This window comes from Salvia splendens, chromosome 3, assembly GCF_004379255.2.
Source record: "Salvia splendens isolate huo1 chromosome 3, SspV2, whole genome shotgun sequence".
Classification (NCBI taxonomy): Eukaryota; Viridiplantae; Streptophyta; class Magnoliopsida; order Lamiales; family Lamiaceae; genus Salvia; species Salvia splendens.
Window position 1 is genome coordinate 8,193,310 of NC_056034.1, and position 51,499 is coordinate 8,244,808.

The following is a 51,499-nucleotide window of genomic DNA, read 5'->3' on the forward strand; positions in this document are numbered from 1 at the left end:
TTCTGCGTAGACAGATCGGCCTTCACAAATACAGCCTATTATGTTTTGCAGATTTGTTTGTGATAGGGGGTTATTGTATGTTTTTTGTTGCATAAACTTTCATGAATTTGAGGCCAAGTCAAATAGGTTTATGCAATTGATTTATGATTCAATGTTAATGTTTATGTGATGCTTCAGCAGTGATTATTATGTCCAATGTCATGGTGTTGTGGTGTGTATTTCAATCTGAGGAATCTTGTGCATATTGTTCGTGTAGATTGCAAGAACAGAACCAACAGAGCTATTGATCTTACTTGAGGAAATACTGAGAAATCATCGGATGAACATGCTTCTAATCACCATGTTTATCAATTTGGCCAGATCCAAATCACAAAAAAGGAAACGGAGGGTGGGGGGATTAATTACCGAGGCTATGATTGAAGCCATTCCAGCACATGTAAAGCAGGTGGATAGGCTTGTCCGGGTTTCTGATCGTTCCTGTGTGGACAATTTGCGTATGGATAGAAACATTTTCGATAGATTGTGTCGCATTCTACGGGACCGGGTAGGATTATTCGACCAAAAATTTGTCACCGTTGAGGAACAAGTTGCTATGTTTTTGTCCATTTTGTCCCACCACAAAAAGACACGGGTTGTAGGACACGATTTCATGCGTTCTTCTGAAACAGTTTCTAAGTACACTCATGTTGTGCTACGTGGGGTGCTTACTTTGCATGACATTTTTTTGGTTAAACCGGAACCGGTTGGGGATGACTGCACGGACTCACGATGGAAGTGTTTTAAGGTATGTGTAATCTCGCTGTTGGGTGTATTATACGGTATACTAATGCTATTCCAACTGTTGACATTGTAGGGTTGTCTAGGAGCTTTAGATGGAACATACATACACGTGCGCGTGCCCATAGCTGACGCACCACGTTATCGTAACAGGAAGGGGCAAATATCAACAAATACACTTGCAGTGTGTGATCGCTACCTTCGGTTCGTTTACGTGCTGCCAGGATGGGAAGGTTCAGCTGGTGATTCCCGAATATTACGCGATGCCATTAGCCGGCCCCTCGGGCTTAAAATACCTAAAGGTCAAACTCTTTTTCATTGTTGTATAGTTGGTTGGCTGCTTAATCACCTTTTGACATTTGTTCTCATTGGTAGATTGCTATTACCTCTGCGACAATGCATACGCCAACAGTGAGGGATTCATCACACCGTACAAAGGCGCCCGGTACCATTTGAAGGAGTGGGGTAATGGCGCTCAGGCACCTCAATCGCCCGAGGAATTGTTCAACTTGAAGCACTCTAAAGCTCGGAATGTTATTGAGCGCTCATTTGCAGTACTGAAGATGCGTTGGGGAATACTCCGCAGTCCAAGCTTCTATCCTATTGATGTCCAAACTGGATTGATCATTGCCTGTTTCTTGCTCCACAATTTCATCCGCACGCAGATGGAGGTGGATCCGTATGATGCATTGGTTGGAGAACATTATGAAGATGGGTATGGAAGTGATAGCGATGATCCTGTTGTTCCCACTATAAGTTCGGTCGCACCAACACCGGCGTGGATGAAGAAACGGGACGACTTTGCTTCTACAATGTGGAATGATAGGACAAACATGTGATCGTCGCCGCTGATCTCACCCGTTACCTAACATGTGGCTATGTATCCAGACATTGATTCGTAATGTATCATACTCTTTAACATTATTTAGTTGACTTTGCATTTGTGTTGCGCCATTATATCAAATTCTAGAGCTATCACGTTTTTATTGTTGCTATGTGACTTTGTCCAACTAGCTTGGGTTTTCATTACGGAATTACGGAAGTTTAATACAATACCTACTAGACCAGTCTCAATCTTGTACATCCCAAAATAGATAAAACATGCTAAACCTACATTCAAGTGTAGGCTACTAATTACACGTACACAACAACATATTACTACATCGGCAAAAGTGATCGAGACCGGTCGGGGGCAAGACTTAGGTACTTATGGGGTGGATTTGCGCCCTGGGGCTGCAGGACTCCAAGACGCGCACGAGGAACCTTTCGGCGATGAGTACAATGGCATCAGTGGAAACAACTTAGGAGGATCCATTCGTCTCCCAAAGCCTCCAGCGTTGCTTGATGATCCTTGTTCCGTATTGGTCAATTGCTCATCAAACAGCTTCCGGCGAACCATGGTTGATGGCTGAACAAAAGGCGAATTGACTTCATCGGGATCAAGGGGTGAAATCGCATGCTTCGCACGAGTTGGAGCATTTGGTACGGGGGAATCGGTAATCACGATTACCGACGTAGTGTCGGATATGGCTATCACTTCCGTCGACGGTTCATTCTTCCCATCACGCAGCCCAAACATGGTCGTTAAGCGGCTGTATTCCACCTCGTCGCGGTAATAGTACGCGCCGGCAAGGGGGTTTGTCTGCAAAAAATTAATATAAACGAGTTGGATTAGACCGTTTATCATATTATAAAGCCCCTAGCATTCAACGCATATATGCATATGAGTGAACGACATACCCGGAATATAAACTTCCAAGTTTCGTTGTCAGCAATGATGCGCTTCTCATCAAGGTCCCATCGGACTCCCAGTGTTCTAACAACTTCGTTGAAAGTCTGGAGTCGAACTCGTAGGAGCTCCAACCGACTCACAATGTCAGCACAAGTTATTGCAGTGGTAAAGCAATTATTGATTACCATACACGCATGGTTGAGAACCGCATCCGTCACAAAGTCATCTGCCGATGAGCGGCTAGGTCGAACCTTGATCACAGTAGAAAGCAACAACGTATCCATAGATGCGGTCCACTTGCCCCTGTAGAAGAAAGTCGCTTGATTTGGGATAAGTGGGTTCATGGCGCTTATTGGCTGATTTGTGTGTTAGAGAATTGGTGCGATCTATGGAATGGAATGGAGGTTCGTTTATGTAGAATTAAGTAAACATGCATGCATGTGCACCGCCTAGAGTTGGTTCATAGATTTATTTACTCAAGTTAGATAAATGTCATTTCAATTGTGGGAAGGTACTTCCCTTAATTAAACACCACGATAAATTGCATAGCATTATATTGTACATTAATTTTCCCACCAAACCACACAACTATCGACTCATAGCTGTATGAAGTGAATATAGGCACCCCCATTAAATTGGTTTGTTCTTTGTAATTCAACTCCCACCTACCATAAAGTAATCGGCAGTCTTTGGTCAATCACCCATGCAGGGATGTTTAATTTTCGTCACTATTCACTACATTGTTTGATCAGAAACTTATCTTCTGTATTTGATGTATAGTAGTAGCTCAAACATAGCCTCAAACAGTTACTCTGCATGGTCAATCACCGACTGAAACTCCATAAATGAACTCCTCCTTCCTCACCCATTAAAGTTAATGCAAATGCCGTAGATTTCATAATATATCACACTACTAATTCGGTAAGCCAGTTATAGAAACTCTCGTCAAATTATATCAATAGTCTTTGTTTAAAAAATGGCACTTGATGGCTCTAACGCCGTCCCGGACGTCGACCCGGACTATCCACGACTCCCTGCTTTCATGACGGTTTTCCACGCGGGGCGATTCCATGACGACATGGTATGTGGGTTTATGTGTTGATGATTTATGCATGAGATTGGCCGAGTTTTGATTGCAAGTATGAAATTGTTGCATGCAGCGTCTACCAGACCAATTCGTTGGGATGTACAGCCATGAGCTACCATTCGACTGCAGGCTTGTTTGGCCGAATGGTATACGGTATAGAGTGCGAATGCTAAAGCTGGGCCATGGGTTCTTCTTCGCATCCGGATGGAGAGATTTTGTTCGAGAAACCGGCGTTCTACACGGAGATACACTCACATTCACTTTGGTAGGTAGTGGAATTTTCAACGTTAAACGGTTCAATAGCGAAACGCACTGTCCCCCGCAAGGAGACGTTCACGGTAAGACTGATTCACATCATGGGGGGATTTTACAATATTTGGTTTTAAAACCCACATGCATTTGTTTTGTAGTTGTTGAAGACGACGAGGGGGAAGGTAGCCATGCAATGGACATCGAAACTTCCGAGGAATACGTGCCATCGGGGACTGAATCGGAAACAACATTTGATGACGATTACGCGGACGATAGCAGGGCACTACAAATCGACGGGTTCCCTACATTCGCAGTTACACTCACCTCTTCGAACATCAATCGCCGATTTGAGATTCCATATGGCTTTTGGCAACGCCATATTCCGAACGGGGCACTACACGCGGGCGTGTATCTATCAACCGAACGGGGAACGTGGCTATGTACACTCCAACACAATTCGCGGAAGATATGGCTGAAGCTTAACTACTTCAGATAACCGAATAACAGACCTGTGGTGGAGCTTCAACCTTCGTTCGCCGTCGTCGATTCCACAAGGTGATTGAGAAGTCCTTCGGAATCAATTGCGTGGGCGGGAGCTAGGGTATACCGCGTATTAAATTGGCAGCCCCAATTTAGGGATGAAGAGGGCAAATTGGGATTTTAACAAATATTTGAGGACAACACCGTCATTCCGTATTGCCTATCTATACTTTATGCAACCCAAACCAAACAGAGGTGTTACAATCTCGGGATATGAATCTCTTCAACCAAACACGAGGGTGTGATTGTTAACTCCATCCTCCAACATGCTTTTGGAGTCTACTATCTTCAAACCCATGTTTGGCTATCAACGAAACCAAACGAGCCCTAAAACCCTACACCTTACTTCTTGTCCAAGGTCATATTACTAACTTCCCTTTGAATCATCATATCTTTGAAGCTACCTAACAAGATGCTCCAACTAAAGCGTAATTTTGTAACTTATATCTTTACGTTGAATTCATACAGTTCTTTACTTCACTTACTACTATCTCTTAAAGAAAATTATACTCCCCCGTCACCAATTATGTTTCCACTTTGATCCGGCATGAATTTTAAGAAATGTAGAGAAAAATGTTAGTTAATGTGAGTTCACTTTTATACTACAAGTTTTATAAAGTAAAGTGAGTTAGTAGAATATATTATCCATTACCAAATATAGTAAAAACTGAAATAAGACAATTAATACTAATAGACATTCCAAAATGGAAAATTGGGTCACGGGACGAAGGGTGTATAGTTCACTTAGATAATTATTAATAGGATTAGTACTGAAAATATTTGTAAATTGATATTAGGAATCATCGGATTCATAGCCCGGGGCATCACCTTCCGCAACACGGCGGGCCCACAGAGAGGGCAGGCGGTGGCGCTCCGGTCGGCCTCGGATCTGTCGGTGTTCTACGCGTGCGGATTCGAGGGGTATCAGGACACTCTGTTCGTCCACGCGCAGCGCCAATTCTACAAATCGTGCTACATCTACGGCACCATCGACTTCATCTTCGGCAACGCGGCCGTAGTCTTCCAGAACTGCATCATCTACGTGCGGAAGCCACTGTGGGGCCAGGCCAATGTGGTAACAGCCCAGGGCCGGGGCGACCCGTTCCAGAACACGGGCATATCCATCCACAACTCGCGGATCATGCCCGCGCCCGATCTCAAACCCGTGGTGGGCTCGTTCAAGACCTATCTGGGCCGACCGTGGCAGCAGTATTCCCGCACCGTCATCATGAAGAGCTTCATCGACGGCTTCGTGGTGCCGGAGGGCTGGTCGAGGTGGGAGGATTCCGATTTAGACTCTCCACTCTGTATTACGGGGAGTATATGAATTTCGGGCCGGGCGGGTCCACGAGGAAGCGGGTCAAGTGGCCCGGTTACCATATCATAACGGGTACGAATGTGGCGTCGCGGTTCACGGTTGGGAGCCTCATAGCGGGTCGGGCGTGGCTGCCGTCTACGGGCGTACCCTTTACGGCCGGGTTGTGATTCATTATATATGCACGTGCCTTAATTATCATTGTGGACATTATTTATTTAGTTATTTTTGTAGTGATTTAGTTTTGTACATGTCAGACCGTTATGATATTATATTTATTAATCAAAGTTCACTCCATCGGAATTGTTTTCCCTCTATCTTTCTTTTGTTGTGCATTATTGCTATTTATTGTATTTCTAAATTATATAGATGCAAAAAGTTATTCTAAATTATATAGATGCCCACTTTTTCAACTCCATATCAGTATTCCAGTAGAAGCAACGTCCGTGTTGATATTTCATAAGTAGTATACTATATGTATAAATCATTTTTTTTATTTAACCTTTTTGTTAAATGAAGTTAAGAAAAGACATAAATATAGATGTACAGTAGAAGCTGTCCATTATATCTGGGCTGGGCTACACAATCTTGTAGTAGGAGTCACTGGATTGTCAATTGGGCTGCTCAGCCCAATTAATTAAGTACTAAGGTACACACCAGAAGAAATTGACATGCAATCCTTTTAGACGTTGACTTAATTTTTATAATTAGGTTTCTTAATATAGTTAGTTGTTTGAAACCAACGATTGTTTCATCTCACTGAGTACACACGAGAATCATAAACTCATAACAAAATACACATGTATATAAACAAACGTTGAATGGGACGAAAATTGAATAATCATATAACTCTTTTGATGCGTTAAAATTCTTACTGAATTGTCATTTTTCGATCTATATACTACTACTATAATTTATTTAAGACCAATTATTATTGTTTGGAGTGTTACAAAGTATATTGGCGTTTCATATATTTCGTTAGGGAAATGTCCTTTCATCCATACTACTTTCATTTGTCAAATATTTTGAATTTGTAAAAGTAAAAAAGTAATACTATGTGATTTACTATGTTTTTTAATGGATGTGTTGTGATGAGTATATATAGATTTGATGATGGTGGCTGACACTTGCAAATGGCGTTGGCTTGAAATTCACGATGTTTAGGTATGCCATAGTTTTTCCCCCACTCTTGTTTAGCCATTTTAGACCCTCATCATTCCACATCTTTTCCTAGTAATTATAGTGTTGGTTTGTCAACCTGCTTAAGTGGCATTTATATCATTTTTAAAACTTCATTTGCATGCAGTTAATAATTTTAGAAGGCGAATTACATACTCATGTCATCAATATACAACACTATTCAGGCTCTTTCTCTAGAGAAAGGAAAAATGACATGAATAAGTGAATTGAATACGTCATTGTTTAGTGTTCTAGAATGCCATTAATAACATTTTAACTGTTTCATCAGTATAATTTGCAATAAGCCTTTAAAAGTAAACTTATCAATTGCTACTTTTGAAAAACAAGAGCAAGGACTCGGATTTATGCAGATTATTTTTGTTGAAGAATCATGTTACTTCCAAAACAATGATTAATGATATTCTTTATTTGATTAAGGATGTTAATCGGTGCTTCTAAAACATCACTTGTGCTTTGAAAAAACATCCGTCCTAACTAAAAGTAAAGAATGCAAATAAAATCATCCATGCCAGGCAAATAATTTAGATATAATTTTGGTAATTTTAGTAATTTTTCAAAAATTTCAATGCAAGCATTAATTTGTGTCTCTGATTTTGTACCCTTATAAAATGAGTTTTGTTTTTAGTATATGTCATATTAAACTCATTGCTACATCGATCTAAGAGCATGCGCAGCGGTGGACGGACGGCGTTCGTCCGTCCGTGCCAGCGAGCAGGCGACGTGGCGGCACGCGATTGGGCAACGACATAGCCGTTGCCTTTGAATTTTTTTTAATAAATTAAAAAAAATCGATGAAAAAAAATTTTCACTTCCCAAAAAAAATATATCCGTTTATTACCGTTTTTTAGCACTTTTAATTTTTTTATATTTTTTTCCCCCCAAAAATACACATTTTCATCTATAAATACCCCCACTTTCACACCCAAAAATTAACACCAAACTACATAATTCTCATCTTCATTCTCCCATATCCATTCTCATCTTCATTCTCCCATATCCATTCTCAATCTTTCTTCCACTCCTACACCATAACAATGTCCGGCCACAGCGATAACCCCCCGGGCTCCGGTTGGAACCCCGAATGGTTCGGTTCACCACCGTTTCCTAGTCCGGAAACGGAATACTCGGCCCTCCTCAAACCCAAAGTTCGGGCGTTCCGGGTGGCTACCGGCCATACCCAATCGACGACCAAGGTGCATCGCTCGCCGGTACAATGAAAATCGGCCGCCGGGAACAGTCGAGCGCAACGAGAGTATGGTGCGCAACGCCATCTTCCGAGCCAACGATGAAATTGGCAAGTTCAATGGTTATTTCCTCCAGGAAAAACGGAATGCGGGGAGCGGCCGGAACGAGGTCGACTTTATCACTGCCGCGATGAGCACCTACCAATCCATGAACTACAAGCTGTTCAAGTACCTCAACGTTTGGCAGGAGACGCGGACGCACCCGAAGTATATGGGAGGCGTAACATCCTCCTCTAGCTGCTCCTCCAAACGGTCAAGGTCGGTATCCCTATCCGACGCCGGCTCCGAAGAAGTGGCTAGCCAACTCGCCGGAGCTAACTTGAGTAGCCCCGACGCCGGCCCGAGCGGTTCCCAACGCCGACCGCAAGGAAGGAAGAAGGCGTCGGCCAACCGCCGATGCTCCAGTTCCCGCTCCCGTTCCATATGAGCCACCTCCACCCCCACCAACTCGTTGTGGCAGCTTTTGGCCCAACTCAATATGGCCAGTAGGTCCACTATGACCCCCTCGAAACTTCGATCGCACGAGGCCATGATATTGGGCCTCCAAAGACAATTGGGGGTAGTGCCGCCGGATGAGTAGTCGTCCACGGGGTACTTTTAGCTTTTAATTATGGAATTTTAAATTTTTAGGAGTTTAATTATGTAATTTTTAATTTTTAGGATTTTAATTATGTCTTTTTATTTTATTTGTAATTTGTAATATTTATTGTGGTTTTTTAATGAATTTTAATATTATGGAAATGTTTTTGTTTAATTGAATTTTAAATTGAATTGTGCTCGTCCTTGCGGAAGAGCACAATTGTGGGTGTTGTGCTCTTGCCAGAGAGCAGGCAGAAATAGTGGCGTCGGGCCCACAACCGTGCTCGCTGGCAAGAGCACGGTTATGGATGCTCTAATATTCAGAAAGTACAGTAAACAAAACCATATCTATATATCCACTTCTATATATCCACTTCTTATAAATGGTTGTTATGTTTCTGATTTAAGGTATCGGAATATTAAAATTTGTAAATATTAATATTGATTGTAAAGTGGAATAAACAGAGAGAAAAAAAATAGTTAAATATTTTAATAAGAACAGTGATTTATTTCTAAATATAATCAGTGGACATCTTGAGTGTGATAAACTAAAAAGGAAATGTGGAGGAAGTACCAAGTATATATTTAGTACATTTTCAAAACTAGTAGTACACGTTAATCACACTAAAAACAGTACTCCGTATTTATGAAAGGCATTTTTACTTTCTATTCAGCATTTTGATATTTTCTTCTTTCTCAAACTAAATTTCTACAACAATTATTCTTCATTTATTCTCTAATTTTAGCCCCTCTAACCTTTGAAATTGGTCTTTATTTGCATCAATTTAATGAGATTAATATGATTTTGGTTAATTTTGATAAATTTAACTATAGAAAAAAAATTCCTACTCCATAAGATAGGGGGCGTAAGCTCCTCACCCTTATAAATTTTTGTTGTTGATCTATGCTCCATCATTCACACAAAGCATGCATTAATTTGGAGCTGCATACACATAATGACTTTTCTGTCCGGGTGACGATGTTGTTCCACGCTCCAGGCCTTCATTTCCCATCACGATTCGCATAAGGAACGAAAATTTCATTAATTTTTTTTTTGAGTTTATTTATTTTCACAGTAAAAACAGAAAGTTTACATTTTTAGTACTGTTTGCGATAAATAAATATTTTGACTTTAACTTAACCCGTATATATAATGTTAGTTGTTGACTTAGGAAACACCCAAAGCGATAGCCGGGTGGGCCAAAAATAAAGGCCTCTCCTTGTATGCAGGAGAACTCGGTTTGGAGTAGGTACACCGTTTTAGCTTACGAGGTTGGTGGGTCCATTCAAATAGTACGGATCCCGCAATCCTATTGGTTGGCTTAAAATCCATCCAATCACATATTGTCACCTCATTCATTAACGCCGTCTCTCCACCACAGCCCCATTACCACGGCCAACTATTCTACTTCTGCTTCGCTCTTCGATAGAGTCTTGATCTATCGGACTAGAGCACCAATGAACACAGAACAAGATCAACCCTAGTTGAAGTGCTAGGGAGTGATTTCCGTCAGAACCGGGAATGAGAATAGAAGTTTATTTCATATTACTTAATGAATCAAAATACTATAGAACTCTATTATTTATAGAATTCTAAACCCTAAAACCTATCTTGCTAAGCAAGCAAAATAAATAAATAAAAATATTACAAAAGATATGCAAAATCAAATACAATACTATTAAAAGATTGAGAGAGGTTTGGACGCGATCTTTATCGTGATTTGGATGCTCGAGGGCCCTATCGCTCTTTCTCTTAGTCAATGGAAAGCTACCATAGATTCACTCCTTGCTCTTTTATTTTTCTTTTCTAGATTATTTTTATATTTCGATTACATCGGTTTGCTCTTATTAATTTGCGCATAGAGCGGACGGAGAAGCAATTTCTCTGTATATAAATATTAATGGAAATTAGCACCAAAAAGTTCAATTATATTAATGTTATTAACAAACAGGAACAATAGATCAATCTGGTACTCCTACTTTGTTATGCGCTAAGTATTATGTATGTAATGATATTTACGTGACAAAATTTATGGGAGGAGGGAGTATTATGTTTAGATATATTCCCTCTGTGCCATAAAAATATGAGCAATGAGTATGACACGAGAATTAAGATAAAATTGGTAAAGTAAGAGAGATTATGAGAATGGTATGGTAAAGTAAGAGAGATGAAGAAAATAGTAGTTAAAGTAGTGGATAGTGGGACCTACATTATTAAATTGATATAACTTTTCAAAAATGAGTTGCACATATTTTTGTGGGACATACGAAAATGAAAAGTGAACATATTTTTATAAGGCGAAGGGAGTATACATTTATATATGTATTCATATATAGATGAAGATTATATTATTACTTGCAAGTTGCAACATTACAAGCCTATTATTTCATTTTAGAACAAGTTACTAAAGGAGTACTAATACTAATAGAGCAAAAAAATTCATCCCAACAACATATAGTAGTAGTGTTCCAAGAAGTTAGATTATCATTTTAGAACAAGTTACTAATGGTTCATCAAATTTTTGGAGTTTCAAATAATTTTAATGTTTTATGCATTTGTAAATAGAGACCGACGCCACATGAGTAGCCTGACTTCGAACTCCTCATGACATTTTAGACTTAAGAGCCCAACAATCATTTATGCCGTTAGTGGGTAAGCAATCATATGTTGATGGTATTAATTCGCTAAGTTTATTTTACTAAACAAATTTCGAAGTTGTTACATTTAAATTTTAATAAACAAATTGGTAGAGCTTTGAATCGTTTAATGTTGTTCAAAACATAAATTTTTTGACGAGTGCTTGATAACCTCCTTGACAATAATGCGACAAAAAGGCTTTCTAGAATGAATATTTTATTGTTCAGTTGAATTCAAGCTTCTTAATAATCGAATTATAAGGAATTCTCAGTTAAAAATATAGGAGTATATGAAAACCTGAAAATGGTACGTAAAGTGGGACATAAAAAGTGAATCATTGGATCTCAAGTCAATTAGCTACAATTTTAATTTAATTATTAACTTAATATTTATTTAAAAAAAAATTAACTTTCTAAATTATATATATACCTTGCTTCAAAATTTATCAACTCTAATATCACTTTCTAATTTGTTGCAATAAAGTCTTGATAATAAGTTGTTCAATGGAGTATATGGAATGGGAGTCAGAGACACAAAAATTAATTAGAACTGTAAATTCCATCTGTGTCAAGATTTCCATATCTAATTGCAGTTTATGCATTTGTGTGTGTGTGTTTTAATTGAGCTATAAATAAGGTTCATTATTCACAATTTCATTTTTTTTAAAAATTATAAAGGGACGTTAAAAATGCTATTAAAGAAAAAACTTTTATAAGCAAATTTCATTGGCGGATAAATATATATTATGAAAAATCAATTTATTTCCAGTTTCTTACTTTTATCATGCTCCAATCTTCAATTCTTTTATATACTTTTATGTCATAAATATATGTTATCCAGGGGATATGTATATGATAATTAGATAACAGTGAAGAGAGTGCACTGATCTGTTAAAGTAAATATAAAACGGTGTTCCTCTTAACTCCATGTGAAAGTTATCAATTACTATATTGCATCTATATATGATAATATAATGATTTAAATTTGTGAGGATATGATTTTAAATTAGAGTAATTAATTACAAATAAGACAACACATGGAACGCAACGCCATTGGCAACTTAATTGAAGCCGAACAAGCTTAAAATATGTCACGCCGGACCACTAAATTGGTATTACTGATTACTCAACTTATATTTCATTAATTGTTATTTCCACCACAACCACCATATGTCGCTATTTCCTAATTACCACTTTTCATCGCAGCTCGGCGCGCTTCGCTAATTACAGTATATAATTAAGCCGGCTTCTCTAGCGGCTAAATTACGCTGTCTCAATTCTATTTGTGGAAATTAATATATAATTTTATCGAATGAAATTTCAATTGCTATAATTTTGTGCAACTATGTCTCGTGAATATTAGTAAATTCTTAGGTGCTTTATTAATTAATTGAGGTTTAATTATTATGTAAAATGAAAACGGGGATAATCCAACAGGTTGAAGCTCCGTTATAGTCAGCTTAAGTGAACAATATAGGACCTTGTTTTTAAAATATATAGTGATGAAAAGTACTTGATGATGACAAATAATAATATATAGAAAAATATACTTATATATTTAGACATAACGGGGTACAATGATGACAGTCGGTGGTGGAGCGGGAGGCGTATAGCTCACGAGGAAGAAGCAGCTGGTAACTTCAATGATATCATGCAAATATATGTTCATTATGATGAAAGAGTGAATATCTATACCAAATTTTTATTGCCTTTGGACCATCTATACATTATACTTTCATCTTTCACTTAATGGCTCTTTTTTTTTTATCTTACCTATTTTAGTACCAAAATTGTGAAAAATTATACTCCCCCGTCCCCAAGGTAGTTGAAACATTTCTTTTGGGCATGAGATTTAAGAAATTGATTTGTTAAATGTTAAAGCAGATAGAGTAAAGTTAGAGAGAGAATAAAGTATGTGAGTGTAAAGTAAGAGAGAATAAAGTTTTTACCAAAAAAGGGAATCAATCAATTACCTTGGGACAAACTAAAAAAGGAGTAGTAAGATTTTCTTGTTTTCCTTTTATTCTTCTTCTAATTGTGGCAATTTATGTGATAATGTGATTGCGATCAACGACAAAGAAGGTTGCTAGACACTTCAGTTGTTTTGGAGTACTACTCTAGCATCACATGATCAAGAATTGTGCTACAAACACGGTTGGATAGAAATACAATCTTGGTAAAACTTTTGTGACATTGAATTGTGTAAGAAATTAAAAGCGTTGAAAAAGATAAATAATGTATTTTAACCTGAGGGGACGAGATGGGTGGGACAATGATGGTGGTAATAATTGAGAAAGTTAACAAGCTAACAACCCTCAAAATAAATGAAAGATAGGACAAGAATTAATTACAATGATTCACATAACAAACACCAAAGTTATTTGTCACCACACAAAGTATTTATGGGCATAATTATCAAAAATGAAAAATCCCCAAACAAATCAAGTATGCACCGTGCGCATTTGGGTCCCATGTTGCTGGCTCATTAGTGATGAACAAGAATTTGGTAGGGACAAATTTTAACATAGATATCTAGGGTTGATAGGGTCCATTTTCCCCATTTCGACACATGGGGTTTTTAATTGCCTTTGAGAGTTAAATATTTCCAATTTGTAGTCATCAAAAACCCACAAAAAGAAATAATAGAAAATTAATTACAAGGGACCAATCAATATTTTATTGTCCCTTTTTGGTGTCTTATTGAAGTCTTGGAGTAGACTATTTCCTATTGGTTGGTAGGTTTTAATTTACTGTTGATCCTTTTTTCCCACTGAAACGAATTGTCTCATACACTCGAATTCAAAAAAATACGGCTAACTGAAATATTAGTATTACTAATAGAAAAGCAACAATTTACTGAGATCAATAAATCTAACATGAAAAGCTTCTTCCAATCTTCCTGAAGGATCTTCAGAGGGCATCTAGTTCAAATTTTGAATTACCTTTTTAAAATATATGTAGTCATAAAAGAAGAAGAGAAAGCACCAAGAAACTTTAATAATTTGAGATTTTATTTATAATGGGAAAAGGATCTTTATTGGTGACGAATTGGAGAATGCCCATACCAGCCAATACTATTGACATCAAGTAGTGTGATTAATTTACCATGACGTGGTAGGTTTAAGTACTACTACAATATAATAATCATAAAAGTTACTAATTCAAAAAAAATCTGGCTATGATTAAATGAGTACAAATGACAAGGAGGCGAACACTGAACACATACACATATTTCATACAAATAAAAAGACAGATAAGTACTGCTTTTTTTTTTCTTTTTGCTTTTTGTGGATTGATGTAGGATGACTAATTTAATCATTTAAGAAATGAATGATTAGTTATAGAGTTAAATGAAATGTGTACTTTCAAGCAGGGAATAACATAACTGTTGAAAAATTCAAAACAACAAAAGGGAATAAATGTATCACATATAAGAAAGTATAGGAGTATAATCAAATAATAAAATCTATAAAAAAATGGGAAAAGAAATAGAGTTGGAAAAGGAAGGTGTTTAGTAGTAGTAGAAGAAAGAGAGAGAGGTCCCAATCAGTTGCGGGTGGCCACCTTTTTCTCGTGCCCAAAAAAACTTTCCCAGCAATTCAGCTGAGTCTTGACAGCGAGCGAGGGACAATCAACACAAATGTTAGCCTTTCATCATTTAGGGCTCCATTCTCTTTCTCTCTCTCGATCGACAATTCGACATACATAAATATATATATATATATATAAGTCCCGTTTAGGCTTTCCATTCTCTCCTTGCTCAGCCTGTAGGGTTTTGAAAACATAAACTCTCTTCCTCGGGATCAGACCCGACACCTGAGAGACATTGCGTGCACGGGAGTCTTGGTCCCGAGAAGAACTACTACTACCTTCTTCCTCTTCTCACATTTGTCTGCTGCTTTCTTACAACTTCATTTCCGCCTCCCTTTTTTTGCACTTCGCCACGCCCCGATTCAACTGCTGTATCCAAGATCCATCCATCACTTGTATTATTTTCCATACATCTCATCAAGGTTTAGATTTATTCACTTCATCTCTCTCTCGTGTGTGTGTGCGTGTGAGAAAAAATGGTTTGTAGGTGATAGCCATTAGATGGTACTAAAAAAATATGGATTGACGACTATTACTTTAAGCTGATTAAGGTTAATTTGACAACTTGCTGATTTAGATTTAGCTGATGATTATTATTTCATGTTATTGAGAATGAGGCAGTTGATATATCGATTGATTCGTGCTTGCAAAAGAATTTGAGGTTTTCAATCTTTTGATTTTTGAGAAAGTAATATTTCTTGTGGCTTGATCCAAATCATGTTTCACGTTTGTTTCTTGTTTGTCACCTAGTTTCATTTCAGTTTTTGAATAAGAGTGTGCAATGGAAATAGTATTTGATACTGCAAATTGATTCTACATGATCTCTTTTAAAATGTGCATAATTATAACGGGAGTGATGAGAACTTTGCATGCATCTCACATGCCTATTTTTATTTTTCTCTATCATAATGATCACAGCACTATATAATATAGATTTAACCATTCATCTTGCATTGAGAAATTTTTGTGGTAATGAAAGATGAGATTATTATAGCCTTACAATTTCTAGTTGGAATCCCTCATCATTTGACTGCACGCTTAAGACTCAATATGCACGTTAATTTATTTTGTGATATTTTTCTTTTTTAGCCTTAGAAGGTGTATGAAAAAACTTTATAATTTCAATCCATATGAATTTCAAATGGTGTCATATTTAGATATTCCAAGTTTACTAGACTCTGATTGTGTTGGTCCAAATGGATAAGTACTTAGTACCATTATTAGTACTCTATGAAGATCACTTATTTTTCGTGAAGACACCTTTTGTTTTAGCCACTTTACTAATTAAATAAAAGTGGACAGGCATGTAATTGTGTGATGATGTTATATTTTCCTTTCATTTTTCCGTTGATAACTAATGTTGATATTAAATTCAAAAGGGAAGCAGTGTGATCTTAGATATGCATGCTTGCTTCTAGCTAGACATGAACTGAGTAATTCACTTATGTATGTTCTTGTTTCTTTACCTACACATAAAAAACCCAAAACCTATAAAGTAGTGCAACAAAATCTTAGCACATAAAAAATTAGGAAATTATGACACGCGCAAATGATAATATGAACATTAAGCAGACCAGCCACGGTAGGTTTTATTGAGTTCTTGGATGATTAGGCAGGTATTTGATGAACATGATGCGCCGAATTCTTTCCTTTATACAATCAATGAAAAAAGAGAAACAAACCCCTTTACTTTATAATAATTTGCTGTTTAAAAAAAGTAGAGTACTGGAGTAATTAATTTTGCTGAAACAGCAGGTGTGAGACGAAGAAACCAATTGACTGAGAGATCATGAATACGTTTTCACACGTTCCTCCGGGCTTCCGTTTCCATCCTACCGACGAAGAACTCGTCGACTATTATCTCCGGAGGAAGATCACTAACAGGAGTATCGACATGGACGTCATCAAAGATATTGATCTCTACAAAATTGAGCCCTGGGATCTCCAAGGTAGTACAATATCATCATTCCATTAATTGATACAGTATATACTGAAATCTGACATAGTTATGGTTGATTTTGGTAGAGCTATGCAGAATAGGAACGGAAGAGCAAAACGAATGGTACTTTTTCAGCCACAAAGACAAGAAATATCCAACGGGAACACGCACGAATCGAGCCACAGCAGCCGGGTTCTGGAAAGCAACCGGCCGCGATAAGGCCATCTACTCCAAGCATGACTTGATCGGAATGAGAAAAACCCTAGTTTTCTACAAAGGCCGAGCTCCAAATGGCCAGAAATCAGACTGGATCATGCACGAATATCGCCTCGAAACAGACGAAAACGGAACCCCTCAGGTATGTAGTAGACATTAATTAATTCCTCCATTTTTGCAGTTTTTGTGATATTTAACAAAACTTTTTTTAAAAATGTAGGAAGAAGGATGGGTGGTATGCAGGGTTTTCAAGAAGAGGATCGCGACGACGCAGAAAATGAGCGAGCACGATTCTCCAGTGTGGTACGAGGATCATGTCTCCTTCATGCCGGATATGGAATCACCTAAACAGCAGACGTTCAATCCGAATCTCTCATACAACAGCTATCCTTACAAGAAGGAAATGTCATTGCAGTACGGAATCCCGGCCGACCACTTCCTCCAGCTGCCCCTTCTAGAAAGCCCTAAGGTTCTTCAGCCTCCCTCCTCCATCAACTGCCGCTCCTCCGGCTTCGGTAACCACCACCAACACCTCGATCAAGGTTACCCCTCAGCATTCAGGAACACGAACGACCAATCTGGGGATCAGGTGACAGATTGGAGGGTTCTCGACAAGTTCGTGGCGTCGCAGCTCAGCCATGAGGAGGTTTCTAAGGACAATGAGACTTTTCCGGCTGCTGAGGAGGCCGGTCTGATTTCCGGGGATTTGAGCAAGCCAGAGAATGCAACCACCTCGTCTTCCAGTTGTCAGATTGATCTGTGGAAGTGATCGAATGGTGGAAGTGTGGCAATCGATTATACTGTTTCTTGTAAATAATAAAACTGATAATATGACCTAGCTATTGATCTTGCAATACGTACTACTACTATAGAAGCTAAATTAAAAAAAAAAAGTGGGCCGAAAAAACTTAGTACATATGTTATTCTTGTAAGATAATTTGAAGTGGTCCGAGGAAGCTAGCCTTGGCTGCTGCATGAGTTGAAACGGCAGCGTTTGCCTATTTGTTTTGATCTCATATAACCACAGAGATGTTTATGTTGTAATTGTGGTTGCAGAAGATCATCTGTGTAATGCCTCTGTATTCATCGGTGCAATATATATTTCCCTTTTCTATTATTGTAAAAACGACTTATTTTTATTTTTATGTCATTAACCAAGAAATTGTAATGGAACAAACGTAGGAAGAACATTTTTCATGAACTTAGATATTTTTAAAAGTATTAAATTGTATAGCCTTTATTTCGTATGTAGGCAATGTTGATCGAGTGTAAAATTTTGCTTATTGTAAATGAGAAGATATATTACTAGTAGTATTTATGAATATACCAGCACTACTAAACTTGATCAATAAGGAGGAGTCGAAAATCATAAATGTATAATAGTAAAAGCGCGTTAATGCTAATGGGTAATGATACAAAATAATTATGCAGTGCTGAAATGAATGTGAGTGATCTCAACAGAATAATTTCCTTTTCTTTAGTTTACTTTTGGTGTCCGAAAAGAACGTCACTTAGAAGGTCAGGCTTGTGCAATATTTGGTTTTGTGATCTTGATAGTTGGTATAGGATGGTCCGATACTTTTACAAAAGTTTTCTTATCCTTTACACATAAGTAAACTCATCTACTTGTAAAAGCTATCGAGTTTAATTGATAGATCGATGATGATGAAGATACAAATGGTCCAATGCCTGTCTACCTACTTTCTGTATGTATATATATAGATACACACACACACATATTATTAGTGAAATATATGTGGAGTGAATTGACTGAGTTGAACGATCAAATAAAAGTGACCACAAATGAAATTATAAGTGAAATATCTGTGGGGTGAAATGAGTTGAACGATCAAATATAAATGACCACGCATGAGTATAGAAACCTTTTTAAACTTTATGATAATTAATTCAACAAAGATATAGTTGTAACATTTAACATTTGCCAGTTGAATCTTCTGCAGCACTTCAATCTGCATTTGTGTATATTGCTACATGTCGGATGCAGAAATTGCAAAAAATAGAGACATATAGTAGTAGTATATTTTAAGAAGAGAAATTTAAATTTCCGGCGCTTTAGCTTGTGGAAGCTTCAGAAGGGTAGGGGGATTAGGAAAAAATGTGTTCCAGAATGTATTAGAAGAGGCATTGCATGTGCATGCTTTAAAATTTGTGAAGTTGAAGAATTAATGGTACATACAGACTATAGATATTATGGCCAGAAATATATAGGTATGTCCATGCATGTAGAATACATATGTATGAAAATGCAATGAATGCATGTGTGATCGTATACCATTACCAAGATGTGGGGAGTCTTCTTTGGCAGTTTCCAGTTTGTTGAATTGCGGCATGCAACCCCCCAAGTATGGAGATGGTAAGAAAAATATTGGTGTTTATATGGAGATATGTTGGCGCAGTTGGAGTGTCTTATCAAGAAATGTCGCAGGATTTCTAATTTGGGAAAAGATGGTTTGAAATTTCACTACTCATTTGACTTGAATCTAAGGAATCCTCTAGTCAATGCATGTTTCTTACGGTCAAACCAATGTGCGTTATCTAGAGAGAGAGAGAGAGAGAGATTTATAGTATATGTGTGCAAGTGCAGGAGCAGCATGATGATGGGGTGATTAGTATATTGTGTGCCGCAGAAGTAAACATGATTAAACAGACTTAACTGATCATGTGAAATGGTATAATGTTCCACCACCACTCTCCGCAGCCTGCATTCTAACAATTATTACCCCATTTTAGTACTATGTACTCTCTTACACTTACAAGTACTAGGTAGTATCTACGCTCACACTCAATACAAGAAATATGTTCATCACTAAAAGTGATGTCTCTTTATCTACATTTTGCTTTTCCATCTATCTACATATACCCTACTCTATAAATGATTTGAGTTATAATATATACTAAGTCGAAATAATATTCCAAGTGAGTATTGGAACATAAAAAATGTGAATTTCCTAAATACCGACCCCTTCCGAAAAGGGAGTGTATAATAAAATAGTGTGTATATATTTCTTCATGTCTAGTAGTCAGTCTGCCACTAGGGAGACAGCACATTCTTCTGTCCATCATTCTTCCTCCCCAGTGTTCTTTTCCTATATATTACAGTCAACTCCAAAGCAAAAACATAATCATTTATATTTTTCCTGAATGGATAATTATGTCTGGTATTATTTCTTTTCTCATAATAATACATGTCACCTCCTATTGCATTTTTAATACTAACTACTAAAAGTTAAATTTAATGCTTCAAATCGATATACATTGGATTTTGATATAGTTGTTTCTCTTCCTAACTTCAAATAAGTATGATAATATTCATATATAGCCTAAATCCATCAACGTGTATGATTTACCATCTATTCTTTATTTTAATTCCACGGACTGATCTTGGAAATTTTCATTATATGGATCATCTTGATTATAGTCCATGTCTGTATTTTACCAAATTTAACAGCACTATTTAAAAACTTAAATATGTATTTAAATTAGTTTAGTCATTTTATAGATGCCATTTTGTAGTCCTAGACTCCTAGTAGTGCCACAACACTATTTACCAGATAATCATGCATGTTTAAACTATAACTAATTACATGCATGTTTATATAATGCATTATTAAAGTAGGCATGTTCATTGATTATCAAAATTGACTTGCAAAAATTAAAATATCTGTACAGCATATATATAATTAAAAATTTCTAAAAGAATTAGATTTAGTAGAGAAGAATTATGTTAACACAGTTTGATGTACTTTGAAAAAAATTAAATAAATAAAAGTAAATTTATATATGTTAAAAACACTTTTAAATATCATATCAGGTGCCCGGGTTCTACTAGTATTATATACCAAACTAGTTTAAAACGTTAAACGTCAGACACATCATTATAAAATAACACGGAGTTGATTACAACTGTATTTGTATTTCATTATAAAAATTCAAAGATTTAAAAACAATGACGTCATCTAACGTAATTTTAAAAACCATAGATCATTATAACTTTTTTATTAGTTCATTATAATGAATCCAGATTATCTTATAATAATATTGTTTGGCGTTTAGCGTTTAAGATTAGTTATGTATTGATCACAGTCCTCAAGTGCCTAATAGAAATATTATACTCACAAGTCAGATACTCAATCTATTACATAAAATCTAAAATATCTTTAAGATTTACAAACATTTTGGTCCTAAAAGGTTAAAACTTAAAAGGTGAAAATTGACTTTATGTGTTATTACAAGCTTAAGTTCATTACTTGAGAAGCATAAGATTATATCATAACACGGTTGCCTTCTTCATGGAGTATTATTCATGCTTTGATAATTTTTTGGTTATTAGATCTAAGGGTTATACGACAAGCCTAGTGACTATTCTTTATACTGATGTTTTGATTAATTTAATGAGTTATGAATAGTAATGATAATTTCTGCAATTTAAAAAGTATATAATTGTACTAATAACCTTAATTAAATGCTTTCAGTATGTTGATTAATACTAGGATAACACATGGTCCACTGGGACAAATACAAAATTCCGCCCTTGATTCCTTAAATTGCGCCATAATATTGGCACAGTTACACCGCAAATCCATGTTTTAAAAAAATGAATACTATTACTTATTGAGTTATGAATTATGATGCCCGCAGTGGCGTAGCGCAGTTGGCAAGGGGCAAATCTCATTGCTGTCGTGTAGTTGCTTTCATCTCTCAGGCACAAGTGTGTTGTCGTGTAGTTGCTTCTATCTCTCAGGCACAAGTGTGAGGCCTTGAGAGATGAGCTTCTTGCAGTTAGTGGGTTAGGCATCCCTCTTAACGGGCTACTGCGTACCCTGATTTAACCTCCCACATGATGTCGGGCCGGAGTGTGTAGTTGCTTCAATCTCTCAGGCACAAGTGTGAGGCCTTGGGAGATGGGCTTCTTGCAGTCAGTGGGTTAAGGCATCCCCTTAATGGGGTACTGCATACCCTAATTTAACCTCCTCACATGATGTCGGGCCGGAGTATGAGGGCTGCCTCGCCTTTTTTGCTGCAATGAATTATGATGCTTTAGTGAAGTTTTAATAATTTCGTACCCGTCTTTCTTAGACAGCATAACAAATTTTTCTTGTTTTATAGTATGTACATGGTTTTGTAAGCAGGTTTATAAAATTGTAATGATCACATTAATTTGAATCCATTGATTATGTATTTTGACTTGAATTGAAAGCGGATGAAACCGTGGAATAGGTGAGAAAATTGTGTGGGAATGCATGCGGTCTACGAGCATTTTTATCTATTACACTCTGAAAGGAATCAGAAACAATAAAATACAATATAAAAACAAAGAGCACAAGTAACTGAAATAGTATAACCTGCGGATGCTACCACAAAAACAAAAAACAAAGAACCCTCTATCACCAAGATGAATTACGTTTCCGTTGATACTCTTGGATTTGCATATCGTTTCCAAAATTAAAATGATTTTTCATCTATTTTCATGGACCGGGCTAAAAAAATATTAGTACTAAAATTGCTAAGTGATGAAATGTTTGTGCTTTTGTTATTAGACCAAGGGTATCCACTTGGGGACTAGTGACTATTTTTCGTGCTGATGTGGCACCTTGAATGATGAGATCCACTTCCCATTTAGTTAAAGATGAATGGGTCTATTGCCACTCAAAAGACTTTGAAAGACTTTGATTCGTGATAATATTTGCATTTTACCTCTCAAAAGCTCACCATTATATATTGCAACCAATTAAGAGAATCTGTTCAAGTTCAATTTATTTGGGTGTTTCACTAAGCCTTTTGGAATTAGAGATCCAAATGGAAAGCTATTCCAGAGATAGCCCAAGCCCAAGCCCAAAATGAGGTAATTCACTAGAAATCATTAAATATATCAATAAATATTTTAGAAAATTACATGAAAAATATTTTTGGCTAATAAATCTAAAATCATTACAATTAAATAAATAAAATAGGACAACATATAAAATTAACAAAATATTAATAAACCAGCATTATTTCCATTTTCTGGACCACAAATAAAATATTGACGAAAGTGTGTGAAAGCAAGTTAGTTATGCAGTAAAATCGCAAAAACTCAAATAGCAATTTTATTTCCAGCGTTACACAATAAACTCAAATAGCAATTTTATTTCCAGCGTCACACAATCAACATGGATCTCTATTACAGCCTTACATAAACTACGTGATATAAAACATAAAAATAAAGAAGGGAAAAAACCAATGATTCTAAAAAAAATTAAAGCAATCATCCCTGAAAGATGTGAGGCTTTTTTTGTGCAGAAGAATTGCATGTGGCAGATGCAAATGAATCAGAGGGGAAACTGGCGAATATCGGCAGACCCCATTTTCCATATCTTAAGAGATGCAGTGACGCTCGCTCCAGTAGCGTTGTTGAACAAGAAAACTCGGGCTGCGCCGTTGATGGCCTTTGTAGGATACACTCTTGAAGTGATCACTCTTCTCCCTCCTTGAGCAAAGCTCTCAACGATCGAGTGGTCCACCTGCACCCACACCGTCATCATTTATCAAACTAAAATCAGAATAAATAAACAAGTTAGAGTTTCATTCCTGTCTCACATACCAATGATCTAATACTGAACTTTTCCCCATCAACAACTGGAACGCTGCTTCCATAAACTGTTTTCACCACATCAGGAGCTTGGGAAGATCTAAATCAAAACAAACATTACACTAATGCTTAATTTGTAAGCACTAAGAAATCGAACCGAATGTGAATTGACCAGAAACTAACCTTAGTTCATCAGCACAAAAATGAGACTCTGTCTTGCCATTAGGCCCTTTAGCTACATAGAAGTAGATTGGTGTCGACTCGGTTAGATTGTCATCAGCCAGAACAAGGATTCCGAATGGTCCCAAGAATCCCCTATTGGCAGCACCACCGCTGGTAGTGCAGTCGTATCCTGCGCCAGCTTCAGGGGCTGCCTCAACGGCCTCTTGCTCGACCTCAAACGACACCTCCACGTCTAGCTGAGAGGCGGAATCAATTGCAACCGGCACAATCGAACCCGGTCCAAGCTTCACATCAGCCTCAACACTGTCACCTCGTAAGCTCTCAAGTTCTTCCACTGGCCACTGAAGCAAGTCCGTACCTGTCTTCTGGTCGTACACAACCGTTCTAGGAATAGACTGATCCAAAACAACAATTAATGTCATGTCAGCAAAACTAATGGGACACCGTCTCGTACGTACCCAGTCAATCATAATTGCAGGAATAAGCTCTCTTCTCATTTTTCTCTCTATTTATACAATTATGATTGGCTGGACACACCAGATGACAATATGTCCAAATCATTGAATTTTTACTCGAATGCAAGAGCAAAACTGGTTAATGAAATGTACCTGAACACAAGCCCATCCCTTCATGAGATCAAGTCCTTCAGCATCAGATTCACTAATCCAACCCCACAGAATCCTCCTCTGCTTGTTGAGGTCGTAGAACGTCTTTGAAGCGTAGAATATGCCGTACCAACGTCCAGCTCCGGGTTGTCGGGTGTCCACTTATTGCCGATCGGGTCATATGTCCCGATGGCATAATAGTCGTGCCTGTCATCATCCATGCTGGCCTTCATCACATGCTTCACCCCGGGTCCGTTGACCGACGTGTCCAACCCGTTTGAGTCGGTCAATGAGACAGGGTAGAAGTCAATGCACTCCCACATACCCGTGCCCGCAACGTGGTGCAAGTAGCCATCCAACAGGTCGTATTTGATGAAGTCGGACGTCTCGTAGACCATGGAGATGCCGGTTTTGTTAACCTTGGAACCGATGGTGATGCGCCACTTGTCGCCGCCGGGGCTGAGCCAGGCGGTGGTGGGGTCCCGGAAGTCCTTGGAGCCGATCCCGGGAGGGGGGAAGAGGACCGGGTTGCTGGGGCTCTTGACCCAGTCGATGAGGAGCGGGTCGGATAGATTGGCCGGGTAGGCGAGGCACTGGACCTGAACGGCGTCGGTGGTGTCGCCGGTGTAGAGCATGATGATCTGGCCGTCGGGGAGGATGGTGGCGGAGCCGGTCCAGACGCCGTTGACGTCGTACCATTGGTCGGGGACCATGGCGTAGGGGAGGTGGAACCAGTGGATTAGATCCTTGGAGACCGCATGGCCCCATGTGATGTTACCCCACACAGCTGATTCTTGATTGTATTGGTAGAACAGGTGATACCATCCCTTGTGGAATAATGGACCTGTCGTTTTGCACCAAATCATTGTCGTTTTATATATATTTTTTTTCAATACAATAAACAACTTAACATGATTTGAATCATTGTCGTTTTATATATATATTTTTTTTCAATACAAAAAACAACATAACATGATTTGTCCATCTTTCATGTTCATATAAATGTGCAACCATGTGGCTATTTATTAACTACTGATTACATATATCTATTAACATCGTCGTTTATTGATTTATTACTACTAAATATAGTAACAAACTAACTCATAAATATTTTTTTTATTAATAAACCTCCGTAAGTGAATCGCCAAGGCCAATTAAAGCAATTAAATCTTCTTTGTGGTGAGTAATGAGACTACTTCGAAATTCAAAGTACATGTCAAATAATCAATCTAGTATTTACTCGCGTATATAATAAAAACATAAATTGAAGTACTTATGTACCAATATACTCTATTAATTAGTTTACATAAATAGTGGGTTAATGATGAAGATAAATTAGGGGGAAATCAAAAAATTATCAAGAAGATCCAAAACGATGCATATTTTGTAAGTGATTTTATACTTTTGGACTAGGGGTGGGTCGGTACGGTATACCGTACCGACCGTGCCATACCGCATACCGTACCGGAAAGTACGGTATGACAAAATTCAATACCGATACCGTACCGAATTTTCGGTATACCGAAATTCCGGTATACCGGAAATTCGGTATGATATTTTTTGATACCGTTACCATACCGTTATTACGGTATACCGTACCGTGTTTCGGTATACCGTTTTTTAATGGTATACTGAAACACGGTACGGTATACCGTAATAACGGTAACGGTAACGGTATACCGAAAAATAATTAGTTTCTTGATTTGTTCATTTACTAATTGGTTTCTCGATTGTTCATTATTTTTTGCTATCGGTAATTCGTCCATCACTCTATTCAATTTTATATTTTGGTTAGCATGTTATCAAGTACCATATTATATTTGTTGTTGCCGATGATGTTGATCTTTAAGTATCTTTTAATATATATTTATGGATTATTTTGATTACATATATTCAGAATTTTATCTCATAATCGTGGTTAATGATAAAATGAAGGTACTTATTGATTATTTTTGGCTATTTAGACCAATAGTAGTAATAATTGGTCTTACAAATCCAAATAGATTTACAAGTGTAATGAAATAAAGATTCAATTTTTTCCCCCTAGACTTTAATTTCAACCTATCATTATAAACATGCATACAAATTCTCAAAAATATAAACAAGGCACGGTCTTCCTTTGATTTGAATAAATTTTTAAAATACTAGCAAATAATATTTTTTTAATGTGAAAATACTAAAATTCAACATATATCAAAATTTGGCTCATTTGTTGGTTATGATGAGTATATTTTAAAGTTTTTTTTTTTTTTTTTTTTTTTTTTTTTAAATTTACTTCATATATTTATATCATATATATGAAGGAGGAAATTACAAATCAACTCCTATAACAAGGAGGAAAGAAAAATTACGCCACCCAGGGTTCGAACTCGAGACCTCCAGGATGGACGCGGTATCCAGCACCCTTTACCGCTAGGCCAAGGGGCTTGGATTATTTTAAAGTTAAGGGTTTAGGATTTAGGTTTCAAGGTTTGGGTTTTTAGTGTATAGGTTCGCTATATTGCAATGAAATGAATCTCGACTAGAAAGTGTCTCACCAGTGCAATATTAAATTATTGCAACGTAAACTTGCTCCTACAGTTATAACTCAACGATTAATTCATATTTTCACAGATTTAAAATGCTTTTTAATTTTAAGTCTGATATTTAAATGTCAAGACAGTTTATTAAAATGTCAACACAAATATGTGTTGAAATTTTAATGTGATCGTATAGACATTTTTAAGAAAATGTAGCATTTAAACACACTCTTGTGTCTATGTGGGGTTAATGTGATTGAAAAAGTATAATCCAAAGTAAGAGGATGTCGAATATTCTTTTGTTTATCATTTCACAACTTTTATTTCGCAAAATGAAATAAATATGAAGAAATTAAAATGGCCCGTGCATCGCACGAGCGTGACACTAGTTAGTAATTTAAATTGGACATTTATTTCTCTTTAAGAATTAAGAATGACTGATCAATTTATTCATCCTTCAATTTAAGTAGTATATAAAATAAGATAACATACAATGAATTAAACACTAATTAAACGATTTGATTCATTTTCAGCTGCACATATTTTTAATTGACATTTTATGAAGTGGGACGAAGAATAAAAGAAAATTTTTAATTACTTTGTATATTTGGAATATGACATTACACAAAGAATCATATACTAAATGGTGTGAGTTAATACAAATTCTTTCAAATATGCTCTATTGAAACATATTCCCGATATCGTATTTCCAATCTTCTTTCGGTGTTATGTGCTATTGTGTTTATTATATTTAATAGGATGAGTTGATAAAAAAATAATTCAGGTTAATTTTGAATTTGTTTGAATAAATTATCATTTGAATGTTTAATTTTATTGTATTAATTGATGTATTAAATTTTTTTTGATATAATATATATAAATGTAATATATATATATTACAACATATTTAATATTAATATATATAGGGATGTATTCATTTCCTTTTCCTATATTTCCTCCTTTTTCCTTCTTAATATCAGCCATTAGATTAGAGAAATGGACGGTCAAGATCAACATTGGGTAATTAATCCCGTGTTGCATTATTTGTCCTATTTTGTGCATTATGAGGGTACAATAGTAATCTAATAATGGCTGGAAACCGCTACGAATAATGCACCACATGGTCACGAGTAATATATATAATTGATTATATAATGCACAATATGTTAACTGCAATGCATACGAATAAGATGTACCATGTTATGATGTTTGGACACACGTTTCTTGTTTCCCCTAAGGGTTTAATAAGCTTAGGGGCTAGGGTATAGTACGTAGACACGTATGTAATCTTCAATTATATCCATTACTCGTTACCATGTGAAGATTACATACGTGTGTACGTACTATACCCTAGCCCCTAAGCTTATTAAACCCTTAGGGGAAACAAGAAACGTGTGTCCAAACATCATAACATGGTACATCTTATTCGTATGCATTGCAGTTCACATATTGGCATTATATAGTCAATTATATGCATTACTCGTGACCATGTGGTGCATTATTCGCAGATACCAAAATGTGGCAGTTACTTTTCCGTCAAATGTCAATAATAACCCTGTAATGCATACAACCACCTTCTATAATGCAACACGGAACCAGTTTTATAGAATCAATCTGATCCGTTGATGCCTTAGATCTAACGCGTAATATTAAGAAGGAAAAAGGATCTAAGATGTGAAAAGGAGAATAACGCTCCCCAATATATATATATATATATATATATATATATATATATATATATATATATATATAAAATAATCTATCGGTATACCGGTATACCGTGGATTCGGTATATACCAAAGTTTCGGTATACCGTGGTATACCGGTATACCGTGGATTCGGTATACCGCGTATAGAAAAATTGATACCGTTACCGTACCGAAACACTGCGGTACGGTATCATACCGTACCGGAAACTGCGGTATACCGAAAAATCGGTATTTTCGGTGTTTTTCCGGTACGGTAAGTCCGGTATTACGGTATTTCGGTATAATTTCCCACCCCTATTTTGGACCATTAGTTGATTTATTTATCATTCCTCTAAAAATTTATGACATAGATATACTACTCCCTCCGTCCCATGTTACTTGCACTTTTGTTTTTCGGCTCGTCACAAACTCCTTACACTATTTATAGTTTAAGTTAGAATTAATGCATTTAATTAATATGTTAGTTTAAGTTAAAAGTTCATTTATTAAATGATGTCTCATTACACTTAAAATTCAAATTTAATTACACTAAAAAAATGGATCACAAATTTATGGTCTAAAATGAAAAATGCAAGTAACGGAGGGAGTACAAAAATGGGCACTATCAAAAAATCATCTCAACAAGGAAGCAATAATGCTAATCTATATATGCCCGCCCCTCCCCCCCAAAATCTAAATTTAATTTAATTTTCACAGATGTCGTGGGTAACTTACCTGCCACTCATTTGTCCAAATTCCCACATAAAGTTCAAAATTTTCAAGATACGCCAAAATGACAATGTAAAAGAACCGCAGACTTACGAGAAGATAATAAACTTTAAACCTAATATAGTTTTAATGAGCACATAAAAAAGGAAAAAAAAAAGGAAATAAAGTAAAAAGGATTTGGTGAAAAGCTCACCATTAGGATCTGCGCAGAAGCCGCCAGAGATTCACCAGTAGAAAATAATTGGAATAACAAATCAATCGAAAGAGTCAGATCGATCATGTGGGAAAGCGACGTATAATTATTAAACCCAAAATCAAATTAAAAAAATAGGAAACCGACCATTCATCCAATTCTGTTCCGGTTGAAAGTGGAAAGCTGTTCTCTGCCAGGATAGCATGATGTTGTTCCATGGGAAAGTCAAAGCATTGCTGCTGACTTGACGGAAAACCTTCTCCGACAAGCCCTGCGACACCCCTCGCGAGAGCGGAGGTGCGGTGTGATCTGCGGCGGCGGCGTCGTTGAGTTTGATTAGAGAGGGTGGGGTTTGGTTTGTGAAGAGGAGGAGAATTAGAGATATGAGGAGGAAGGATGAGAGGAGAATGGTGGGGAGGAGCTTTTTGGAAGGGCGGGGCGGAGTAGGGGAGGAGGGGAGAGGGAGGTAAGAGGCGGCGCCTTCCACGTCATAAGGAGAGGCTGTGGCCATGGCTTGCCGCCGTCGATGGAGGACTGAGAAATCAAATCGGAATGGTTTAAGAGTGCTTAAAATACTTCAGATTTAAAGCACCATGATTGGCTGGAATTATTAGGTGTGTGTGTGCTGAGTTGGAATTTTGTCGGATCGATATTTTTTTATTTTGATTTTGTATTTTTACTAGAGTGAACTACAAAAATACTACTCCTTCCGTTTCGTCATAGTTGAGTCATATTATCATTTTGGGAAGTTTCTTCATAGTTGAGTAATTTCCAAAAAAAGAAATAATTAGTAGATTTAATGGTGATTTATGTATATTTATTAACTATCCTAATTACACTTAATTAGTGTAATTAAATGAAGAAAACAAATCGCCCTTTTGTTTGGCTCATTATCAGCGTCTGCCTTCTCTCTCGACACAACAACTATCCCTTCTCTCTTCCCTAATTCTGAAACCCTAGATCCACCGCCTTCATCCTTTCTCATTTCGCCGACCACACAATGGACCAATCGCACTACCCCGATGGTGATGGATGGATTAACCCTCGCATCACCCGCGTTCCAGCTGGCTCGCGCAGTAGAGGGCCGATTTCGTCCGCTTCCGGGAGAAGAGGTCGTATCTCGGCTAGTTCCCGGGAAGAGGTCGTATTTTGAGCAATTCCCGCCGTTGATCTCGACAATCAGCCCGAGATGATGAAGGGTTAATCCACCATCTATTCTAGTTCATCTGCCGTTCCCACGTCGGAGAAACCCGCCGAAAGCGTTGGTGCCTCTCCCTTGACCGGAGGCCTTGAGGGTGGTGTCGACGGCTCTCGAACTCCGGCCGGTTGTGTAATTGGCGGTGATGGCAGCGCCTCCCCGACTGAAGGCGTACCTGGAGGTGAAGGCCGCGCCTCCCCGACCGGAGGTCGGACTGGTGGTAAAGGCGACGCCATCTATGAGGTGACTGACAGCCCAGTAATGTCTGATGAAGAGTTTGTAAGGCGATATGTCATCACCGAGGCTGACAAGGAAGCATGGGAGAGAAACAAGGCCGAGGCAGAAAGGGAGGTGAAGGCACTCTTCGGTGAAAATTGCTTGGATCCGTAATATGGGTGAGATCTTTCTGTATGCTTACTTTAGGGTTATAGATTGTCATTTGTGTTTTGATATGTGGTCGTTTGTTATGTTTGTGTGATTCGTAATATGTACTCTAATTGAATGGGCTGTCTTTGGTTTATATATCTGTGATTGTGCTGGTGATGTTGTGATGATTTGAATTTGGTTGGTGATGGTGTTGGTGATGTTGTGAATTTGGTTGGTGATGGAGCTGTTGATGTTGTGATGTTGTGAATTTGGTTGGTGCTGGTGCTGGAGATGTTGTGTTGTTGTGAATTTGGTTGGTGATGGTTCTGGGGATGTTTTGATGTTGTGATTTTGGTGGTGATGGTGCTGTTGATGTTGTGTTGTTGTGAATGTGGCTGGTGATGAATTGTTTGCACAGTTACATGCATTTAGATAAACATAATCCATGATTTCTGCACAGTTACAACATTGTACAAACACAAAATGCATCATTTCAGCCTATTGACTGCATATTCAAAATACTAGCATGATATGTGCATTCATGTGTATTCACTGAATGCATCATTCATGCATAAAGGCAGCCTATCCAAAAACACAAAAGCTTCTTCTATACTTTCATAATCCTAATGACTGTGCAATCATCTCCAATCCCTGGTTGCTCCCTTGGTCCCGCATATAAGCAATTGCTTGCATAGCCAGCTCCACCGGAACTCTTAGATCCATTAGAAGTTGATTAGTCCTCCTTAAATGTGCTTTCCCTATGTGGGGCAGCTTGTAGCTGTTATGACCCCGGACTTTCATGATTTCCATGAAACAACCTTGAAGACTTAGGAAAACATTGTCCAAAGTCTGTGGCTGTAATTCATTGAATGATTGCACCACTGCATTGACTAAATCATCCACATTTTTACATGCAATCTGAGTTTGCAGTGATTGTATTGCTCTGAACCAACCCAAATCATTGACATTAGTGTCAGGTGAGTTAGGTGGTTGTTGCACAAGTGATATTGAGAAACCATTTTGTTGTGCAGCTTCTTTGAAAGCTGGATCATTGTCTTTGATGTGTGGTCTTGCATTGTCTTGTTGTATCTTGAGAACTTTAGTTGCCCCATCAGACCACTTTGCTATGATGGCAGGTAATATCTGTTCCCAACAAGGTGCCATGCATTAAATCATCATTTGCACAACATTACAAAGCTTCAGTACTAGTGTATCATGAGTATGTAGTTACACTGGTATGTAATGGCTGATGTGCACACATTTATTGCATTACAGAGATGTAAACATTACCTCATTTGCACAACATTACAAAGCTTCATTACTAGTGTATCATGAGTATGTAGGTACTTTGGTATGTAATGGCTAATGTGCACAAATTAATTGCATTAAAGAGATGCAAACATTACCTTGTTGATCAAGCAGTCCCTGGTCATATCTTTTGTGATACTCTCTATGGGTTTTGTCTCCAAAGTGCCTGCCATTCTGTTCTTGCTTGACCTTTTGGCTGGAACTTGTTTGGTAAATGGAAAAATTCCAATTTTTCCATCAAACAAGACTTCACCATTAACACCAAACAAGGGCTTACAAACTGCACACATGAACATAATTTTTTATATGAACTGCTTATTTTTACATGTTCTATGAGGTTCTTCCTCTCCTGGAGCAAGATAGAATCTTTGAGCTCCTTTTGTCATGTAGAACCACATTTCATCAATGTGTATGATGTTGTACATGTTCCTGAACTTGGTCTTGTTCAAGATCCTATCTAGTTCTAAAGATTCAACTGTGAATCTCAGTCTCAACAACTTGTTTGCAGCTGTTAAGCTGGGCTTAATGGCTGATGTGTGTGGCCTAATTAGGCTAGCCTTAACCCACCTCCAAACAGTGGCTTTTGAACAACCCAAACAGGCTGCCACACTTAAGAGGTTGCATCTCTTTGAGAAATGCATACTCTTGAGTACCTCAACATCCAGATACAACTTTTTGGGGTAAGTTCTCATTTTTTTAGACTTACTAATTGCATTGATTGTCCTCTTTGTTGTTGTTTCTTTGCAGCATTCCACCACCGTGTACAGGTTTGACGAGAGATTTTGACTTTGAGTTGTGCCTCCTTAAGTGTGCTGCGAGGAGGAACAATGCCGATGCGCCTTCCAATGATGAATTGAACCACTTGGTTCTTGAATTCTGAGGAGTACTCTTGATGCCTCATTATGAGCATTTAAGGCAGTGGTTGAGCAGTGGTTGGATAGAGAGCATTTCCTCCATTTGGTGTAATAGTAGTGGTTGGGAAATGCTTTGGTATTAGTGGAGTATTAATACAGTGAATGGAAAGTGGCGCCACCTTTAAAGTGAATGGAAAGTGGCGCCAATATTTTGGTGAATTTTTTGTAATGTGTTTGACTTGAATTTTGAAAAGTTACAGAATTCATTGTGAGTTAATAAAAGACCACCTTTCATTCTACTGTCTGTTTTAAATATTGAAAAGTTACAGAATTCATTTTGCACATTGTATGTCTATCTCTTTTTTATCTACAGAATTTAAATATTGAATGTGAATATTTAATAATTAAATAAATAAATCATTTAAAAAAGAGAATTATGTTTTCAAGTTTAAATAATAATTCAAATCAAATTTGAAATTCAAATCTAAAAAGTCCACCTACTTCATCTACTTTATTATCTACCCACTTAATCCACTAAATATCCCTTTCTTAGACTCCGTGCCGAAAAGTTCCGCCTCAACTATGACGAAACGGAGGGAGTACTATGCATTTATTTTGCCAATGAACACTGGACTTTTAAAATAACCCCAGACAACCCTCTGGACTAAGGGTTTATCTCGAAAATGGTTTTTTTTCACTGTTTCGTGACGAAAATACTTTTCTGGGGGTTTTGGTGGGTTTGGGCAATTTGGTCTTTTTACATTTTAAATTTGATATTATTTCAGTGATATATTAAATCTGATATTATTTCAAAATTATCATTCTTCTTCCCTTTTGCCATCTTTCACTTTGTTTCTTTATTTCAATATTAGATTTAATTTTATAAAATTAAATTTTAAATTTCAATTTTTAAATATCAATAATTTTTTTTAATTAAAACTATTAATTCATGGACACTATAAATATTGATTAAAACTATTAATTTTTGTTATTTAATATAATATTCAACTGAATTGAAGAAGTACAGATTAATGATGATGGAAAAATAAGAGCTATTCTATTTAGCCTTCGTTCGGTTGTTATAATTGCTTGTGATTAAATATTATGAAGTTGACTAAAAATTTGATATAGGAGAATTTTTGTTGAAGTTTTCTAGTTAATTTTGATTGTTTTCAAATTAATAAACGAAAATTATATTAGTCTTACATCAGATGCATATTTATTTCGGAATAAATCGTGTTATATGATCTATTTATGATTAAAACTATTAAATATTGATTAAAACTAAGGAGTCGTCGTACCTTATTGATTAAATATTAGACACTATCAAATATTGATTAAAACTATTAATTTGTTATTGAATAGTAATTTTAATAATTAAAATTTTTTATTGATATTTAAAAATCAAATTTTAAAATTTAATTTTATAAAATTAAATCTAATATTGAAATAAAGAAACAAAGTGAAGGATGACAAAAGAGAAGAAGAATGATAATTTTGAAATAATATCAGATTTAGTACGTCACTGAAATAATATCAGATTTAAAATGTAAAAAGACCAAATTGCCCAAACCCCCCAAAAGAGTGTTTTCGTCACGAAACAATGAAAAAGGACCATTTTCGAGATAAATGCTTAGACCAGAATTGTCTGGGGATATTTTGAAAGTACAAGATTCAATGACGAGAAAAACGCATAGTCCAGGGACTATTTTTGTAGTTCACTCTTTTTACTAAGTAAAACCGTTCATCTAATAAATTTTCTACTTCTTTGGTGTAGCAACGGGAAAGATTTAAATATGCTCACATGTGTATCTATAATTTGCTGTGACGCATAAAAATGTGAATGAATTTGTTAGATCTGAAAATTTGTTTAATATAATGATATCTGTTGTACGTATACATAACCAAATTTTGCTATACCTTTTATAGTGTTTCAATTTACATTTCCTCATTATCTTAACCTTGACCCTAAAATAACAATAAACGGTAGTAGTATAAATGTATAATGTTCCGTTTTATATTTTGTTGTGTTTAGTTTAATTCCCTTCATGTACATTAAATATTAGTACTACTCATAATTTTGTATTGAACGAACACATAATGTTTACATCCCTAAAAAAACAAAAATAACTCACTCAATCGACTTTATGCAATGACAGATTTACCATCCTTGAGTGAAGACAGACACCTTTTGAAACCTCCCCCACTTATGAACTTGTAATTGCAAAACCATTAACAACATCGGACACACCCACAAGAAAAGAGATCCCACATGATCAGAAACAGACAGTGGCAAATACATAATGTGTAACGATATTTTATTGGATTCTCTTATTTATGAGATCAAATTATCACATCTGTATACATTTGTGTACAGCTTTTAGGTTTATATATAGTAAATTAATACTCTCTCCCTCCCTTAAATTTTGTCACATTTTCCATTTCCGTTCATCCTATAAAATTTGTCACATTTCACTTTTTATCATTTTTTTTATTATATCTCATATTCCACTAACTCATTCCAACTTAATTTTACTATAAAACTAATATATAAAAGTAGGGCTTACTCTACACTATTTTTTTTTCACTTTTTATCATTTTTTTATTAGATCTCATATTCGACTAACTCATTCCAACTTTCATTTTACTATAAAACTAATATATAAAAGTAGGACTTACTCTACACTAACTTTTTTTACTCACTTGCCATTATATTTCTTAAATCCGTATCTGGTTACGTGTGACAAAATTTAAAGGACGGATGTAGTAATTATCAAGATAACTATTGGACCTTATTTCAGATCACATCAGGCATAACAAATGATTGATATTAAAGTAAAACTTTCTATGTTTGTTTCACCTGCAAAACTCCGAAGATCTCATTAAAATTTTTTTAAATAAACAGACAAATTACACCCTGAGGAGAACCATGCTCCATGGTCGGTTCCTCTCACTTGGCCACTCCAAAAGTATCTAGTATCTAGTATCTACTCTTTAATATAGTACTAGTACCAATTCGATTCCTATTCTTTATTAAATAGTACTCCTTGTACCAAAAAAGTTAGAATCACTTCTTTTTTTTACTCATATAAAAAAAAATCATAATAAATAGTTAAAGTAGATATATGGTAAAATAAAAATGAGCCTAATGTAGATAAGACTCTTCTTTACATTACTCTCACTTTTATTTTACCATATATCCGCTTTAATTATTTACTAGTATGATTTTTTTTAAAACGAGTGCAAAAAAGAAGTGACTCAACTTAGTTGGGATTAAGCTTGAATTCTATTATAAATATAACGATTTAAATCTTATTTCCATCAATTAAAACATTTGTAGATTTGAAATCAGTATTTGGATTCTCTTTTTTTGTTAGCATTACCAATCAAATGCAAATAACTTTTTCCTAACCAACTTCTTCGGGTCTTTTCGTCAACTTTCATCCTTATACTTCGATTTCTTCTCTATTTCAAATTTTTACATGTTGTGATGGTAAGTTAAAACCAATTACTACATCAAATGGATATTTCAAGATCTTTGATAACTTCTACTTTGAGTTTAGCGAATTTTACTTAATTAGTAAAGATATTCATCTAAGTAATAGTAAACGCCACTAGTTACTAGCTACTACACTACTTAATTAAGTGGCTAAAGTAACGATGCTTAAATTGACGCAATAATTTACTAAGTATTACTCGTTTTTGTTAATTTCTTATAAAACCTGCTATATGAATTTAGGAAAAATTGATATTTTTTATAAGAATTATTAGTAGTGTTTAATGGTAGCATAAGTTGTAAATAGGTTGATATTATGAGTTATAAATTGGCATAACTTTTTAAAAATTGAAAGAACATATTTTTGGGGGATGGGAGAAATATGAAAAGTGCACATATTTTTATGGGATGAAGGGAGTATATATATATGGAGTACTAATTCTGTTTTGGCTTTGAGACTCCTTTGATATGATATTCAGTTGGTATAATATATCGATATGACTTACTTATGCCACTTTGAACTCTCATGTTCGAACACTCTGACAGGAGTTGGTATCAGGGAACTAAAATCTTACTACTGTGTCGTGACATCTACGGAAATTTATATCATTAGTATCTTAAATTGATGTTGGATATTTTGCCTTAACATTTGGTTTGATAATAAACAAAAGCATTGGAATGTGGTAACCAGGAAGCATAAGAGCATCCACATCGGCAAGCTGTTGCTCGTTCGTCCGTCCGTGCCAGCGGCGCGGCACCGCTATCCGCAGCTGCGCTCTTGCCGCTGGCACGGCGCTGCTCGATGCATCGAGCACGTCCGTGCCAGCGAGCATCATACGTGGCAGGCGGTGATTGGCCAACGGCATAGCCGTAGGCAATTTGATTTTTTTTTATTAAAAATCGGATTTTAATTAAAAAATCTGATTAAATATATATAAAAAAATTCTCACTTCCCAAAAAATTATATCCGTTTTCTACCCACTTTTAATTTATTTTTCAATTTTTTCCCAAAAAATACACATTTTCATCTATAAATACCCCCACTTTCACACCCAAAAATTCACACCACACTACACAATTCTCATCTACATTCTCTCATTTCCATTCTCAATTCTCAATCATTCTTCCACTCCTACAACATAACAATGTCCGGCCACGGTGATCACCCCCGGCTCCCACGGTTGGAACCCCGAGTGGTTCGGTTCACAACCGTTTCCTAGTCCGGAAATGGAATATTCGGCCCCTCCTCAAACCCAAGGTTCGGAAATTCCGGGTGGCTACCAATCTTACCCGATCGACGACCAAGATGCCCCCGAAGGGCAATACGGGTGGACACCCGAGCCTAGAGCGAGGTCGAGCGGCCCCTCCCAAACTCCGACTCTTCCTACTCGCGGTGTCCGCACACCGTACACTCCGACGGAGATGGAACAATTGTTCAAAGCGTTCTTGTCAATCTCCGAAGATCCGGAGGTTGGCACGAACCAATCCGGCGATCATTATTGGTGGCGCATCTGTCGCCGGTACAATAAAAACCGACCGGTTGGAACAATCGAGCGCAACGAGAGTATGGTGCGCAACGCCATATACAGAGCCAACGAATAAATCCAAAAGTTCTAGGGGTATTACCTCCAGGAAGAGCAGCCGGAGCGAGGTCGACATCATCAGTTCCGCCTTGTCGACCTACCAATCCATGAACTACAAGCCGTTCAAGTACCTCAACATTTGGCAGGAGACGCGGTCCCATCCGAAGTATAGGGGAGGCGTAACATCCTCCTCTAGCGGCTGCTCCAAACGGTCAAGGTCGGTATCCCTATTCGATGCCGGCCCTGAAGATGTGGCTAGCCAACTGGCCGGAGCTAACTTGAGTAGCCCCGACGCCGGCCCGAGCGGTTCCCAACGACGACCGCAAGGAAGGAAGAAGGCGGCGGCCAACCGCCGTCGCGCCGCGACTCCATCCGCCCCCGATCCCGAACCCGCTCCCGTTCCTTATGTGCCCCACCTCCGGCAAGAAGCACACACAGGCACATTGCAGAGATGGAAATTTCGCATGTCTATATATAACGGCACAAACTGGATTTGATATGGGAATTTTGCGTCTTGAGGAAATAGATAATCTTTCTTTGTTCTTTTCTTCTCTTGTATCGTTGCGGATTGCTCAAGTTGGACTGTCAAACTGATCCAACCAGCTTATATATGTCTGCTACCTACAAAATATAGATGAGTGGATCCAGTGGAAACTCAGGCTGATCAACTTGACTTACTCCGACTTGAGTGAGAAGAACAGAAGAGCTCGAAATACGTGTTCTCAAAACCTTAACCCACAATACTATGTAACTAGTATAGGGAAGTAATGATCGATCCCACAGAGATGAGGCGTTTGACATTTGTTTGCATGACACGACTTGGGGATGGTTGCTGCCACGCTTTCTAGGGGGTGTGTTAAGTTAAACTACTGGACTTGAGAAACTTAAACTAACTAAACTGATCAACTCATAAAAGCTCAACTAATCTACTTGATCAACTCGATTGGACTTTCCATAAATGGACAAACAGAATAAACGGGGGACTGCCAGTCCCCTGCAAAGTGTACGATAAAGTAAAAACTTTTTAACAACTTCATCTTCTTCATAAAATCAATATGGAAAACAGAGTAAGAACAGACTTGAAAAGCTATGGAAGATGAAACTTCATAACAACTCATAAAATTGGATTTACTCCTAAAATCTAAGCTACGACTACGTAAACAAGAAACTAACCCATAATCATGCAGAAATGAAACATAAACTACTATATCTAGACTTCCTAAGAACTCTCAAACATAGAACATCAGATCTGACCAAATCAAAACAAAACAAGACACTTTTATACCAAGACATGCAACATAAAAAGGAAACGAAAACAGATCAGAAACATCACGCATGGAAAACAGAACACATCAGCTGGAAACGAAAACATAGCTTCAAATTCACTAAATCAAAAACATCAAAGCGTCTACAACACCAAAAATAAACTGAAAATAAACAACGAAAGCAGTAAATTATTTCATCATTCCTTCTAACTAAGAAAGCTTGGGAGACCCCCCTTTCACCACTGGCTGGGACTCCCTTATTCTTGTGTTGGGCTTCCTTTATATAGAGAGGCGTAGGGCTCTGATCCTTAGGGTACCATCCTCTATGAAATGTCATTCCTGCCCTTCACATTTGTGGTGGGGTCTTTAGCTCTATCTTCCATGCGGAACTCCTGCTGGCTCCATTTGATTCATGACTTGATCAGCTCAATGCCGCAGTTTTTGACCTCTTTCCTTGATCCATTCATCCGCCCACATGATTTGTTCCTTCTTCTGAATATGGCGGTTTTCACACACACCTGGCTCAAAATTGATTATTAGTTACAGAATTTGATTTAGTCTTACTACATAACACATGCATGAAACGAGCCTCATCACATCTCATATGTATAATTTATAAAACCACATTTTAAAATAGAGTTTCTAATGACTTTTAATTTTAAACTATTATTTGTTTCTTTTAAAGAAAACATTTTATGTACTAACTATTTAGCAGTATTTTTTATGATTAAACTTTATAGTTGGTGATCAGCTTGAGTATTGTAAACTAGTTTTATTTATTTTATTTTTATTACAATTTATATTAATTGCGACAATCATCTACTCTATTTTGTTTCTAGTGTTTTTTAATGGTATATTGACGAAGATTTAATATAATAAAATCATTTTTTGGCTCACAATATTACCTATCTTTATATTTTTAAATAGAATATAAATACTAACGTACTATTGAAAAATAAAATAAGATCCATAGTAGTAACTATATAAGCATTCATATAGATTTATTGGGTTCAATGCTAGCAAAAACGCAAAAACAATTTATTAAATATTATGCGAAATACTAGCAATAAAAAAATATAACTAAGCAATCCCTTGTAAACAGGTGATGATTCTTGCGTGATAATTTATTCTTTTCAATAGCAGCAGTGTATATACTGTATATATGCATTATATATGAACATGCCAAATTTCCATCTCTTTATTATCAAACCAAATGTTAAGCCAACATATCCAACATCACTTTAAGATATGATATAAAATTCCGTAGATGTCACAATAAGTAGTAAGATTTTAGTTCCCTGATACCAACATGAGTTCAAAGTGGCATAAGTTGAGACAAGTAGGTCATATCGATATATTATATCAAGTGAATACCATTCTCCTCTCATCCTTCCTCCCCATATCACTAATTCTCCTCCTTTCCACAAACCAAACCCCACCGGCAATGCTTTGACTTTCCCATGGAACAATATCATTCTATCCTGGTGTTGGAATAGTGTTTATCAATAGATTTTGACCAATAATAAATATGACAGAGACATTTAATTTTGTAAAATTAAATACAATAGCGACGATCAATCTTCGGAGTAGATGACCGTGGTATATTCATTTTCTTTATACCGATTCCCAGTGAGTGAGAAATTATGAATTAAAGTTTATCATAGTTGTGAGCTATAAAGAAGCTATGAGATAAAACCAAGGGATTGATTAAAAGTGTTAATTATCACACATTGGAGGAGATAACCTTATTAAACATGTATTTAATAAGATGAATTATTACGTGTAATAATTATAGTGGACTAAGATGGGCAGTAGAGCCCACGCGTGCATGCTGCCTCGTCACGAGCCGCGCTCCGTGCATCGTGCCTTATGACCTGTGCTCATTGCACCGTGTCCCGTGACCTGTGCACCGTGCCCCATCTGTTGGGTGCCATGTGACAAAAGGTCAACGATGGACCCGAACGCACAACGGGTGCTAAAAGGTCCACGACGGACCCAGACACATAGCGGGTCCCAAATGATCCACGATGGACCCCGACGCCTAGCGGGTGACAAAAAGTCCCCAATGAACCCCGACGCATCGTGTGCCAATAGGTGCACAATGAATTTTGTCGTGTAGCGTGTCCAGATGCATCATGTCTCTCCAACTCCTGTAACGGCTTGTAACCCCTGGCGGTTACAGTCAAGTCATCATAACACACATAATGGCCGTTGACTCCATCAATGCCTAATGAGTGGACTTGGCCTATAAATAGGCATGCATCAATTGCATTCTCTACATAAGAAAACTAAACATATCATTTGCATAGCTCTTGCCCTCTCTGTGCATAGTCTTCAGTCGAAGCTCTGCCATCGCCATCATCCAGTTCACCGGAGCTTGTTCTGTTTGCGGTGCTGCAACGAACAAGACGAAACCGTTTTATCTTTAGGGACGACATGCCAATCCGAGAGCACTACCGGTGCGTATCTCGTCTTGCGGAAAGAGGACTCATCGACTCGGCTTACATCTTTATGGTTTACAGTTTCGATTATCGTTTTGTTATTTCAATTCAGTTTATTGTACTTTTATCTTCATTTTTCATTTGGGTTGTATTACGTCCGGTTAGTGTATCTTTGTATAACAGTCAATAATTTCAAGAAGAAACCAACACCCGGCACAGAATTGGATGAATGGTCGGTCTCCTATTTTTTTTATTTGTTGATTTTGGGTTTAATAATTTATCACACATGATCGATCTGACTCTTTCTATTGATTTGTTATGCAATAATTTTCTACTGGATGAATCTCTGGTGGCTTCTGTGCAGATCCTAATGGTGAGCTTTTCACCGATGCTTTTTTTTTTACTTTATTGTCCTTTTTTCCTTTTTTATTTGCTCATTACAAATTAGATTAGGTTTATTATCTTTGCGGTTCTTTTATCTTGTGATTTGGCGTATTGATACGAGAACGTCACGGTCCGACATACATCAGACAGATAGAGTTGACACTCATCAGCTTCATGAATAACAACAATCCTGTTCTGGAGGAAAGAGGAAGGTGTGTCCAAAGAGGAAGACTCGGCACCCCAATCGCCTTTTCGATTGTGTGCCGAAGTGAGTAATGTATGAGTTGCTACGTAGTAGTTTAGTATTTCTATTAATTATGTACTCTCACCGTCCTAAGAAAGTTGAGTCACTTCTTTTTTCATGTTTTGAAAAAAAATCGTAATAAATATTTAAATTGGATATATAATAAAGTAAAAGTGAAAATAATGTAGAGAAGAGTCTTATCTACATTATTCTGGCTTTTACTTTATTATATATCCACTTTAACTATTTTTTACGATTTTTTCAAAACAAATGCAAAAAAGAAGTGACTCAACTTAGTTGGGATGGGGGAGTATTTAATATGTTGCAAGTGTCGGGCATACCTATAAGCCCCATCTCGGACACAATTTTGATCAACATCCTCGTCAATGGTCTCATGGACACAATTAAAACAAGACATACAAAATTAAATGTAAGACGGAGGGTAATAATAATACTCCCTCCGTTCCGAGTAGTGGAGAAGTTTCTTTTCGGAAGAAAATTTGTGTTAAATGAGTTAAGTAAAAGAAGAATAAAATAGGAAATGAAAAATGTAAAAAGATGAAGAGAGAATAAAGTAAGAGAAAGTAATTAAATGAGAAGAAATGTGTTGACTTTTACCAAAAAAGAAATAATTCTACTGTTATAGAATGTAACAAAATGACAAAATGATTCCACTGTTATGGGAACAGAGGGAGTAATAAATAGAGAATGCGCTTATCACTATAAATTCTCTTCTTGGCCAAGCAGTGTGATTACCTTTATAAGCCCAATTAGATTTTAACTCAAACTTTATTTGTAGAGGCCCATTTTCTGTGCTTCAATACCCAACTCAAAAAGATCAATTTGAAGAGGCCCACTTTCTATAGCAAAATATATCTATAAAAAGGAAAAAAGAAAAAATGAAGACACGAGGCGAAAAAAAAGAAAAAAGATAAAAACTAAAGACACAGAAAAATAGAAAAAAAGAAATTCTCTAATTTGTGCCCATCGTATTCTACCATATGCCTTTGTGCAGTAATCAAGTTTATTCGATCACATCACCTAATTACTCGTAAAAGTTTTTCTTATCAGGAAATAATTTAATAAACATTAACTCTCTTTTTTTACTTCAAATTAAAAGTTCTTAAAAATAAAACCAAACAAAACCGAATTGGAAATCCTAGAGCTCTCGAGTTAAAAATATGTACTCCCTCCGTCCCATAAAAGATATCTCACTTTCCTTTTTATTTTGTTCCACTAAAAATGTCACATTTTCATTTATAAAAAAGTTCTATCTCACATTAATATAAATATTATATCTTCTCTCTCCACTTAACACACAAAACAAAATCTCCTAAAATCTCATGTCATCACATAACTGTGACATCTTTTGTGGGACGAAGGGAGTATTATTTTCGTCATATTCATGCCAGTTGGCATACCACACATCATTATAACAAATAAAATACCACTCATATTAATTTAACTTTAAACAAGATTATTAGAGCAATAGAACAAAAACTCATTTAATCTTTCACGTAGAAATTAAACAGAAACTTTGTTTCTGAACATGTGGCTTGTTAGAGCAGTGGACTAGCGCCCGCCCTAGTTCATTTAATCATTCACATAGAAATTAAATAGAAACTTTGTTTCTGAACATGTGGTTTGTTAGAGTAGTGGATTAGCGCCCGTCATAGCCTAGCAACTAGGGCGGGCGGCTAGTCCACTATTGCAATCAGCTAACGGTATAGAAGAGCGCAGAGCGGACGAGAGATCAGCTTGGACTAATCGGCTAGCCGATCGCTCGCCGCCTATTGTGCGGCGAGCGAACGGCTAGTCGAATTTTATTTTATTTTTTAATTTTTTTAATTTATATTCTATATTTACCAACTGATTACACTTCATTTTTTTAATATTTGATAAACACCAACAATTAAAATGAACTAAGTTGAACTCCCTCCGTCCGCCATTAAATGTCCCATATTTGACCGACACAGTTTTAAGAAATTGTTTGACTTTACGAAGTAACGTGAGTAGAAAAATTGGTGGAATGTGGGGCTTACTTTTATATATTGATTTTATAATAAAATGTAAGTGGAATGAGTTAGTGGGATGTAGGGTCCACTTACCAAATATGGTAAAAGTGAAATGAAATATTTATTGGCGGACGGAGGGAGTATTTGTCAATTTATTTGTTGGGCTAGGACATTGGCTAGGCCGTTACTTGGTTAGGGCAATAGGTAGGCTGTGGGAAGGGTATGATGATGTTGCAGGAAGAGTTTTTTGTTAGGCTATTGCTAGTCCGATGCTATTGTGGATGCTCTTAGATCCCTCAATCTGAAATGTATGATCCCACAATCATAGTCCTATTTTGTCATTTCGGTTCGTCCCAAAATAAGAATTATATTTCACTTTTACCATAAATGGTAAGTAGGCTGCACATTCCATCAACTTATGTCACTCACATTTTATTACTATAAAACAAATATATATATATGAGACGCATATTCCACTAACTAATTCAACTCATTTTTCTTAAAACTCGTGTCATAACTAAATAGGACTCCTATTGCAAGACGGAGAGAGTATTTTATTTTTCCATTCTAATTTTGTCATGTTATACTGATATGATAAGGATATTGGAGTATAAAGTTTTCATATCTTTAAATTTTAAAGTTTGGAATAAAGAAATGGTGTTCGCCTATTTGTTACCCAAGATATCAAAAGGTGAGGCACAACAGGGGATGTTGTGGTAATCCAAACCTTTCATTTTTGAAATGAAAAATAATAATACAAGTATGTGAAATTAATCTGTAGTGTAGCAAAATATGTCTGCATTAATCATATTATCCCTTATCAATTGAATGATAAGACAATTAGGATTAATCCAACTTCGCATTCAGCTCAATTGGGTGATGTTGATATTCATATTTGTTTGGCGGCTTCCTATTATGAATATTGTTAGTATTTCACTTCATATTCATGCATCCATCACTCTTGATACCATGCTTTTGTTTTTTTTGTTTTTTTAATTTGATCAAAATCGACTTATTTAGTGGATACTAATATGCACAAATTACATAACAAGCTACTCAACTAATAGTATCCACAAAGAAGTGTGGAATAAAACCAATTTTGTACAGTTTCTCATATGCAACTATGTGGGCTATCATCGTGTTAAATAATTTATACTAGTATATTCAAAACACACATCCATAAATTACAACCATTTATGCTTTCAACAAATACAGAAAAGTATCAATTAAAACCATCATGAAACTCATTAATCTTCATCCTTCAAATTATCATTAGTATAACAACAAAAAAGCATTTCTTGAGAAGAACCTAATAAGGCCACCCGCAACGCGTCACGCGGGTGGCTCGTAACCCGTCCCGTAGGGACGAGACGGTGGCGAGACGCGTTGCAGCGTCCCGTCTCGTCCCCAGCCCGCCGAGCGTCCCGTCCCGCCGAGACGGATGGTGAGCCGTCTCGCCACGCTCCCGCGCGACGTGGCGCGCTCTGGCGCCATGCGTGACGCCCACTCACCGGCCCGCGAGTGGGTATCGTCACGCTGATGCAATAAATCATTTTTTAAATTTAAATTTAAAAAAATAAAAAAATTGAAAAACAGTAATATTACTGTTAATATTATCGCTTTTTATTTATTTTTTATTTTTTTACTATATAAATACTCCTAATTCATCCTCATTTCACACACAAATACACATCTATTCTTCCCAAATTATCTTCATTTCCTCTCCAATTTTCAACTAACCTCTTATCACAAAATCTCCGGCGACGGAAACTCTTGTGGTGGCGGCTCCGGCGGGTTTGACATCAACGCGTTCAGCGACTGGGGTAGGGCATGTACAATGTCCTGGGTAGTGGTTCCGGTTCGTCGACGCCGGGCACCCAAGGTTCGTCGACGCCGGGGGGTACCAACCACCCCATTTTGATGTGGATGCATACGCCCGTCCCTCCGCCCCTAGGTATTCGCAGGGATTATCCCAGATTCAGGAGGATTATTCGGTTGAACCCACTCCGGAAGGAGGCCGAGGCGGTGGAGGAGGCTGAGGTGGTGGAAGCTCCAGGGTAGAGGCGGATGAGGAGGAGGAGGAGAAGGAGAATCTAGGTCGGCATCCGTACAGCCCCAAGGAAACGCTGGTTGTGTACAACGCATGGATCAGCGTCTCGTACGATCCCATCGTCGGGAATCAACAATCCCGGAAGTGCTTCTGGGAAAAGGTCACCGAGGCCTACCACGAGATTAAGCCGAAGTGGTCCTGCCGCCGCACATTTAAGATGCTCCGTGCTCACTTTGACCGAGTCGACAGAGAGGTCAAAAAATTATGCGGCATCTACAAGAGTGAAGCGGCTCATTACCAAAGCGGAGCCACGGGAGCTGACATTCTGAGGTCGACTTTGCGAGTCTATTTCGACGACACCGGCAAACAATTCAAACATGTCGATGTTTGGGAGGTCGTCAAAGACGAGGAAAGGTGGGCCGGCTGTGTCCGGTCCAACTCGGGCTCGACCTCGAAGCGCACGAAGCACACGGCAAGTGGCCAATACTCGTCTAGTGAGGGCGGTTCGGGCAGCGCCGCACAAGAGTTTGCCTCGCAGGAGGTTGAGGGCACGACAGACGATGCTGGGGGTTCCTCCCGTGGGCGCCGTCGGCCGCAAGGGAGAAATGCGGCGAAGGCGGCTAGAGGGACGAGTGGCCGAGCCGAATCAAGCCAGGCGGGCTCGGGGGCATCCTCGAACTCCCTAATGTCCATGTACATGACCGCCATAATGGCGGACACTTCCCGCATGACGCCTCCCCAATACCAAGCCTATCTTGCCGGAATTGAGTTTATGGCAAGACAACTTGGTATTCCGCCTCCAGGTGGCTTCAGTGCACCTCCACCGCCTTTGGGGTATGATTCGCCGGCGGAGTACTTTTTTTTATTTTCTATAAAATTGTATTTTAAATTATGTAATTTTAATTTTTTTTGGATTTTAATTATGTGTTTATTTTTATTTTTTTGAATTTTAAGTTGTATTTTTATTTTATGTTGTAATTTTATTTTATTTAATGAATCGTATTTTTATTAATTGAATTTGTTGGAAATAAAAATAAAAATGAAATTGAATGAATAGTAATTTAATAGACGGTTAAGGGACGAATAAGAGATGAGGGGTTGCAGGTTCCGTCCCTTTGTTAAGAGATGGAATAAAAAAGTATAGTGGGCCCAAAGAATAGTAATTTAAGAGACGGTTAAGGGACGGATAAGAGATAGCGTTGCGGATGACGTAAAACTGACAATAACATAGATTCATGAGGGACAATTTTATATTTTTCTCCTTCCTATTGGATTCACATGGGTGGGACAGGATAAGTCATTTTAACACAATTTTTCCTTATCCTCAATTTGCACTTTCTTTTTCACTGATTTCGTTTTCATTGTTCAATTGGGAGTAGAATGGGAAGAAAAAATAATTAAAGCTTTTTAAAATTTATTTTACGACCAATAAGTATATTATATGTTTAAAGACTCCAAAATGTGATCTTGATGCATTGATATTTAATGATCATATATATCTCATCCAAATCATGGTCAAATCTTAAAAAAAACAACTACGATTATTCACTATCATTTATTCTTCTTCTTTCATCTTATTATTAGTACTTCATTCGTCCCATAATAGATATCACACTTCCTTTTTAGTTTGTCCCACAAAAGATATCATATTTCATTTTTTGGATAAAGTTCTCTCTCATATTTATATAAATATATTATTTTCTCTTTCCACTTAACACACAAAACAACACCTCCTAAAATCTCGTGTCAATTCCCAAGTGTGACATTTACTATGTGACGGATGGAGTATTATTTTGTCAACTAGATTATTTATGTAGTTTCTCTTATCATTACAAATATTATTATCATCGTATAAGTAGAATCCTTGTTACCTAGATTTAGTAGTACTACTAGTAAAGTAATTAATAAGTGCGAATCAGCCGTCATGGTTGATGACACACACATCATCAAGCACTGAATTTCCTTATCAATTTCAATGACTTGAATTTGTTGGTGCCTTAACGTGGCCACGTCCATTAGTTCCAATTTCATTTCAATTGCAGCATGGCCTCTCTCAAATAATCCAATCAAACTGTGGTTTCATATCTCTCAAATTTCAGCTGCAGCTACTAATTTCTTAATATTACAAACAACCAATCATAGCTAGCCATGATTCCCAATTTCAATATCATCAATAATTAATTTTGTCGTTGCATTAAATTTGATGACAAAGATTGAGAGAGGCACCCATATTCCAGGGCTCAAATATCATGGAGCGAGCTACCATATTAGTCCCTAAGGGCATTAGCAGTGGGGCACCTTAAGGAGCGCCCTATGGCGCGCCACGTCATCAGTTTTATCCTCCTCTCTCCCGCCTGCAGTGGGGCGCCCTAAGCGCGCCACATCATCATTTTATTGTTTTGTTTAATTAATTTAAATGTTTTCAAATAACAAGTAACGAGTAAATAAAAAACGTCTAAATAACAAATGGCGACGCATTAATAAAAAAAAGTTACACCATTCAACTTACAAAAAAAAATAACTAAGTCGGTGCAATTCTCAACTTCCGACGCAGCTCATCGATTAACGCCCGGAGATATTCGGCTTCGTCGGGGTCGGTACACTTCTTGAGGGCCTTGTGCGTCTGCAATAACGTCCTCGCCATCGACGTTGTTGCCAACGACTCAAACGCGGTGGCCGTCTGGGTCGGGAGCGTTCCCGGGAACAGAGATGGGTTTGCAGCGGTCGAGGATGAGGTCACGGCCGCCTTCCCCTTAGCCTTCGCAGCCTTGACGCCGGGAGGACGCCGGGGTGCCGGAACTCCCTTCATCAACGTACGTCCGGTTGAGGTCAACCGGGTGATTGCCGCTGCCGCTGCTCGTGTAATCACCAGCTTCGGTGGTCTTCGTCCTCTTCGGCGCACCAGTGTGCAGAATTCTACCTTGAAACTTCTGCTTGTCCCTCAAGAGCGCCCAGACAGCCTCGTGCTTGAAGTCGCCGTACATCGACCGGTACGACAACAGCGCTTTAGCGCGCACGTCGCTCAAGCTCTCGCCGCTCCCCTGTGCCCGCATGAACTTCTCGAACTCCGCCGCGTACAAGTTCACTTGCTTCTTCACTTGATCCCAGTGCTTGCGGAGTTGCTCACGTTTTCGCTTGTACTCAGTCGGCGGCTTGGCCTCATTGTAGAGGCCGGCGATGCGCTCCCAGTACGCGACCTGCCTCTGGTTGTTCGCGAAAATCGGGTCTTCCGATATATCTACCCAACACCTTACCAAAATGAGGGTTTCGTCGTCGGTGTAGTTCGTACGGCCGGGTGCGTACTCATCGCAATTTTTGGGAGGCGGCAACTTCTGCGCCCGATGCCGGTTCCGCTTCTTTTTGGCTGGGGCGGAAGCAGTCGCGGCGGGTTCGGGAACGGCCGCTGCGGCGTCACGGCGGGAGGGAGCGCTTGGTCGGTTTGGAGACGGCTCCATGTCAGACAACCCGTACGATTCCGTACTGAAATCGGGATCGTACTGGGTGTCGGCATCGAACGAACGATATTCGCCGGGTTCTGTACCCGGCCAACGCACCTCTCCGCTAAACATAGGACTATTGGGACTTGAATCCATTTCGTAGTAATTATGTAAATGTACTAAGTTTCGAAAGTGAAATCGTGTAATGAAATTACAAATGAACTCTATTTATAAAAAAACGAAACCGCATGCCATCGTCCGCGTCGATTGTTCGCGTAGCCCACAGTGGGCCGGACGATGGCGCGGACGATGGCCTATCGTCCGCGGCCATCGTCCGCGTAGGCCGCAATGGGGCGGACGATGGGCATCGTCCGCGCTATACTCCGCGCCCTTAGTATAGGGTGCGGCGATCGTCTGCGGCCTATGTCACGCACCCGCAATGGGGCGGGCGCGGATGATGCGCGCCATCTCGCGGTGTCTCGGTGGCTCTCGGACGAGCCACCGCTCCGCGCCAGTCACCGCCGTGTCGACCTTGACCCGGGTTCCGTCTGGTGCGTGTGGTCTCTGCCGGCAGCGCGCACGAGTCCCCACTCGTTTGCGCGTCGCCCCGTGATCACGGCTCCCGGCTCCCACTGTCTCGACATCCCTATCTCGATCGCACATGGTTCGTTCGAGCAATTCAAGTTCTTTGATTCGATAGTTCTTGAGTTCATCATGCATAATTAATTAAACAAAACACCAAGAACATGCTTCGCAATCAAATAATACATGCATACATGAATTTTGCGAAATTTAAATCCAAATAATCAGAGCCAAAGACTGGCTCTGATACCAATTGAAGGGGCTGGCAGCGGAAGCGTGCGGACAAAACGGATCACATGAATTTGATCTATTTAGCAGATTATTTAGACAAAATCTATTCGCGTAATTATCACATGTATCATGCTAATAACTTGAATTAAAACATGCTTTAGCACATAAAATTCCTAAAACATGCTTATTACGGAATTAGCCAATTTACCTCGTTGATTCAATCAAGAATCGATGATGGCTTGCTCCGTCTCCACGTGAAGATCTTCAATACAAGACCTCGGATCTTCTGACTGGTGTCCCGCACTATACGCTGATATTTGTGTGGGCAAATCTCACCAACGTACTAGGACTCGAATAATGGAAGACAGAACTCAGCTCACGGAGGAGAGCACAATTTTCGAAAATCACTATTTTGAGGGGGGACGAAAAT

General features: G+C 37.7%; 2 protein-coding genes and 2 pseudogenes across 3 annotated transcripts; 2 read left to right on the forward strand and 2 right to left on the reverse strand.

The window, feature by feature from the left end:
• Positions 1–5,903, forward strand: part of LOC121796513 — a 9,548-nt pseudogene extending 3,645 nt beyond the window's left edge.
• A 9,206-nt stretch (positions 5,904–15,109) lies between these two features.
• LOC121796429 (NAC domain-containing protein 7-like) lies at positions 15,110–18,235 on the forward strand. Of its 2 annotated transcripts, none has more exons than XM_042195295.1 (4): positions 15,110–15,376; positions 16,707–16,903; positions 16,980–17,251; positions 17,330–18,235. In XM_042195295.1, the coding sequence occupies exons 2-4, from the start codon at positions 16,744–16,746 to the stop codon at positions 17,876–17,878; spliced, it is 981 nt and encodes a 326-aa protein (XP_042051229.1). In that variant the 5' UTR covers positions 15,110–15,376; positions 16,707–16,743; the 3' UTR covers positions 17,879–18,235. The 2 variants fall into 2 exon arrangements, with proteins under 2 accessions (XP_042051229.1, XP_042051228.1); XM_042195294.1 differs by having other exon boundaries at positions 15,111–15,376; positions 16,710–16,903.
• Positions 18,236–23,228: 4,993 nt separating this feature from the next.
• Positions 23,229–30,173, reverse strand: LOC121797147 (annotated as a pseudogene).
• A 1,621-nt stretch (positions 30,174–31,794) lies between these two features.
• Positions 31,795–32,912, reverse strand: LOC121796514. The gene is made up of 3 exons (XM_042195347.1): positions 32,813–32,912; positions 32,586–32,767; positions 31,795–32,322 (listed from the first exon to the last, which is right to left on the reverse strand). The coding sequence occupies exons 1-3, from the start codon at positions 32,910–32,912 to the stop codon at positions 31,795–31,797; spliced, it is 810 nt and encodes a 269-aa protein (XP_042051281.1).
• Between the last annotated feature and the right edge of the window lie 18,587 nt (positions 32,913–51,499).

Coding starts and splice junctions, on each gene's coding strand:
- LOC121796429 (XM_042195295.1), top strand. CDS start 16,744: ATGAATACGTTTTCACACGTTCCTCCGGGCTTCCGTTTCCATCCTACC. Junction 16,904..16,979: donor TGAGCCCTGGGATCTCCAAG/GTAGTACAATAT, acceptor TGATTTTGGTAG/AGCTATGCAGAATAGGAACG. Junction 17,252..17,329: donor ACGAAAACGGAACCCCTCAG/GTATGTAGTAGA, acceptor TTAAAAATGTAG/GAAGAAGGATGGGTGGTATG.
- LOC121796514 (XM_042195347.1), bottom strand. CDS start 32,912: ATGTACAACATCATACACATTGATGAAATGTGGTTCTACATGACAAAA. Junction 32,768..32,812: donor GGAAGAACCTCATAGAACAT/GTAAAAATAAGC, acceptor TCATGTGTGCAG/TTTGTAAGCCCTTGTTTGGT. Junction 32,323..32,585: donor GGGACTGCTTGATCAACAAG/GTAATGTTTGCA, acceptor TGTTGGGAACAG/ATATTACCTGCCATCATAGC.